This window comes from Haliotis rubra, unplaced genomic scaffold (assembly GCF_003918875.1).
Source record: "Haliotis rubra isolate DU_JTF1 unplaced genomic scaffold, ASM391887v1 Scf4, whole genome shotgun sequence".
NCBI classification, from domain to species: Eukaryota; Metazoa; Mollusca; class Gastropoda; order Lepetellida; family Haliotidae; genus Haliotis; species Haliotis rubra.
This window is the reverse complement of record NW_025767079.1, coordinates 1479551-1551639: the sequence shown is the minus strand read 5'-3', so window position 1 is coordinate 1551639 and position 72089 is coordinate 1479551. Positions and strand designations below refer to the sequence as shown.

The following is a 72089-nucleotide window of genomic DNA, read 5'->3' as shown; positions in this document are numbered from 1 at the left end:
TGTCGACCATGTTGTTGTCGAAGCACAGGGCCAAAATAAGGTCTTATGGCACGTAAACCAGCCTCTCTCAACCTTTTCCTGACGGTCTGTGCAAAAAGCCTCCTCAATCCGGGTATTTATCAGAGCGGTACTGGTCGCCGTAGCTGTTCGATGACGCCGGTGATGTACCCGGATGTAGCGATCCTGCGCAGCAGTGGTCGCTCGAGGTCGCCCACTACGAGGGGCATCTGCTACTACATTGAAACTGGCCAGCTTCAAGCAAACCAATGGCGATATGACGGTTGGCTTCACTTAGACGTGGCATTTTGCGTTCGTCAACAATATTCCAAATACAGTGAATAATCGACAGACAACGATCAACCTTTTATATCCATCATTGAGACTATCTGATCCCCAACTTTCACGTGCATTGCATGTGAATTGTGTATTCTGTGACACTACACGCCGAAATTGAAAATCATGCTGTTAAATACTATTGATAAAACTACTCTAAAACTCTTTGAAGTGTATTAAGAAACATAGCACTGTTCAAACATGTCTGAAGCACTCCAAGTCCTCATAATTGCTGTACCTCGACTTTAGATGGTGCGTTTTGTTGTGATGTGTCAAAACATAAACACCATAGGACTCATAAACAGAGCAAAACCTTTTGTAAAATGAATCACATTTGAATTCATTGCTACATGAAATTGCTATTTTCATGATGCGTTTCTTTTTGGGGAGAGTATATGTAACTGGTATGAGACAGGGAACGGCTATGACCAATAATGAGACATTCACTGATTGTGTAATCTACATGAGATCGCTCAAGGTACAAACGAATCTTGATCAGATATAGTGCTGTTAAGCTTGTTTAAGCCAGTCTGTATGATTTTAATTCAAACAGCTTTGCTTTGTAACCTTAAAAATAAAACAAAGCTGGGTAACTATTTTTTATATTTTTTTATTTTGAAGTCATTTTATTATAATTTAATTCAAAACCTATATCAATGTTATTTTTTGTACTACGGCTTTTCGTTATTAGTCAAACAGCTGAGCAACAAATGATAAACTTATTTTTAGCTGAATGATTACTTTCCATTTTGTGTAAACACGTTGTGGTGTTACACCAATGCGGTTAGAAACGGGTCGATACGAAAACTTACAGAGATTATGTCCCATTTGTAGTGTAAATACTGTTGAGAATGAACTACATGTATCAATGCATTATCCCATGTACACTGATTTACGTTTTAACTTAGAATGTCCTGCTCATATCAATTGGCATGTGATCCATATGAAGTCATATTTAATGTACACATGTTCTGCTTTTTACTATTTTATGAAACAAGTTATAAATTATACTGCCAAAACCCTCCACCTAGTTTTAGCCCGAAGGGGGTGGTTTATATATTTATGAATGTTGTATATTCTATATCCTTTTAACTACATGTTTACAGCTACATTACTTTGTTGGCACATTGCAATGAATTTAAAAATATCCAAATGTATCCAGAGATTATTCCCCATCATAATTTATTATTTGTAGAATGTGTTTTATTGCACACAGACATGAGACGTTAGTAACACATTTGGGATTGTGTAAATATTTAAATTGCGTGGTGTTGAAAGTGTGCGTATCTAAAAAAATATGTTTTGATCTGGACATGAACACAAGTTTTTTATTTGAAGATATTTTTCATTTTGTTGAAATCAGAAGTTTAAGGGCAAAACCAGTGCTATGTGCCGTACCTTTGATTATCAGCAGTATTTAATACATTGTATGGTTGTTTATGAGGCTTAAATACTTGAACTTTTGCCTGTAGAAATTTTCTGAACAACTTGCAACTGACCTAAAACCCTACAGATTCGAATTTTGGCATTTCAAAGATGTGTTTAAACATTGGTTAAAACATGTGTACTTAATTTGTAATATGTAGTCGGCAGGCACCATGTAAAATGTTATTGCAGGCTTCAGACAGGGTAAAAGTGAAATTGGTTTCAATATTAAATACGGTTAATTGTAGACAGGTCTTCATCACTGAATGGAGCACTGAAGGTGACCAACTGTAACCCTCTGAATTCATGCTATACGTAAAGTCGTCACATGAGCAAGACCAGTGTGTAGAGCACTGAATTCATGCTATATGTAAAGTCGTCACACGAGCAAGACCAGTGTGTAGAGCACTGAATTAATGAGATATGTAAAGTCGTCAAACGAGCAAGACCAGTGTGTAGAGCACTGAATTCATACTATATGTAAAGTCGTCACACGAGCAAGACCAGTGTGTAGAGCACTGAATTAATGAGATATGTAAAGTCGTCACATGAGCAAGACAAGTGTGTAGAGCATTGAAGCTGACCAACTGTAACCCTCTAAATTCATGCTATATGTAAAGTCGTCACATGAGCAAGACTAGTGTGTAGAGCACTGAATTCATGCTATATGTAAAGTCGTCACACGAGCAAGACCAGTGTGTAAGGCACTGAATTAATGAGATATGTAAAGTCGTCACACGAGCAAGACTAGTGTGTAGAGCATTGAAGCTGACCAACTGTAACCCTCTAAATTCATGCTATATGTACTGTCGTCACATGAGCAAGACTACCATGGTGAAATACCTAATGGTTCCAAAACATAATACATTTTACATAATACATCTATACAACAAGTACATTGCTTGAATTTTGTTCGACATAAAAGGAACGTTGCCTATTTCAGACTTGAAGTCATACTCTGTAGACGTATGGCTATTTTTCGCGACTTTCAATATTTATGTAGATGTCTAAATTTATATTTGGAAACAGATGAGGTTTTTTGTTTCTTATATCATCACTCATGCAGGAAAGAAACAGTCCCAAAGTGGGATTGGCTAGTCTTTGTTGGGCTGTATTTAAGTAAAACATACACTCCGTTATATATACCGTTTCGTTAAACACCTGCCTGACATTTAAGGAGATATAAAGAAAGAAACAATCGGATTTCAAATCCGTCACAATAATGAATGCACAGGACTTTACGACCAAAGCAAACGCTTGGAAATAAACTTAAACTTAAACAATGATCCTGACACTATCAGTTCTCTAATACTGTCTCAGTAAAGCACATATTCTAGTACTTTTGTTGGGCTGAGGCCCATCCGGGATTCGAACACATATGCATATCTTCAGAGTCAGGCACCGAATCGCCAGCACACAAGGTAACCCACTCAGACATTTGAATCTATCCTTTACTAAGAAAATGTAATCCCATGTGTTACATTCTCAAAGATACAAGCAACGCTTATACCAATGAACTTGAAACTTTGCTCACAAGTTATCAATTGTGCAGATCGTGATTTTAAGTGTCCAGATATGGTGAACTAAATCTTGATTAACATCGCTAACAACACGAACACAGTGTGATGTCATAATGACATTGCCTTCAAGCTGTTACAAGGAGTTATTGAGTCCTCTTAAACTAGTCGTACCTATCAGGACTGTAGATTTGTGATTTGGGTACACATGTCTTCAGGCATGTACCTAAATGGTCTTTTTGACTGTGTAAAATAAATGATTTTACCCTTTGCAACAGACAACTTCTAACTTTCCAGAGTTAAAATTGTCCTAGGATTTTTACGCTTTAGTGAGTGAGTGAGTGAGTTTAGTTTTACGCCGCTTTTAGCAATATTCCAGCAATGTCAAGGCGGGGAACACCAGAAATGGACTCACACATTTTACCCATCTGGGGATTCGAACCCGAATCTTGTGAATTCTTGCGAATGTATGCTGCCACCTACATTATTCCTCTGGGACATTTAACTATCAACAAATACATCAAGTTTCTACATCACCATTTGATATCCCGGGCTGGGGGGATTATGTTGAATATTATTTGACGCCCGGAAAATAGCTTCGCTTCAGCTGGAAGACCAGACAAGTACAACAATGAACCATGACAATATATTCAAATTTGGTGATCTTGAGAGGCATATAGAAGTTGGTATTCAAGTTATTGTATCTCATCTACCAGATGTTTATATTCTCTGTGGTGGTGATTTTAATGCTCGAACTGGCACAAACCTGGACTTTGTAGAGGATGATTTATTAGAATACACAGAAAATCAAGAAGAATCCCGTTGGGACTTTTTAACTGATTTTTTAAATCTAAAACGTTTTTCCGCCGACAGAACTCTTAACAATTTTGGTAAACCTAACTAGATCTATGTTCTACCATGAATATCCATTTTATGAACGGGCGATGTGGCAGCGACCTAGAAACTTGGGATTTTACGTATATAGGCAATAATGGTACAAGCCTAATAGATTACATTATCTCATCATCGATATTATTTGACTTTGTTGGTGCTTTTAGCATACGATCTCGTATCGAGTCAGATCATTTACCAATAACACTATCAGTAAAGACAGATCATGTTAGATATTCTGACGGGTGTGACACACATCCACATGAACAATTTAGAGAGAATCTGTTTTCGGATCATGTTCAATCATTACTTGATAAATCAGTTGATAATGCATTCACAAATATTGATGACAGCATTAAATATGTCACTAATGCTCTCTGTTTAACTGCGGAAAATATGGAATGAAAAATTGGTACATCAAAGAAAATATCAAACAAATGGTATGATAGTGCATGTGAGAAACTTAAAACTAAACGTTGTAAGCTATTAAATAAGTTTAGAAAATCGAAAGATAAGAGGTCATTTGATGAATATTGTCAGATAAGAAATGAATATAATGTAGTATGTAAACAAAAGCGACTTGATTACTTTAAAGAAAAGCGGTTAGACATAGAAAATAGCATATGGGACTCAAAAATGTTTTGGCTTAAACTGAAAACTTTGAACACTTCTATCTTAGCAAAAAACAATATTAGTGTGAATGAGTGGCATCAACATTTTAGAAATCTTCTCAACTTAGAAACGGATAATAATACTGATAACTTTGTTGACGACGCAAATCCATCAACGTCTCCTGACTCTAATTTTGCGCTAACAGAGGATATGCTGGACTCTCCTATTAGTAGGGACGAGATTCTGGACAGCATTAAATGCTTAAAACCCAATAAATCACCAGGCATTGATGACGTACTACCCGAGTTAATTAAGAATTCGGCAGATATTTTAGCACCATATTTAGAATTATTATTCAATATAATATTAGAAAATGGTAGTTTTCCAACTTGTTGGACAATCGGCATTATTGTCCCGCTCCATAAACAAGGAAGTATCGATAATCCAAATAACTATAGAGGCATTACTCTTTTGAGTATTTTTAGTAAGGTTTTCACTTCTATCATTAACAGAAGATTAGTAACTTGGGGAGAGACATTGAATAAAATAAATGAATCTCAGGCAGGTTTTAGACATGGATATACGACTACTGACAATATGTTTATATTACAAAGTATTATACAGAGATACCTCAACATCAAAGGTGGTAAACTCTATACACTTTTCGTTGATTTCGAAAAGCATTTGATTCAGTTGATAGACAAAAGCTATGGTCTATTTTAAATACCCATGGTCTAAGTCCTAAAATGATTCATAATATGTATGAAAATGTTAAAGCTTGTGTTAAGAGTAACAATGAATTCTCAGATTTGTTTGAACTACAAATCGGGGTAAGACAAGGCTGTATACTTAGCCCATTTTTATTCTCATTTTTCATCAATGAATTAGCAACCCAAATTGAAAACAATTGTGAGTATGGAATACAGTTACACCCTGACCTAGTACATATTTTTCTCCTGCTTTTTGCAGACGATATCGTGCTATTCTCAAGCACTGTTGCAGGTTTACAAAGACTTATACAAGAACTTGAGAATTATTGTGACCAGTACAAATTAGCTGTAAATAGAAATAAAACTAAAGTAGTAGTTTTTTAAAAAAAGGGGGACGTTTATCAAAAAACGAGAAATGGTTGTTTTTTGGACAATCTTGGACAACACATGTTAATTACGCTTGTTTGCAAGCACAAAAGGTCATGGTAGGTATCTTTAAACAATTAAATGTACTTGGTGACATAAATATAAGTTCATACTTTAAAATATTTGATGTCAAAATTAAGCCAATTTTATTGTATGGAGCCGAAATATGGGGTTTGAATTATTACAGTGATATTGAAAGAGTGCAATTGAAAGCATGTAAAAGATTTCTTGGTGTTAAATTCAATACGATGAATACAATGGTGAGGAAAATGTGGTAAATACCCGATGCACTTTTTTACAAATATCAGAGTTATAAAATACTGGTTAAAATTACTGAAGATGCCTTCTTATAGGCTACCAAAGAAATGTAACAATATGATAATTCTATTCAATGAAAATGGACACACAAATTGGGTTTCTGCTATTAGACATTTCCTATTCTCGAGAGGGTTTGGTTTTGTATGGAACGATCAGTATGTTGATTCTGAGGGTAAGTTTATTTTAGAACTAACACAAAGATTAAAAGATATCTATTTGCAAGAATGGTTTGAAAAGATATCACTTTCCAGTAAATGTCTGTATTATAAGATGTTTAAATGTACTTTTGACTCCGAAACTTATCTTTCATGTCTAAACGTAAAAAAGTATAGGATCGCGTTAAGCAGATTGAGATGTTCTTCATATGATTTATCTATCGAAAGTGGAAGATTTAAAAAATGTCAAAAAAACAAATAGAAGATGAATATCATTTTCTTTTAATTTGCCCTGCTTATAATTCCATCAGAAAGTTGTATATTAAGAAATATTATTGTGCCCATCCAAACCTTTATAAATTCTCAGCATTGTTGAATAACAAAACCCATACTATACTTCAAAACTTGTCCATGTTTGTTTACTATGCCATGTTGTTTAGGACAGAATATATCTCAGAACACAATGTAACCTAAAGTTGATTATTTTCCCTTCTCCATGTATATTATCCGTGCGTGTGTCTTATAGATATTCAAATTTGTAATTTAAAACACTTCACTTATACTACTGTTAAAATCTGACACATATTTTCACATGCGTCATCTATGAATATATCCATAAATTAAATGGCATTTAAATATGAAAACACGAACTATGTCTTTTCTCCATACTGTTACCTAATGTATCCCCTGTCTTTACTGTTAACCAATAGCAGTGACATAACAGTTAAGACAAATCGACCTTTGTTTATATCATAATTAAATCATTCTCCCCAATGGTCGTTTTTCAAACTCTCTTCTCAATATCCCGTTTTTGTTCATGCCATTTATGAGTGAAATGTGAGGTTTAAACATATTTATTTCCAATAGATGAACCGGATTGAAAAACAAGCTATATGGTGCTTATCTGAATACCGCACCGGAATACAAATATGGTCAAAATGTAACAATCATGAGGGGAAAAACATGTAGTTAACAAACAAATTAAAAAATAGCTTTCTGCTTACAACATTAGAACTATTAGTGTCGGAAAGTACTAGTTAGAGCAATTTCGTTTGAACAACTTACAACGCAAATCTGCCCGACAATACAATGAAAGAATGGATAGATTCTAATATTTCAAGATTATCTTTAATAGATTCATTAGAGTAGTAATGAAGTATTGCCATTCCCTTTGGCAAAGAAATACAATTTGTTTCTTATATCAGTGTAATTCACGTATAAAAAGAAAGAGCGTATTGGGTTTTCATAGCAATAGCCACAGGAACAAGAGGGATTTGAAGATATAAATCTTTCATATTTAGATCGCTGCAACCGAGCCTGGGGCGCGAATGGATAATCTGACAAAATCGTGATCCAGCATTTAAATTTAAGTAGTTGTGACTGTTATTATCTGACACATTAATTTGTTTCTTAAAACTACCCAAAGTGGCCGATTCTCTGTGATCGGTAGCCAAAGAATTCCACAATTTTACTGTATCTGAGAGAAATGACTTGGCATAATTTGCACTTTAACAGTCGATAGTTTGAAGTTTCGAACGGTCTCGGAAATTGTAGTTTGTAGTGTCAGATACCTTATAAGGAGAGATAACTCAAATATTTTGAAGTGAATTGTTATTCATTTTATAAACAAATATATTATTTGTTTTGGGATGTATCTTCGCGTGCATAATGGTTGGAAATTTGTCTCATCATAAAATTGTGTTATGACTCGTACCGCGAACAGCACCGCAAATAGCATGAAGATTAAGTTTTTCAAGTGTTAGTGCCTGCTGTTTGGTATAACTGTCCCAAATGTGACAACAGTAATCGAAAATAGGCAAAATACATTGTTTATACATTGTTTATAGGGTTTTACATGAAAGGCGATATTTAAAACCTTTAAGACAGTTAACCATGGGTGCAACATTTTTGCGATTTGCAATTAACATGATCAGTCCACAGGAACAATCTTGCTGTTAAGTAACTCCCAAATGTTTTTGACTACTAACGTTATTAATATTACCATCCTTCATTATAAATTTCGCTTTAGGCTGGGCTGTACTTTACGAGAAAATTGTACAGAATCTGTTATATTTGGATTAAATGTAACTTGCCATTTGTCAGCCCAATCAGACATTTTAAGTAGATCATTATTAAGACACAGAAGTTTCATCAGAATCGTCTATTATAACATAACGTGACGTGTCATCTGCGAAGAGACGGATATTGCTGTTTTCTAGTCTGTATTACATTTCTACTCTTAAACATACAAGATTTTTTTGAAAAATAAATTTAGTTTCATTTCATTTCATTCACATTTAAATATGGGGCCAGACGTCGATATTTAGCTTTGTTTTCATGGGAAACTTTACTTTTGAAATATAATCTATACATCTTGGCAAACCAATCTTCTATAAATTGTTTATAGAATTACATTTTTTAGTATCATGTCTAATTTATAAATGTTTTCCGCAGTGTTAGTTTTCAAATCCACATTTACAAATTACTGCTATTTATGTTATGGACATGCGAATCTTATTCTCATCAACAACCCCACTTATGGGGTTTATAAAATATAAACATCAGCAGTTATTCCAAGCATGACCATCATATTAAAGCGTTGTATTGCAAACAATTTAGTAATGTTAAATTTGTAAAATGTGACTCTACAATCACATTGTCATGAATGTTACTTGGAATGCAGATATGACTTTTCAACACATTGAATAAGTTTTCAAATGTGTATAAACTTTTATTTTTCAGTCATAACTTTTTGAATAATCACAAAAGCTGTGTCCCTTCCTCTCTTTAACTTCCGTAAACCGTATCTCTATTTCTCCCTAAGATACATGTACCTGGATGTAAATGCTTGTATATAAATATCAGGGAGAAGTATTTTAACTTAGATAACTTGTCCCCAATCCCTTTCACATTTGTGAATAAAAGACACGTATGTTTAAATCAAACAATCTATTTGTAATGCTTTGACCACGAGACCAGTAGTACGGTGACCATTTTAAAACCTATCTATAAATAGCGTTCCTTAAGAGGAGGTGCATGCTATTCTGTGGGGTTTTAGGCAATGTCTTTTGATTCCGTGTGCGAAGAGTAGTGAGTTGTAAAATTGAGGATGTGTAGAAGGTGTTTATAAGGTGTTCAATATTATATTTTTGTCGGTTGATTGATTGGTAATGGGATATGTTGCTTTTCTGCATAGACAGTGTATTCTTGAAAATATGAAAGAGATTTATATCTCCAAATCCCTCTTGTGCTTGTGGGGCGGTGGGGTAGCCCAGTGGTTAAAGCGTTCGCTCGTCACGCCGAAGACCCGGGTTCGATTCCCCACATGGGCACAATGTGTGAAGCCCATTTCTGGTGTCCCCCGCCGTGATATTGCTGGGCTCAAAACCATACTCACTCACTCTTGTTCTTGTGGTTATTGTTATGAAGATCCAATTAATATTTCTTTTCATGCGTTAACGCAAAAGGAAACGTAAAAGGAAGGACTTGACTGAGGAGAGATTAGTGCAGAAAAGAGAAATGCGGGCGGGGGTTCCTATGTCCAATGCGACTTATAAATTATTCATAACAGACCATGGCTTTATGCAAATTAGTGTGCGATGATATTGTATTACAAAGGACACTTTTTAAATGATCATTTTTAAATTAGACTTAGCTTCGTTATAAACGATAGCAGACGTAAAACATACTAACTTTAATACTGAAACTATTAAGGATGTAGCTAACATGGCGTCTCACTATCACTATAAAAAGAAACAGGGAGGAGGGATCGTCGCAAAAGCAAAACCAGGACGGGTGTCGCAGGCGGTGGTTGGGGTCGGGCTAGGGAACTGAGATATTAGCTAAGATAAGATAATCAATAGAGACATATTCAATACACATGAAAAAAAACATAAAATATCTTTGAGATGACCCCTTGTGCCTGTGGGCAGCACGTGCATTTCATGCCATGTGAGTCGACGGTCCATCGTCATACCTGGCTGAGCGACCCAATTGCCATCTATAGTCTGATCTATTGTTTTCAGCAGCTATTCGTATTTGTTTAAAGTTTTGCCCGATTTAAGAGTAAACATGCTTTTCTGGATATCGTATTACGCATCCCACTGAACGCCCAGTTAGGCCGATGTGGGTTATTTCGGCATATGCTATTTGCAGTTGTGTAAATTTTAGTGATACAGAGTAACAGCATAAAAACAGTTTTTCCTATTTCTGACAGTTCTTTAACTAGTACTTTCCGACATTAATAGTTCCAATTTTGTAAGCAGACAGCTATTGTTTATTTGTTAACTACATGTTTTTCTCCTCATGATTGAGATATTTTTACCTTATTTGTATTCCGGTGCGGTATTCAGATAAACAACATATTGCTAGTTTACCAATCGGGAGCCTCTTTTTGAAATAAATACGTTTAAACCAAATGTGAAATTCAGCTGAATGCAAGTTCAAACAATACCGGCACATGTCTATGCTAATTTTCTAAAGTGTTTAAATATTCTTAACAGTTTGGCTTTGTTTAGGATGGCTATTATGGAGACGATAGACCTTGTAGACTCAGGATCAAGGTTGGATTTAAATTTGGAGTTTGTGTATAAGACTTTAGAGTTTGCTGTGCCGGGGTAGCGTAAACAAAAAAAATCTTTACGCTACCCCGGCACAGCAAACTCTAAAGTCTTATACACAAACTCCAAATTTTAGAAAGATTAATAGGCTTGAAACAGATGAGCTGAATTGAAACCTGTCCCCCTCCTATCATGTTGCTGATTTATAGGTTGTTATGCAACTACGTTGTAACCTGCACTGGTTCTTCGTCGCATAGAAACACGCATTACATCAGCTGACCGTGAGTCAACTGATACATAACCAACAGCACGTCACATACAAACACACGTTTATCGAGCGTGATATCAATTGAAAAGAATGTGGTCATTCAAAGGTGTCACGTAACATGCCATGATTCATGATTCCTTTGGAAATCTTCTTTCTCTTTACAAATATAAACAATATGAATTTCATCCTCAATACTTTTACAGTGTTTACTTAACACAATATCATCATTGCAAGAGGCACTACGTCTTCTAATATATTTGATACCTAGTACATTACACCCTGATCTAAATAATGTGAACAGACGCTTGCACTTATTACTTATGTTCAATGATAAATATTTTTCACAGGTCAACAGAGATTTATGGGGCTTCTAGAAAGACAGCTAAGGAAGAGCTAGGGGAAAATGTCACTCTTGCATAGAGCATGAGTTGTTAATTCTTTTAGTAAGCATATATAGAAACATTTTGGTATCACCGACATCTTGTGAAATCCAAGCAGTGCCAAAGCCAAAATAAAATAACAAATCACTGACATGCCGAGCCGATGTGGGACGTTTCCGAAATTCAACAGATAATAAAAATTAATAACATTGATATGGATATCTACTTTGATGCATTCTTAATAATCTTAGGCAGTATTTAATACATTTGACATAATAGACATTGCTTAAGGGTGCCCTCCCACATTCCCCATATGCAACAGCATTAGATGATCTGTAACTAATCTGAAGTAAAAATTTCGATGGACAATTTCAATACTTTCTCTCTTTTTAACCCCATATCTCAGCACCATATGTTAGAATTGGGACAATCTTTTTATCAAAAATATAAAATCCTTCTGAGAGTGACATATTATATCGTCTTATAAATGTCTTAATCGGCCACAGTGTCTTATTAGCTTGATCAGATAATGTTTTACATGCCCTAGTCCAAATAAATTTGGGAGTTATCATAAGTCCTAGATATTTATAGAAATTGACAGTTTCCATTCGAATGTCATTATAAAACCATTTTTCGTGTTTGGACAAGGGTCCACCCATTTTAAAAACAATCATTTTACATTTATTAGTATTAATATCAATGCCCCATTTATGGGAATACATATGTAGAGCGCAAGGCGGCGCTGTAATCTAACAACAGTATCAGCTATCAAAACCAAATCATCTGCAAATAACAGAGCAATAATAGTCAACATATTTTCGGAGATAAATATACCATCATCAAACTTATTTTTTAAGGTCAATACAAGCTCATTAATACATAAAGAAAATAATACCGGACTAAGGACACAGCCTTGCCGAACCCCATCGGCGCTATCAAAATATCCAGTTAATTTCTTACCATACTCATAGGTTACAGTGGCCTTGACATTAGTATGCATATTCTTAATCAAGTTGAAAAAATATCCATGGATCCCATTTTGCAAAAGAACATACAGTAATTTAAACCTATTCACCATGTCAAAGGGCTTGCGAAAATCTATGAATGCAATATGTACAGTTACAGTATGGAATAGTTTGCAAATCCAGTTTAGAACAGTTGACTGAAGTAAGTGGCTATATTTACACTAGTGTGTCTAAACTTTTGATGGGTGTATGGCAACTCTGTGCACTTACTCAGCATTCACCTGGTGAATGATCAAGAATTAGCTCTGAAACGTCGTGTAGAGAATAAATAGAAGTTACGTGTCATATATTCATGTTCGTCCAACTAAATGCCTTTCAAGAAATTCAATGACAATTCTTTCCGAGCTTGCCTATTCGATTCTATTTGATGTTCCATTGCTATTCATGTTTTATGTCCGTCCAACTTCTAAATGCCTTTCAATTTGAACTTCAATGATAATCCTTCACGAGTTTGTCTATTCGATTCATTTCAATATTCCATTTCAATGAATTTCAAATATTTCTTTTTCAATTTATGCCAATATTTCATCAGCTTGTCTTATTCAGTTTGCAAAGTCATTTAGAATCAAATTGTGTTGAAGTCACTATGTCCCAACCTTGTATTAAGAAACATTGCATTCTACGAGCTGTGGCAGTGTTTATTGTGCAACAGTGTAATATATTATTGTACGTGATGATAGTGATGGGGGTAGTGACATATTTCGACTTGTACTGGAATTTAAAAGGAATATCTGGAAAGTGCTATAAGTAGCTGATTTTGTAATCATCTACCTTAGCGTAGCCTTTCCTAGCATCTATTTGATCGTTGTTGTAACGGTAAGAGCTATGCACGCGTTGTTTGCAGAGAGAAACCTTGGACAATCAGCCTCAACATTAATTGTAGTGGCCGCTGTCTGCAGATCAAAGCAACGAACCATTTCAATATCCATAGGAAGTCTCTGCTTGAATCAGAATATATTCAACAATTCCGGCTAAAAGTATGACAAAAGCATTTCCATGTGATTCGCTGTGAAAAAATCAATAACATTCTGGGTATGTTCCGGAGATGATCGATATGCATCATTTTATATATTATGCACTTTTGAATACCATTTCGCTTTTATAATCCTCATTTTCTATGAAAAATATGTTTGCAACATTTACAGGAGTATCAAATTTCGCTATTACTTATTTTACTGGTGTTACTGTCTATTAAGTTTGTTCTGATGATGCAAAACAGACCTTTGTCCCAATTTTCCCTGTTGTTACCATCAATTCTACACTTGTATGGGAATTTGCAGCCTTCAGGCTTTTGTGAAGAACCGGATTAGAACACCAATGGTGTTCTGGAGAGAGCCGACATACTGTTTTCTAAAACCCGGGGCGGTATTTTGTTCTCCGACTCGTGAAGATGAGGATTAGAACTGGTCTTCAGTAACCCATGCTTGTCGTAAGAGGCGACTAATGGGATCGGGTGGTCAAGGTCGCTGACTTGGTTGACACATGTCATCGTATCCCAATTGCGTAGATCGATGCTCATGCTGTTGATCACTGGATTGTCTGGTCCAGACCAGATTATTTACAGACCGCCACCATAGAGCTGGAATAATGCTGCGTTAAACAACAAACAAACGAGCTGCCGCCTCCAACTAAAAGGTGTTCGTTTTTCTAAAAAGAAAATCACTATCATCTTCGTACTCTCTGTATCAAATTTCATACGTCATTAAAAAAGTCAGGTGTTTTGGGTATATCGTCAGACACAAAATACTCCTTTGAAATATTTACCAGAATATAAATGCAATACAAATTCATAAAACCGGGTAAATAGTAACGGAGTAACACCACAGGTTTTAAAACGAAAGTACTGTAATATTTTTTGTTGGTAATAACAGATGTTTTTATTTGACAGATGTTTTGATACACATGAAACATTTTGTAATCATGAGAACCTATACAATAGTTCTACCATGTCCAAAATGCATACATCTGTAACCTGGTTCTTTTAATTTGGAACTTCTCGCAGGTGGCCGGCAACAGGAACAATCAAAGTCAAAACTTCGTGGATCGTCTAGTGGTTTTTATTTAGTATCAACGGTTTAACAATTCAGATACTTAGCAAGCGTGCTGTAAGTAATTCTGAATGTCCGGGAGCGCAGCGACCTCTGACCACTTAACGTTAGTCCCGCAAACCGTCTCCCCGAACCTAACTTTTCCCCCTAGTTTTATCCCCAAACATTCCTACATCAAAGACCATAATTCATCAAATCAGAAGTCCAGAACATGACTGTTTTGCTGGACTGTCCTTTAGATGTCATATGCTATACCTAATTATTAAGCCTTGATCGACTACAAGCCCCTGTACTAGTGACAGGTAACAAGGCTTGTACCTTGTTGCCACTGTCATTCAGCTCTATTAATCCCCTGCTACATTACCCCTTGTCCACTGTGACATGGTCCGAGTCGTAATCTCCCTCTGACCATGGCCCAAGAACTCAATTACAACTTGTTATATTATCCGATGTCACCCCGCCTCGGACATCCAATTACTATCTATAATCCGTTACTATCTGCGCTCCCGGTTCTCACATACAACTTTCCTTTACAGTTAAATACACAGTTAACACACAATTTATAAATTCATACATATTACTGCATGCACAAACATAAAATAATATAACATTAATCAACAATAAAACATGTTCTTATTATTATTAATTTAAACCGGAGAGTGTAGCTCCCGGTTACACATCTGAATAAAAATAATTAGTAAAACGAATATTAGTAAAACATTATTGACATCATTAAGTTATTATAATACAAATTTGGAAAAAATTATATGTAAACTGGTTATACATTAAAACCGCTTGGCCTTGAGACTGATAACAGGATCATTTATCTAATACCACTATCCGACGACAACAACTTCATGCCACCAGATTGTAGCCTTGTCTGTGCGCTAAAGATAGCTTTATTTCCGAGGAATACCTTGTCGCTTTTAACACCGAGAAACCGCCTTTCCCGGGAAGTGCTCTGTACGCGGGTTTGTCTGACGCAATAGGCACAGTTAAAACTATATATCGTGCGTGCTGGGCTGCAGTTCTTCAGTTAACCTGGAATCGAATCGACACGACCATGAGCACGGGTGAGTTATACCACAGCTTTGTGTCACCGTTCAGGAGTGAGTGAATGAGTTCAGTTTTACGCCGTTTTAGCAATATTACAGCAATATCACGGCGGGGTACACCAGAAGTTGGCTTCACATATTGTACCCGTGTGGGGTATTCGGAGTGACGAGCGAACGCTTTCACTCCCAGGCGACCCCACCGTCCAGGATTCCACAGTGATATTGTTGCGATTTTGTTGTAGGTTTTGTTAGTTTGTTGATACATGTCCTCGTATACTTTGCGTAGATCGATGCTTATGATGTCGGGCACTATTTGATTTGATAATAACAAACCGTCTTCATGGAGATGGAATCGCGGCATTAAGCGACAAATCAAACTATTGATTCAAGTGTGAGTGAGTATGGTTTTACGCCGCTCCTGGCAATATTCAAGCAACACCACGTCGGGGGATACCTGAAATTTGCTTCACACATTGCAGCCATGTGGGGAATCGAACCCGGGTCTTCGGCGCGAAGAGCGAACGCTTTAACCACTAGGTTAGCCACACTATTTGTTCCAAACTGGTTTGGTTTAACCAATCCTCTGTTGAAGGGACGGAAGTGCGTGAGTGAGTATAATTTTATGCCGCTTTTAGCAATATTCCAGCAATATTACGGCGGGGTACATCAGAAGTGGGCTTCATATATTGTGTCCATGTGGGGAATGGAACCGGATCTTCAGCGTGACGAGCGGACGCTTTAACCATCCGCTACTCTACCGCCCCGAAGGTATGGGAAGAAAGTCAAGGGTTACGCAATGTATTATTCAATCTTTATTTCAATTATGTGTATGTTGTTCAATGGTCATTTCAGGCGACATCTACACGTCGGAGAAGAGGGGTGACGATAAGGAAGGGGGCGGTACGAAGGAGAAGCCTTTTAAGACGGTTCTCCAGGTAAACATTTTCAAAAATCATATTATTTTTTCAAATAATTTAGAAAATGTGTTTGAAAATAAATTTGGCTTATAAGGCACTTTCAACAGTATTTTTTGTTGCACAGCAGTGTTGTAAATCAGGTAACTTAGTTACTTCAATTTAGTTAATTTAGTATATCCTCAATTTTTTTTCAAGAGAGTGTGAGTGAGTTTATTTTTACGCCGCTTTTAGCAATATTTCAGCAATATCACGGCGGGGGACACCAGAAATGGGCTTCACACATAGTACCCGTGTGGGGAATCGAACCCCTATTAAAGAGAGAGTTTGTATACTATGATCTTTATTTTATGTTTAAGGCTATGCGCCATGTTGGAGGGGAGCCCTTCCCTACAATTCACGTTGACCCGAGAGACGAGACGAAATCGGGCACGGTAAATATAATTGTTAATCTAAAAAATGATACAGGTATCATGATAATTTTTGGAGTATGCTTGCATGCGATCTTGCCTTACATTTACAGAAAATACACATAACAGACTTATTTACAACATGGTTAAGTGAAGTAACACACCACAAGATTTATAACAGGATATTAAGCAAAACACCCCAGGATTTATGAAAAATATTAGTAAAATATGAAATCATTTTTGTCGATCTTGCCATTTCAGGATTATGACGTCATTTCCAAGTCTCAGTACAAAAAGTGTTTGAAACTTTGGCAGAAGGAGCAAAGCAGCGCAGAATACAAATCTACTCGAGAGGTACATTTCTGATTTTGTTTCCCCTAAAACCCTCCGCTTATTTATTTGGTGGCTGTGGTTTTGTGGTTGAAGTTGGGTGGTTGAAATCCAGAAGTGTTTGTTTGAAAGGCAACAGTGTTTGTTTGAAAAGAAAATGTTTGTTTGAGACGCAACAGTGTTTATTTATAACGAAACAGTGTTTGTTTGATTAGTTTTTCGTAAAACGCTCTTGGGTATTCCTGCAAATATGTTTATAATAAAACGCTTGTCGGATTTTGAAGTTGCGATTTACCCGAAAGCTGTGTTCGATAAATTCTGGGTTCGATCCTTTACGGAAATTCAATAAACAAAGCCTCTAAAATTCTATTAAAAATTATAACATTTATTAAGATCTCTTTCCACTAAATTGGTATTTTTGAAAGTATTTAATTTATCAATTGTTCAAAAGCAAACATACCCAATCCGACTCTATGGACCTATTTGTAATTAATTAAATATAAACTGCGATTTTGCACCAATTCCACATTATCGTTAATCAGCAAACGCGAATTTCATAATGTATGCCGTTACTGCTGAATAGGTGCTATAAATATTGACTAACTTGGTTTTGAGAAAAACCCTCACTGGTGTCCTAAAGTTGACAAGACTTGTCGGCGCTGTTATGTGTCACGTGCCATTCACAAACATTCCTCTCGCTTCGCTGCAGCAGTGTCAACGCGACTTCGTCACTGGAGTCTTTTCAGTATTCGTGTAGTCTCGGAATGGCACGAGTTGGTCTAAAATGTGGATCCACCAGAGCAACACGGCACGACTTTCCCTTGAATCCTGAAAGCCCCATATCTGCATTTGAGTCGATTTGACACAACTGGAGTCCTATATCACCCGTAGGTATCCTGTCCGGCCAGACGATGACGATAATGGATCGCATCACTCGCTCGAGTCCCCACTGGCCACATTCCGATTGGGCTTGTACCGGAATAACACGAGTTGTCAACGAATGCTGCCGTGACTCATTCTTCACCTCTCGTCCCTTTCCGTAACCCGTTATTCCTGTTGTCCCAAGTCGTACAGACCCTGAAACAAATATATCCAAGAAAGCCCATGCAAGTCTAGATTATGTGGCAAGTTTAGATTTCCACAGTTTCAGTTTCTGAAAATGAAGAAAGTATCTAGGCTCCTTTATATAATATCATATTATTATAAAGTAGGAACTGTTGGGTTTGTTTTGTAAAATATGTTCATTTCAGAAACTAGATGTTGGTCTATGTTGTCCCGAGTTGTCACAAAGAGCTCTGAGGCACAAACGTTTTGTTACCTCTCTCCTCGTTCCCTAGCCAATATTAATGTGTGGGAAAACACAGCCAATAAAAATGTGCTCGTGGCAGTACGTTCCTTCGTCAATGCATCACTTCTTACTGTTATTTGTTTTTGTGTATAGTTTTATCCTCACAGAATCCAATCTGTTCTACTGTACATGTGAACTCGAAACTTTACTTTTTCTTTGTTTGTTTGGTTGTTGTTTAACGCCGCACTCAGCAATATTTCAGCTATTTGGCGGCGGTCTGTAAATAATCACGTCTAGACCAGACAATTCAGTGATCAACAGCATGAGCATCGATCTGCGCAATTAGGTTACGATGACATGTGTCAACCAAGTCAGCGACCTTGACCACCCAGTCGAGTCTTATGACAAACATGGGTTGCTGAAGAACAATTCTAACCCTGATCGTCACGGGTCAATAGTGATGTTGCTGTCAATAATTTAGACTGATGCAATTTGCGATGGTGTTGCCTTACATGTTTGGTGCATGTGATGATGATGTTGTGACTGTTGCAGGCGGAGGACGCCATGAGGACGGAGAGGAACCTGGCAGAAACCAGGAAGGTGACAATCAAGATGGATACCACTCTTCCCAAGCCGAAACTGGTGAGTCAGATCACAGATTAGATGCCAAGATCCAAATGCCAAGTTCCTAGTGGTTAAAGTGTCCACTCGTCACGCTGAAGACCCAGGTTCGATTCTCGTCAAGGGTTCACTGTGTATATTCCATTTCTAGTGTCCCCTGCCGTGATATTGCTGTAATATTGTTGAAAGCGGCGTAAAACTAAACTTGATGACTCACTCCAAATGCCGATAATTGATCACTTTGATAGTACAGGACAGATAATATGGTTTACTTGTACGGGTCGTTCAAACCTATTCCATGTTTAATTCATCTTACCATAGGGGTGGTGGAGTAGCCTTGTGGGTGAAGCGTCCGCTCGTCCCGGGTTCGATTCCCCACATGGGTACAATATGTGAAGCCCATTTCTGGTGTTCCCCGCCGTGATATTGCTGGAATATTGCCAAAAGCGACGTAAAACCATACTCACTCTCACTCTCTCACCATGTTTATCGTTTACACAATTTGAAAACATTCTGAGATCTTGATGCGAAACTTGTTTGTTCGCATATTACCATACGGCAATTTGTTAAGGTTTAATGTGCGTGGTGCGTGCGTGTGTGTGCATCATGTTAATGTCAAAACAACAACAACAACAAACTGCATGCACTGCATTCAAGTCTACTGTTGCAGATCCGGATAAGGGAGGCAACTAGAAACCGCAACACCAGGGTCAAGGTTGAAGGATGGGTACATCGTTTAAGGAGGCAAGGTACAGTGCAAACAACGGAAGAAAGATTATAGTTTCAGAGTTCAACTTATTTACTGAACATGAATGTCTGTGGATATTAATAACATTGAGCCATCTTGTAACTTGATGATATGATCTAACAGAATATGTTAGGTAAAGTGAAACGAGGTTCATCGTTGCGTTTAAGGTTATTGCTCTCACACCGCGATGTGTCGGTCTTATAGTGTCACTCACTCACTCACTCACTCACTCACTCACTCTCTGACTCCTCACTCACTCACTCACTCACTCTCACTCACTCACTCACCAGGCAGAGCAAATACAACCACGTCCTTTGACGTAGTTTGGTTATGACCAGACCGGGCATCGAACCACCGACCCTCCAATCTCCGGGAAAGCGCTCTTTCCACTTGACCATCCGTCAGAATGTATTTATGAAAAGAAAATAATTCCATTTCAGGCAAAAACCTGATGTTTGTGGTTTTGCGAGATGGAAGTGGCTTCCTGCAGTGCGTGCTACATGACGTACAGGTACGGATGACGTGCAAATTCGTGTGGTATACAGGTGAATTAAGTGTTTTGCTCTCATAACGTACAGATGAGCACTACGTTTCACTTACATGACGTACATAGGAGCTTGACGAATTAGTTTATCTGGTGTACAGGTGAATGCGGTGTGTAATGTACTGTGAAGTTTGATTGTTACATGACGTACTGTGAAGTTTGATTGTTACATGACGTACTGTGAAGTTTGATTGTTACATGACGTACTGTGTGGCTTTTTTTCTAAATGACGTAGTCTTGTTTCATTATTACATGACGTACTGTGTGGCTTTATTGCAACATGACCTACAGTGTTACGTGATTGTTACAAGACGTACTGTTTCGATTTATTGCTACATGACATACTTTGTCGCTTTATTGCAACATGACCTACAGTACTAGTGTAATTTGATTGTTACAAGACGTACTGTGTTGCTTTATTGCAACATGACCTACAGTGTTACTTGATGGAAGGTACGTATAAACATGTTCTAGAGCATCAAATATCAGTAAACACGACGTCAGAACGGCATGCCGACGTATAAACGATGAAGAGACGGTATGCGTGTTGATTATATCACGTGTCTTATCCAGTGCCAGACCTACGAGGCCTTGACCTTGGCAACAGAGGCTACCATTGCTGTGTTTGGCGTCATCAAAGAGCTGCCAGCTGGGAAGACCGTAAGTTCCAATGGGGGACAACCCCGCCCATCCCTACGTTCCAAGGGGAACAACTCCACCCATCCCTACGTTCCAAGTTGGACAACCCCACCCATCCCTACGTTCCAAGGGGGACAACTCCACCCAACCCTACGTTCCAGGTTGGACAACCCCACCCATCCCTACGTTCCAAGGTGTAAAACCCCGCCCATCCCTACGTTCCAAGGGGGACAACTCCACCCATCCCTACGTTCCAAGAGGGAAACCCCACCCATCCCTACGTTCCAAGGGGGACAACTCCACCCATCCCTACGTTCCAAGTGGGACAACCCCACCCATCCCTACGTTTCAAGGGGGACAACCCCACCTCCCTACGTTCCAAGGGGGACAACCCCACCCATCCCTTTCATTTTCATTTAACAGATGTAATATAACGACACAATGATGCATAGGAACGCGTCAAGCAATGCAATGCAAGAGAATCACGTTTACACGTGGGCACGAGGCGGTTGGGTAGCTTAATGGTCAAGACGTCCTCTCGTCACGCCGAAGATCGGGGTTCGATTCCCCACATGGGTACAATGTGTGAAGCCCATCTCTGGTGTCCCCCGACGTGATATTGCTGGAATATTGCTATATTAAAGCGGCGTAAAACCATACTCACTCACCCCAAGTGGGGGCTTAATGAACACAAGGGACTTGAATTGATGGTTGTTGTGCTCTAAATCATTCTTCATCAGTCTCCTCGATATATTTTCTGTACAACATATTTAGATTCCAGTACATATCTGACAGAATCGTCCATGATTATATTGCCGCTGATCAAGTTCAGTTTTGTCTACTGTGATATGCACCAACAGTTCCAGAAAATGCTATAATTAAGCACCTCTAAAATCTGAAGGGTAAATCGGATTCACATGGACCGTACAATCCCATAATACTTGGCAAATGGTCGTGTAGATTTCCTTGGTGTTTCCTTCAAGCGTTTTTATCTGTTTCTCTTCTATTTCTCCACCGTATGGAGCGCAAATCGTTACATGAATATTGTCACATACGAATAGTAACATTTTATCGAACGAAATTTGAAGGGACATAACTTGTGTAGGCTTAAAACTATACTGAACAACATTAGAAACGCACCACCCATATAATACGAAATATCCCTGTCAGACTGAAATGTACCCATGATATCTGATCATCTTCGGTGCATTTTAGTGTGGTGCGTTTCTAATGTTGTTCAGTATATGTTTAAATGAACTTAATATTTCTTACAATAACACAATTCAAGATAGATAGTTTGGTGCTTGATTATCGTGATGTCGTACACTTCAGCAACTGCAAAAGCTGATAAATGATAAAATATGGTGGCCATCACAAGAATTCTGATCTTTTTGTTACCCTGTTTCAGGCACCGGATAGTCATGAGCTATATGCAGACTACTGGGAACTGATTGGAACATCCCCGGCAGGCGGTGCTGACAACCTGCTGAATGAGGTACAATATCCCAATCTGTCCCGAAAATAGAGGCCAAATGCTGAGGATAAATTGTGTATTCAACTCAAAAGAAATGAAAGAATATCAGATGTTGTCATATCACGTTTGTTAATGAATCATTTGTTACTATAGTTAATCTCTCAAAAATAGAAAGTTATCTGAAATAATCTGTTACTCTCAACTTTGTTTGAGTAGTACATATTAACCAGGCTTCTTTAGTAAGTAAAAACACCATAATCATGTTTCAATCAATAGCTTTGGGCTAGGTTCAAAGTTGTTCTATAGCAATATGGTTTGAAACAAGACCAAAATATTTACTCGGATTCAAAGACATTACCAATGTCCCGAGGCCCAAATAATTCTTTACCGATAGTCATTATCAATACTTTTGAAGCATACGGCCAGTGGCAAAAGGCAGTAGTCAACTATTGAATTGAAATATATATCGATCACAACCAAGGCTTTCATCCTTATTTGTACTGGTACAGACCTGACAGTAACATGTTTATCGTCGTTCTTAAAATGTTTATCGTAATTGTCTCGTGTTTATTATGCATTTTAATATTTTTTTATTAATATATATGTATTTAATACATTTGTATTTTTAGATAATAAATATGTTAATATTATTTCACTGTGGGTATTTTATTTGGGGGATGTTTTCGTTAATTTAATGTTTTATGATTTATCATTTCTTCATGAATGATGTAATCACTGTGTGTTTATTATTTGTTTATTAAATGTTTATTGTGTGTTTCACCAGGAGGTCCACGTGGATGTGCAGTTGGACAACAGACACATGATGCTGAGAGGGGAAAACGTGAGTTATACATATCAGAAATTTATCCACCCTAAATTGGTGAATGTCTCCACCAGTGTTTAAGGGTTCATTTTTCAAAAGCTGTAACTCAATGGTCGAAATGAAGAAATAATCTTAAAAGCATCACTTTCTTGTTTGTTTTAAAAATGATACCTCACAATTTATATCTACCCTCTGAACGTGAGACAAATATACAAAAATATATTCTGTGAAGCAGCAAAGAGTAACATTAGTAGCTTGACAATTTTCACTAACTCACCATACCCAAGTCTAAGAATGTACTATTTTTGTGAAACCCTGGCGCACGGCCATCGTAATGACGAAGACACAATATAAGGGGTTCGAACCCACGGTCCTTTCCTGACAGACTCACTTGTAATTCATTACAGAAATTAATTAAGAAACTCATCTTGAAAAATTTGAATGCTTTAGGCGGCTCCTTAAACTAAACAAATAAAAATGATACAGTTCAAGGATGAAATTCCACTTTACTCCTGTACAAAAGACAGGTTTCTCAGACGCAAAGGAATCAACTTTTCTCTATTACATCGTAACTGAAATTAATAAACAAACTAACCGTGAAGAAATTGTTTACAGGGAATTTCAAAATATGATTGACCTGATCCAAAGATAAATTACCAACATCCTCAGTTCTGATTGACAAACTTATGTTTAACTGTGTGCGATTTGTGTTGTCACAAAAATGTGGTGAAGTGCGGTGGGGTAGCTTAGTAGTTAAAGCGTTCACTCGTCATGCCAACGACCGGGGTTCGATTCCCCACATGGGTACAATGTGTGAAGCTCCTTTCTGGTGTACCCCGACATGATATTGCTGGAATATGTCAAAAAGCGGCGTATAACCAAACTCACTCACTAACTACCTCACAGTAAATCATTTCAACATGAAAGATTTAACGAAAATTTGGTAAACTATGAATATTATAAATATCATATCACTATAAATATTATATTGCATCTGTAATATTTTCTCGGGTAATGAATGACACTCTGTTGTCCCCCCAGGCATACCTGACCCCGAGTTCCCAGCTGTACCTGGAGACATGCCTGCCCTCTCTGGGGGATGTCTTCTGTATCGCACAGTCATACAGGCCCGAGAGCTCCAAGACAAGGCGCCACCTCGCGGAGTAAGTGAGTGAGTGAGTGAATGAGTGGGTAGATGGGTGCTTGAGTTAGTGAGTGAAGTGGGTAGCTAAATGAGTGAGTGGATGGGAAAGTTTTAGTGAGTGATGTGGGTGGGCATGTGAGAGAGTGAGTGAGCCAGTGAAGAGGGCGAGTGAGTGAATGAGTGAAGTTGGCGAGTGAGTGAATGAGTGAGTCATTCAGCCATGTCCACACTGTAAACACTGGTGGGATGTGTTTATACTTGTATAGCTTAACCCGCACTTAGGGGAGAGCCATGTCCGTATGCCTGTTTATCGTTATGCAGGAATGTCCTGATAGTTCCTATTGTTTTCATTCTTCCAGATACACTCATGTGGAGGGTGAGTGTTCCTTCATCGACTTCGACGGTCTGCTTGACCGACTAGAAGACTTGGTGTGCGACGTCGTGGACAGAGTGCTGAAGAGCCCGTACGGTCAAATCGTGTATGAACTGAACCCAGTAAGAGGCCCTACTTAAGATTCGTGTGTGAATGTCCGCGTGTGTCAGTTTGTTTATGTGTGTGTGCGTGCGTGAGTGGGTAGGCCTGTGTGTGTCTGCATGTTTGTATGAGTGGATGCTTGTGTGTGCAGGCATGCTCATGACTGTGGATGCCTGTGTTGGCTATTTCAATTCTTGTGTTTGTCTGTACGTTTGTGTGTCTGTGGATGTGTGAATGCTTGTATATGTGTGGAGTTTTGCTTGTGTGGTTGCGCACGTGCATGTGGCTTCGTGCGTGCGTGCGTGCCCGTGTGTGGCTGCGTGCTTGTGTGTGCGTGCGTGTATGCTTCGAGCGGACCAGTTGTTTTCCCAACCCCCCTAACGCGGAGTGCCAGGAAGGGCAACTGCACCTTCTCTAAGTGTCCTTTAGCCTGAGATACAAGCTTAAGGCAACCCAGGGGTGGTGGGGTAGCCTTGTGGTTAAAGTGTTCGATCTTCACGCCGAAGACCCGGGTTCGATTCCTCACATGGGTACAATGTGTAAAATGCCCAATTTATGGTGACCCCAGCTGTGATATTGCTGGAATATTGCTAAAAGCGGAGTAAAACTCACTCACTCACTCACACACTAAGGCGGCCCAACTCTAAAGGAGTAAAAACTGATACATCTTCAACTACTATAGTGTATATGTATTAAGCAGTAATGTCAATAATTACCATCATTACAAAAGACTCACTGCCAGGCTTCACACGGCTTCTTTTCTCTCTTGTCCAGGACTTCCAGCCACCGAAGAAGCCATTCCGGAGGATGCAGTACACAGAGGCTCTAACGTACCTCAAGGAACATGACATCAAGAAGGAAGATGGCAGCTGGTACGAGTTCGGTGATGTAAGTAACACATGACTTATTGGATTCGTCCATGTCAAGGGCTGGTGGCGAAGCCTTGCGGTTAAAGCGTCACGCCGAAGACCCGGGTTCGATTCCCATCATGGGTACAATATTTTGTGTCACCCGCCGTGGTATTGCTAAAAGCAATTACTAACTCACTCGTCCATGTCTATGAGCAGCCTTATTTCAACGAATGTGAAAATGTACGAAACAGGAAAAGCAGGGGTCTTGACATAAGTTTACAACTTAGGTAAGGTTCGATGTTCTTTGCACAGATTAAGAGCTGGTGTAAACGTAAACACCCCTCTGTAAGGCATTGCCGGAAGTAGTGGGGTATTTAACAGTTACATAGATTAACCCTCTCTGTACTCTGTAGCACTGACATAGCTTCAGGTTGATTAAAGGCATACGTCATCGTATCCCAGTAGCGTAGATCGATGCTCATGCTATTGACCACTGGGCTGCCTGGTCCAGACTCGAGTATTTACAGACCGCCGCCATATAGCTGGACTATTACTGATTGCGGCGTAAAACAACATACACTCAAACAATCATATGTCGACCATAAGGACAATGTATGGAGTTACATCAAATCTAAATCACTGGGGGCGGTGGGGTAGCCCAGTGGTTAAAGCGTTGGATCGTCACGCCGAAGGCCCGGGTTCGATTCCCCACATGGGCACAATGTGTTAAGCCCATTTCTGGGTGTCCCCGCCGTGATATTGCTGGAATATTACTAAGAGCGGCGTAAAACTAAACTCAGTCAGTCTAAATCACTGAATCCGTGTTCACTCCTTCGTTCCCCCTTTCAGGACATCCCGGAAGCACCCGAGAGGAAGATGACGGACCAGATTAACGAGCCAATCTTCCTGTGTCGCTTCCCAGCAGAGATCAAGTCCTTCTACATGCTACGTAGCCAGGCTGACCACAGACTCACAGACTCGGTAAGTGGACCACAATGGACGGTAGAATAGCCTAGCGGTTCAGTCGTTTGCCAGTCACACCGAAGAGACCGGTCTCGAATCTTTCACATGCCGTTAAATAACTCATGAGTGTGTCTCGTTCCATGATGTAGAAGCAAATTTGTGGTGTCCCCTGCCCTAGTTATCCCTCACTCAAATACCTTTAGAGGGCAGTACCTCCGGTATTCACCATTTGCATAAGGTACTGCCCGTGAAGTTCCAATTGGATATGGTCTTCGGATACCCATGCTTCTCGTAAGAGGCGACGAACGGTCAGGCTCGCTTGGTTGACACATGTCATCGGTTGTCAACTGCGTTGATCGATTTTAGCCGGAATATTCTGAGAGTGGCATTAAACAATAGACAAAAAACATCAGATACATTCAGATACACGGAACTTCGTTTATCCAGACAAAATTAGAGAAAACGCATGTCCAGATAAGCGAGGTTTGACTGTTGTCTGACAGCAGATTCCGTTCACCATGTATAACGAACACCTCCATATGTTAGAAATTACTTTGACATTACTGCTACTGTTTAGGTTGACCTCCTGATGCCCAATGTAGGGGAGATAATCGGTGGATCCATGAGGATATCCGATCAGGATGAGCTGGAGGCTTGGTTCCAGAGAGGGTATTGACGTCACACCCTACTACTGGTACATCGACCAGGTGGAGACAACTTTCTGTCATTGTATATTCCAGGTGGTAAGCTGGCTAAGAATACACTCCAATGAAAATCGCATATATTTTGCGGAACTAAAAGTAATCTAGCTTAGTATCTCAGTACTCTCAGTACCTAAGCAATAGGTAAAGGGAGTTTGGAATCCCTGCTGACCACAAGTAACTGACCTGACATTTTAGTAAAAAACCATCCAAAACAGAATAAACTACCTATCAAAGTTTAGACTCACTAGTGTAAATGTAGCCACTTACTTCAGTTAATTGTTCTAAACTAGATTTTGCAAAATATTCCATACTGTTTAAAGGTTTACCCATGAACTGGTGTATTGTAAATCAAATTCGTAACATTGAAAAGATTATTTTCATGAGTTCAATAAACGTTGAAACTCGGTGAAACTTGGCCGGTTCTTAAAACTTTACCCGCAGCTATTCACATGCAGGATGTTTGCACATGCTTTTCTGCAATTTGATGCATGATCCTCATGCAATCCATGTGGGTAAGGTTTTCAGTTGGTTCCCCCAAGTCAGTGGAGAAATTCATCTTTGATGTAACCATATATATATACATAACATATAGTGAGTGCTTTAAGTGAGTTAACCACATATATATACATAACATATATCGAGTGATGTTATTATTGAGTTCACATATATGATGCATAACATTATCAGTGATGTTATTATTGATGTTAAATACTACCTTGAAATAATATTGCATCTTATTACAGAGAAAATACGGCTCCTGTCCCCATGGCGGCTATGGTCTGGGTCTGGAGAGATTCCTGTGCTGGCTCCTGAACAGGTACCACATCCGGGAAGTCTGCCTGTACCCGAGATTCGTCGGCAGATGCAGACCCTGATCGAACAGACAGTGCGCGAGAACAACCGAATGCTGGCATTTTCCAGAAATAAGAGAGGGAGATATTCGTTTTATACAGCTCCTATGATTCTAGTGATCAGAACATGGCTCAACAGTTTCCATAATACTTACATGGGGAAACTCCTCAATTGTGCGTGCGTGTATGCTTCGAGCGGACCAGTTGTTTTCCCAACCCCTAACGCGGAGTGCCAGGAAGGGCAACTGCACCTTCTCTAAGTGTCCTTTAGCCTGAGATACAAGCTTAAGGCAACCCAGGGGTGGTGGGGTAGCCTTGTGGTTAAAGTGTTCGATCTTCACGCCGAAGACCCGGGTTCGATTCCTCACATGGGTACAATGTGTAAAATGCCCAATTTATGGTGACCCCAGCTGTGATATTGCTGGAATATTGCTAAAAGCGGAGTAAAACTCACTCACTCACTCACACACTAAGGCGGCCCAACTCTAAAGGAGTAAAACTGATACATCTTCAACTACTATAGTGTATATGTATTAAGCAGTAATGTCAATAATTACCATCATTACAAAAAGACTCACTGCCAGGCTTCACACGGCTTCTTTTCTCTCTTGTCCAGGACTTCCAGCCACCGAAGAAGCCATTCCGGAGGATGCAGTACACAGAGGCTCTAACGTACCTCAAGGAACATGACATCAAGAAGGAAGATGGCAGCTGGTACGAGTTCGGTGATGTAAGTAACACATGACTTATTGGATTCGTCCATGTCAAGGGCTGGTGGCGAAGCCTTGCGGTTAAAGCGTCACGCCGAAGACCCGGGTTCGATTCCCATCATGGGTACAATATTTTGTGTCACCCGCCGTGGTATTGCTAAAAGCAATTACTAACTCACTCGTCCATGTCTATGAGCAGCCTTATTTCAACGAATGTGAAAATGTACGAAACAGGAAAAGCAGGGGTCTTGACATAAGTTTACAACTTAGGTAAGGTTCGATGTTCTTTGCACAGATTAAGAGCTGGTGTAAACGTAAACACCCCTCTGTAAGGCATTGCCGGAAGTAGTGGGGTATTTAACAGTTACATAGATTAACCCTCTCTGTACTCTGTAGCACTGACATAGCTTCAGGTTGATTAAAGGCATACGTCATCGTATCCCAGTAGCGTAGATCGATGCTCATGCTATTGACCACTGGGCTGCCTGGTCCAGACTCGAGTATTTACAGACCGCCGCCATATAGCTGGACTATTACTGATTGCGGCGTAAAACAACATACACTCAAACAATCATATGTCGACCATAAGGACAATGTATGGAGTTACATCAAATCTAAATCACTGGGGGGCGGTGGGGTAGCCCAGTGGTTAAAGCGTTGGATCGTCACGCCGAAGGCCCGGGTTCGATTCCCCACATGGGCACAATGTGTTAAGCCCATTTCTGGTGTCCCCCGCCGTGATATTGCTGGAATATTACTAAGAGCGGCGTAAAACTAAACTCAGTCAGTCTAAATCACTGAATCCGTGTTCACTCCTTCGTTCCCCCCTTTCAGGACATCCCGGAAGCACCCGAGAGGAAGATGACGGACCAGATTAACGAGCCAATCTTCCTGTGTCGCTTCCCAGCAGAGATCAAGTCCTTCTACATGCTACGTAGCCAGGCTGACCACAGACTCACAGACTCGGTAAGTGGACCACAATGGACGGTAGAATAGCCTAGCGGTTCAGTCGTTTGCCAGTCACACCGAAGAGACCGGTCTCGAATCTTTCACATGCCGTTAAATAACTCATGAGTGTGTCTCGTTCCATGATGTAGAAGCAAATTTGTGGTGTCCCCTGCCCTAGTTATCCCTCACTCAAATACCTTTAGAGGGCAGTACCTCCGGTATTCACCATTTGCATAAGGTACTGCCCGTGAAGTTCCGAATTGGATATGGTCTTCGGATACCCATGCTTCTCGTAAGAGGCGACGAACGGTCAGGCTCGCTTGGTTGACACATGTCATCGGTTGTCAACTGCGTTGATCGATTTTAGCCGGAATATTCTGAGAGTGGCATTAAACAATAGACAAAAAACATCAGATACATTCAGATACACGGAACTTCGTTTATCCAGACAAAATTAGAGAAAACGCATGTCCAGATAAGCGAGGTTTGACTGTTGTCTGACAGCAGATTCCGTTCACCATGTATAACGAACACCTCCATATGTTAGAAATTACTTTGACATTACTGCTACTGTTTAGGTTGACCTCCTGATGCCCAATGTAGGGGAGATAATCGGTGGATCCATGAGGATATCCGATCAGGATGAGCTGGAGGCTTGGTTCAAGAGAGAGGGTATTGACGTCACACCCTACTACTGGTACATCGACCAGGTGAGACAACTTTCTGTCATTGTATATTCCAGGTGGTAAGCTGGCTAAGAATACACTCCAATGAAAATCGCATATATTTTGCGGAACTAAAGTAATCTAGCTAGTATCTCAGTACTCTCAGTACCTAAGCAATAGGTAAGGGAGTTTGGAATCCCTGCTGACCACAAGTAACTGACCTGACATTTTAGTAAAAAAAACCATCCAAAACAGAATAAACTACCTATCAAAAGTTTAGACTCACTAGTGTAAATGTAGCCACTTACTTCAGTTAATTGTTCTAAACTAGATTTTGCAAAATATTCCATACTGTTTAAAGGTTTACCCATGAACTGGTGTATTGTAAATCAAATTCGTAACATTGAAAAGATTATTTTCATGAGTTCAATAAACGTTGAAACTCGGTGAAACTTGGCCGGTTCTTAAAACTTTACCCGCAGCTATTCACATGCAGGATGTTTGCACATGCTTTTCTGCAATTTGATGCATGATCCTCATGCAATCCATGTGGGTAAGGTTTTCAGTTGGTTCCCCCAAGTCAGTGGAGAAATTCATCTTTGATGTAACCATATATATATCATAACATATAGTGAGTGATTTCTTTGATGTAACCATATATATATACATAACATATAGTGAGTGCTTTAAGTGAGTTAACCACATATATATACATAACATATATCGAGTGATGTTATTATTGATGTTAAATACTACCTTGAAATAATATTGCATCTTATTACAGAGAAAATACGGCTCCTGTCCCCATGGCGGCTATGGTCTGGGTCTGGAGAGATTCCTGTGCTGGCTCCTGAACAGGTACCACATCCGGGAAGTCTGCCTGTACCCGAGATTCGTCGGCAGATGCAGACCCTGATCGAACAGACAGTGCGCGAGAACAACCGAATGCTGGCATTTTCCAGAAATAAGAGGGAGATATTCGTTTTTATACAGCTCCTATGATTCTAGTGATCAGAACATGGCTCAACAGTTTCCATAATACTTACATGGGGAAACTCCTCAATATAATCTTATAAAAACATGTACTGATTGTTCATGATGGAAACGGATTGTAGGTTACCGTTAGTATTTTGTTCATGCTACTAACACAGCAAGACAAAAGATATTAGTCATTATTTAATTTCAAGATTTCTATTTTCTGTTGTTTAATCTTAATCATTATAATGGAATAGGAGAGTATTTAAATATCAGCCTGATGTTTTTTCAATCATGTTTTCTGAAATTCTCATTAAGCGCCGTAAATTGATTACACCTTTTATTTTACTCTTTTTATATGGTTTTGAACATAACAGCTTTGGCGACAGATTATTTTCTTGAAAATGACTGAAATTACGAAAGAAAGAATTACCTTAACAGTGTATGAAAAAAGCCAAAACCCCAGCCAGACATCAACTTAAAAATGTTACCAGTCCAAAATGTATTTAACCAGACCAGACAACAAAATATGACTCAGATGTATATGACATCTAATCTTTTTACCAGACCATGGGGCTGGCTAGCTGTAAATCTAGACCGTCCGTCTGAAATATAACCAGTCTCGGGCGGTCGGACGGGCCATATTTCATACACTGCCTTAAATCGGACACCTGTATGTTTGTGATGGCTAAGCTGCAATATATCGTCAAATACAACCCTCTCAAGCGGTTTATACAATTGGTCTAGTAGTTGTTCAGATATGCAAATATTAAAACGAGGTTAAAGCAGTTTACAAATAGCTGATTTTGTCAAAACATATGAAGGTTTTCTAAGCTATAACTAGTAAACCATCTATCATTTACTGAATAAACTATAGACATGTTCATCACTCGGAATTTGTCTGATTTGTGTGTGTGCATGCGCATGCGTGTGTTTGGTGCAACGGGATCGGTGATTAATTATGGAAGGTGACTGACAACCCCAACCTCGAGCTCACTTCCCCATAAACCACATGGAACATTTTCTTAAAACTTAAAAACTCACTGTCGCTCATGTTGTTTCTGTATAATGTGTTCAGGGGCGGTGGGGTAGCCTAGTGGTTAAAGCGTTCGCTCGTCACGCTGTAGACTCGGGTTTAGATTCCACACATGCGTACAATGTGTGAAGCCCATTTCTGGTGTCCCCCGTCGTGATATTGCTGGAATATTGCTAAAAGCGGCGTATGAAACCCTCTAGACTAACAGCTAGTCTCTGAAATGAACATATTTTACCGAAAAATGTTCATAGTAAAAAAATATATAATATAATGAAAAGGAGCCCTGAGACTTTCTTCATTTTCAGAGACTAAACAAATCTGCAGAGGGATAATTTCTTGGAATTTCACAACATGTACAAAGGTTCTTATCACCCACTACTGCTTTAATTGTGTGTGACAGGAATAGTTACTGCCCCCACCGCCTCTTGGTCCTACTGCCAGTGGTGTGGGCAGATTTGGGGGTAATGAGTATCAAGTGTCGCCAAATCTATTTTGAGAACAAGCAGGGATACCAGCTAAGGGTAGCATCTCTTGATATTCCTATGGCTGGACAACTGGATCTCACCCTGAAGCTGAGGAAATCTAGACTTGCCACATTTTCTAGACTTGCGTGGGCTTTCTTGGATATATTTGCTTCAGGGTCTGTACGAGAGACTAGAGGTTACACACCACCCATGTTTTCCCATAGACTTCTATAGTAGCCTTATATTTTTTTTTAAATAATCCAGGCTATCAACAGCCATTCCATGTGCACATGGGTACACTCTGGCCTTTAAACTACCATAAAAACACACTATATGGCCAACTTGTCCGGCTTGTTTTGCGAGCACAGGAAGCGGAACACATCAACCCCAGATCCGCACCAAATGTCACCTACTGGAAAATATCTTTACACACAATAAGCATAAGTCATGGTGATGAAAATCACAGCACTGAATACTTAAAATTGCGGTCAGTTTTAATTGCTGGTTGGATATGCTTTTAAAAAACATAAACATCTTACACTATTTCATCCAATCACAGCTGTCACATGTCTCTATCTCTTCATTTGTTTACATACACTTCACGCTCAGTGAGCAAGCGATTCTCATTTAGTGTAGTATAACCTAGAAACCCTCTGAAGGAAATTAAAGGGGGAAGGGAGACAACCCATAGAAGCGTATCCTTCGACTTATTTTGGATGGATCCAAGTCGCTCAAAAGTGGGGTACCTGGTAGTTCAAGTTTTGGCTCGTCCCACCGAAAACCTGGGTTCTATTCCCCGGATGGGTACAATGTGTGAAACCCATTTCAGGTGTCCCCTGCCGTGACACTGCATGAATATTGCCTAAAACGGCGTAAACCTTGCTCATTTAAAACTGTAAAACTCACACACTCACTCGTAAGCTTATCAATACCACCACGAACAATGTGCACATCTCCGTGTACAGTAACCGGGTTATTTGCAGAGAGGAAAAGTATGGCCAAAGGGACATTACTCTCAATCATGTTATGCGATTAGTTAAGCAGGTTAACCTCCTTTGGAGACGACGTTGCGTGAAGCTTAAAGGTCACATGCAACCAAAAAATCGAACATAATTAAAACACAATTAACACTTATTCATGACGTATAATATACATTGTTGATCATGAAAAGACATATAAACAAAATTATAAGCGTACAATCGCAAATCAAAAGTGCATTATTTCGAAACGAAGCAACCGGGATATCGAACCCAGTCAGAGCGGGTGGGTGTGCACTCAAGTGTAACAAAGCCTTTCATTGGCTGGTTCCTTTGCCGAAGCCCTCACGGCTCATTGTGTGTGTGTGTGTGTGTGTGTGTGTACAGAGATGTTGGGTTTTGTAAATACATGCTCATTTTTTGTGTATAACATTTTGCAAACAGACATCCCGCCTGTCTGTGTAATTACATTATGTGACAGAGACCGAACTCGGGCCATAAATCAATGCGTTTTGTTTATGGTGTATAGCCTGATAGGTGTTAAGTTCAAATTGCATGTGGTCAGTGATCGAAATTGTGTATTGAATATTGTCATCAGCAGACTGGCAGGCAGACACATAGGTGTCAATAAAACAGACATTGAGTTTTGTCTGTGACAACGGCATATCTATATAACAGTTAGAAATTCTGTCAACGCTAAATAATGACATTGCTTTTAAGTATCGAACTGAGAAAGTGACTCGGAAAGAAGAACGGGTGGTGAAATAGACAAATGAAATTATATCAACAGTTAAATCGGTAATCTACTGTCATAACATATAAAAAGCTCGCGCCTGTGAGATATCAACAAAACATTATAAATTATAGCTCACATCAAAGCCTTCACCGAGTATTCACCGCCAGCGAAGGTTTTCCGTCTTGAAATGTCGAACGCCTCAATGGTTGACACATAGCTGAGTAGATCTAGATCCTAACAAGGTTCTTTTATGTAATGAGTAGATTATTTACTATTTGTTTTGATTAGACTACTCCTACTCACGACATTATAATCCGGACATCCCCCTTCCAAGCTGCGCCAGCTAGGTTTTTTTTAGTGAATCGTTTGAACTCCGATTTCGCGGGGGTTTTTTTCATCGCGTTATTTTTCAACTTTGAATTTGCATGTGTGATGATTTGTATCTGTAAGTCAATACCGAGAGGTATCAGAATCTGTAAATTTGTGTTTTATGTTGCATGTGACCTTTAAAGAGAAACATCGTGCAGAATTCAGGCAAGGGAGATAACTAGTGAACAAACACGATTCCCTCCCTTTGTCCTGAAACGAAACGAACCTCATATATGGCTCTGCATTCGGATGTAGGGATGATTATGCATCACAGTCGGCTGGCCCATGGATTATTTGAAAGACTGACACCACTCCCGACTACCACGTTACCCTTTTGGTGTCTCTATGTGTAGCCGTGTGCTAAAACAAAGTGTGGTATTTTGTATATAGTTTGGGCATATGTTAATTCATATTTTATTTTATTAAAAAAATTAAAAAAACATAAAATAAATAAACCAAAAACAAACTACCTTGTTATAAAATATTGAAATTACCTGAAGTGCCATGTGGGTGCTGTAATAGCAGTCATGTCATGTCATGTCATGTCATTGTCTGGTCTTGATTGTTTACTAACACTGGTCACCATCTTGGTTCCTCGGTTCTTCTAATTTTCACCCTCTTCTTTTTCTGAATTGGGAATCATCCCAATTCACTTCAATTCTTCTTTTCTATAAGTAGACTCACCTTATTGCTACTTACCTGCCACTGATTGGTTTCTTGTGCCAAACAATTCTCTTCTTGGCTGTGCTTGGGCCTATTGGTTTGCCATAGTTTTCTTGTTGCTCACCTGTAGATTGTTCCTCAGTGTGTACCTGTCCCTCACTGGGAGACCTTCTCATTCTTATATGCAGGTGAGTCAACTTTTCAGTTTCAGTTGGAGATAAGTTAGGCATAGGTTTACTAAATTTATTAAACATGTTAAAACACTTATTACAATTATCAACTATTAACTATCAACTAGAACATACTTTAATTTAAATTAACATTTATATATCTAGTCAATTTATAAACTTAACAATGGCCATGTGCTTGTTAGCGTCGGCCATGACAATTTTCCATTTTGGTTATGTAAAGTCATAATTGGCACATGTGTTGGTACAGTCACATACTGTGCATTGATGTAGCAATGTAATATTCATGCAATGTTGCTATGATTGGCCTAATTGTATTGTACTTGTTGTTAAATGTGAGAGTGTGTACCTGTCCCTCAGTGGGAGACCTTCTCATTCTTATATGCAGGCAGGTACAGTCATACCACCCATCACCAATAAAAGATATTCATAGTTGGCCCTGGTGACTCTTGTCTGTACAGCATCGTCCAGAGACCCGAACATTATACCTTTGGACCACGGTCTCATATGCAAAAACCATATTAGAACAAAACCAATCACATGTAGGAGAAGGACGTTAAAATACGGTACTTGTTGGTCCCTGCCTGGTGCTCGGCATTAATGGGTACAACAAGGACTGGTCGGCTCGGAGTCAGTATAATGTGTCTGAGTGGGGTATTCATGCTTCACTGCGGCATGGTATCTCAGTTGGCTAGCACGATAAAACCAGCTTAAGTCTGGGCTAGTACAAGCAGCCGCACATACACATACACACGCATGCACGTCGTCATATGAGCGAAATGTTCTCAAGCACGACGTTAAACCCAATTCCACCACCACATGTTGGAGAAAGACAATTCGGACGTCCACGTGAAATATTACGTAAGTGAACCAGCTTAACGGCAGCGGTGATATATATCACGAAGGTGTCACACGCTGGGAAGGAGTTTGGTCAAAGGGAAACCATTGTCAGTGGTTTCCTTACTCATTTAAGCACTTATGTAGGTATATGCTTTGTGGAAAGGGGTGAGATTTCATGGGCCGGGCACTGATGATTCCAGTTTCATTCGGTTCCATCCGGTTTATTCCATTGTTTACATGGATTTGAGCCGTGTTGATCTTTCGCTCTCGACCATCCGGTCCCTGGAAGCGCTTTCTACTCGGCCAAAGGACGGTGGGGGTAACCTAGTGGTTAAGGCGTTCGCTCATCACGTCGATGACCCGGGTTCGATTCCCCACATGGCTCACAGTGTGAAGTCCATTTCTGGTGCCCCCCGCCTCGATATTGCTGGAATATTGCTAAAAGCGGCGTAAAACTAAACTCACTCACTCTGCCTGACCAAAGTACCCAACTACCTCATTTCTCCTGAATATTAATGGCTAAATCGTTCAGCGGTTCTACCTTATTAATTTGTGAGGTGGTTAGATGTATTTACAACTTCAAAGTTTTCATCATTTTGTGGGTAGCCAGAAGGCCTATCTAGATACTTAGTCAGGAAAAAGGCCAGGAGGTCCTTTCACGAAGCAACCTTTACTAAGGTTAACCTTACAACCTTTAACCTGACTGGAAGTTAAACCTTAAGTAAGTGCTTTGTGAAAGGAGGCCCAGATCTCAATGCCCAGATAAATACAGATATCACCATCATTTGTGCTGCTGAATTTGTTGAAGCTTATTTCGCCTGACAGTTAATACTTTAGTATATACCGTGAGTGCGGAGTTACAAAATGGCGGCCTCCACAGAAGGCGTGAATTATTATCGATTGCTGTCATGATGTAAACTTGGCACAGATTGTGTGGGAGTGTTACATTCAGCCATGCTGGGCGACATCCTGAGGGGACAGGAAAGATCTCCACTGGTTTTAATTGAAGGTACAGTGTTCAGTTACATGTACTAGCTCCCGAAATTATATGGAGTCCGGATGCTGTAATCTCGACGAATCTGATACTGAAATCTGGACGAATCCGATTGAATATCGCTTTAGCAAATTTGTCACCATTTGCACGATTCCGAGGCTTTCTCTTGAACGGAGTCCTCGTCCATCATGATCATGTCGACATTGTGTTTAGTTTATTCAGCTGTGAAGCCGAGTTGCAGATTGTACATCGTGTGCAGTATATTCCCTTCTGAAGGGTGCATTACCTGAAGTGATTAACATTGATTAATCGTTATCTGACCACTTCAATGGTTAGACCGCCAGATACATGATATTGCGGGAATATTGTTGAGTGCAAACAATAACAAATGACAATATTATTTCCACCTTATTTTAAGTTACATTAAATGAAGACAAATGCTGTTTGCCTGTAAACAAGATAACAATTTTCACAGATTTTACTGTTGAATTTATGCTTATCCACAGGTTGTTCATTATGAAATATCAAGTAACTTGTGATAGAAGCACGAGAGATAAAGAGGGTCTTGCAACGTTGTTTCAGATAGCTGTGATCTGCCAGGACGTCATGTCATCCTCAGTGTTGTCAACTGCCTTGCTCAAAGGTGAGAAAGTTTTATTATTAAAGATCTCAATTATTTATGGTAATCACTGTCATACCAGTTCCAGATTCTATGTGCCCAAAATCTGTACTTTACTGAGAAAGTGTAATCCCAAGTATATCATGTGTTACAACTGAAACAACATCTATGGACAGATGTACAGAATTGCAGAGTGAAGAAAGTTATTCATCTCCAGTTTACAAACACACTATATGCATCATCTTTCAGTTACATTAGTTTCAAACTTAATCATGTTAATACCAACAGTCTTCATTCTTTGCCCAAGTGCCAAAGGGCAATTAAATTCCTTTTCCCAACTTGACCAACACGTATATTTTCATTGTAAAACATCAGGGTAAAACATCAGGGTAAAACAGAAAGGTTGAAGTTCAAGGAAATGCATAACCATGATCATCGGAATTGAGCAGATAAAAAATGGTATTAATTTATTAAAAAGCATGCAAAGGAATGTTGTAAGTTTACTTATTACAATCATGTCTTCATAAGATAAAGTTACATTCATTTCAGTTTGATGCACTGATATCCATATTTATATATATATACTTCTGCATCACTCTGCTTTGTTTTGTTTTGTTTCATACACTGTTCCTACTTTTCTACCACCATTTCTAGTTTTGTGCAACCTAGCTATGAGTCTATCTTGCACAAGGTGCAAGTGAATTTTTGAACAATAAATCAACAATAAATCAAACATATGCATAAATATGCCAGCCCTTTTTTCTTCTAAACTTTGAATAGCTATGGCAATGAAACATTGCTATTCATATACATGTCTCGCCTATGACAGCTCTTGTACACAGGGATCAGCTGTGTCTCAGTGTTGCTATGGCTTCATGGGTACTACATCACTGATTAAGGTTTATGTGCACCGAAACATTTTAACACACTACGTTGCAACTGGAATTTGGCTGGTGCAACTGGGTCTTTATCTTAGGTTGCACCTGGTGCAAGTAGGTTAACATCTCTTAAATCGAGCCCTGTTCTTTGTTTTATTTCATTTTCAGGCTGGAAAAGGTTGTTTTAATAACATATGAAAAGCCGTCAAGGTACTTTAGAGATACTCTTCCTGAAGACCTTCAACAGAGGTGAGTGAATGTTCTTTTGTCCAGCCAGGCATAATTCACTATAATCATGGTGGCCCTTTAAAAAACAAGTCTGTGGTTTATCAAGCTTTCCGAACTGCCTCCATGGTCAAGTGGATAAATGTCTTCCAAGATGATGCAGAGTTGCCAACCTAGATGAAATTTTGTATTCATTACGATTTTATACCCGAAGTTTTGTCAGTATGATCATCTCAATGAAAGTGTGCATTTACATCATTTATGCATGTGATAATTTGAAATTATCAAGACCTAAATATTGGTGATTCTATGGCAGAAACATCATAAATAACCATGATGACACTTCCATCTGTTAAAACACTCAAGATATCTGATTCTAAGGTTATACATGGAAATTTATCGAAAACGCTTCAAACTAACTATAAGCTGGAGGGCTAAGTAGATTTTTTTTTTTTTTTTTTTTTTTTAAATTTATTCATGACATATAATATACATTGCTGTTATGAAAAAACATATAAACAAAATTATAAGCGTACAAAAGTAGAATTTGTAATAGTTAACTCGCATACTACAGTTCTTACCCCTATACCCTTACACTAAGAAGCATGATATTACTGTTAAGAACATCACCTGTGATGTGTATTTTCCTGAAAATATTATTTTTCCCCACGCAATGTTTCTATTTGGAACTGACAAGGGTTGGCACCTCTGGATTTTGTAATGGCTGTGGTTTGATCACCTGGCTGTGTCATATTACAAGATAATAAGAGGTATCAATTGTTACCCTGTGGTTGGCATCAAAGGAGTAAAACAGGGATTGCTAGACTTGGAGTCAGTGTGCTGTGTCAGAGTGGGGTTACAAATGCACACCTGCCAACCTGACCCCACCGTCCCTGAAACCACTTCCATCAAACACACGACCCGTGAAGATCCGGGGTAGAATAGGTCTTCAGCAACCCATGTGCGTGCCATAAAAAGGCGACTATCTTGTCGTAAGAGGCGACTAACGGGATCGGGTGGTCAGTTTTGCTGACTTGGTTGACACATGTCATCGGTTCCCCATTGCGCAGATCGATGCTCATGCTGTTGATCACTGGATTGTCTGGTCCAGACTCGATTATTTACAGACCGCCGCCATATAGCTGGAATATTGCTGAGTGCGGCGTAAAACTAAACTCACTCACTCACTCCATCAAACACACACCTTCATACATGGATACACCCGACTGTAAAAGTAATAGAATGTGTCTTCAGTAGCCCATGCTTGTCGTAAGAGGCGACTAACAGGATCGGGTGGTCAGGCTCGCTGACTTGGTTGACACGTCATCGGTTCCCAATTGTGCAAATCGATGCTCATGCTGTTGATCACTGGATTGTCTGGTCCAGACTCGATTATTTACAGACCGCCGCCACAGAGCTGGAATATTGCTGAGTGCGGCGTAAAACTAAACTCTCTCATTCACTCACTCACGAACCTACCAGGTTCACCCTGCACCAATTCCTTCCTTTGCACATGTGGCTGATTAGTTTTTTATTGTGTTTAAATCAAGGTAGTCTGTTATGCAGACCCAGAAACAAATATAGCCATTTCAACCCATGGATGCATATCTAGTATTAGACTGACAGCTAGTTTCTGAAATGAAAATATTTTACAGAAAATAAAAGTTTTTAAATTAAAATTATAAATTTGTTTAAGTGGCATTTAGAAGGTGGTGTGATGAACAAAAGGAGAGTTCTATGGATATACACCTTCTTTAATATGATATGAGCGACGTTCCGGTGTAGCTACTAACACCGTTATCAAGCAAATGATGTACAATACTAGATGCAAGGCATATTTATATACATAGTAAAGTTGAACAGTAAGTGATGTTTACACAATTAATGAGGTAGATGTACAAGGTGGTGGATGTTTACACAAGAGGCCAATAGTTACACAAACATAGTAAGCTATGGGGGATTAAGGGAGGAAGCCAGTGATGTGACAGACAGGAGAATAATAGGATTAAGATTGCTTGGTGATGAGTTGGTTGTAGGCAGTGGGGATGTAATATCCTTGGTCTCTGTTCATGGCCGGTTGGAGTCTCTTGATGTGAGGTACTACTATACAGAACCTCCTAAAAGCCAATGGCAGACCAACCCCCACAACTAAAGAAGACCCCTCAGGCACAGTTTACCACATAAAGTGTGACTGTGGCGACTCGTACATTGGCGAAACCTCAAGACCCCTTCCTGTAAGAATCAAAGAACATCAAGCCTCTGTGAAGAAGAAAGACTCTAAATCCGCCATCTCTGACCACACCCAAGCTCACCCAGACCACAACATCCTATGGAACAGCATCAATGTAATCACCAGCAATCACACCCACTACAAGATCAGAAAGCTACCAGAAGCCATTCACATCAAGAGACTCCAACCGGCCATGAACAGAGACCAAGGATATTACATCCCCACTGCCTACAACCAACTCATCACCAAGCAATCTTAATCCTATTATTCTCCTGTCTGTCATAAAACTGGCTTCCTCCCTTAATCCCCCATAGCTTACTATGTTTGTGTAACTATTGGCCTCTTGTGTAAACATCCACCACCTTGTACATCTACCTCATTAATTGTGTAAACATCATCACTTACTGTTCAACTTTACTATGTATATAAATATGCCTTGCATCTAGTATTGTACATCATTTGCTTGATAACGGTGTTAGTAGCTACACCGAAACGTCGCTCATATCATATTAAAGAAGGTGTATATCCATAGAACTCTCCTTGTTGTTCAAAATTATAAATATAAAAAAAGGAGCACAGACTTTCTGTAGACATGGAACATTTTCTTGACTTGCTTTCTTAGATATACTTGCTTCAGGGTCGGTGTGACAGACTAGTCTAGAATATGTGGCAAGTTTAGATTACCACAGTTTAGGGTCTGTACAAATCTGCTGAATACACAGGCTAGGACAGAGTTTGAATTTTCAGTTACTCTCTAGCTGTCATTTGTGTTTAGTATTTGCACATGGTGAGACTCACTCCACCTCTCTCCCAGACAATTGTACACTTATATTTGAAATTCCAAGCAATTATAGCTCATCTGATATATTTAGTCTCTGAAAATGAGGAAAGTCTCTTTTGTATATTTTTTTAACACAGTTGTAGAATTGTTTGTTTTCATGTAAAATATGTTCATTTCAGAGACTAGATGTTAGGTACTATTCATAATTTATAGCTTGGGTGGGGGGATGGGGAGATGATGATTTTAAAGGGGTCAGCCATTTTGTTCTGGGGAGGTAGGGGGTCATCGATTTTGTACGTGTAAGGGGGGAAGGGAGGGTGTCAGCAATTTTGTACATAAATAATATTAATAATTGTGCTTAAAAATTATGGGGAGGCAGAGCTACAGATAACTTTTTGGGTCATCAATGGTCATTGAGTTGTGTACTCACTTGTGTTCATCTCTTTTGGGTATCCTAATTTTCCTTTGAGTAACCAAATAAATTGTACCCACCTCACATAAACTCAATTGGGTATTTTGCCATTTTCCATAAATCGTAAAAATATGATTAAGTTTAAATGTTGGTTCACATGTTTGTTATCTATAGTTGATCTATAGTATGAGAAACGATAGGAAAGACTGCATGTTGCCAAGTTCATGTCCTGAAATTTAGCCTCTCAGTATACCTATGTTACCTATCCACTGGTACGCAAGCTAAGATTTGACACTTTTGTGTGTACGCATGCAAGATCAAATTTATTTAGTATTTACAAAAAATCAAGTGTACTTGTACACAATAGACTTAATAGGAATTGAGTTTTCACATACATATTTGTGTAATTTACGCAGATACGCAGCTTATCTGTACCTCTGGGGAGGGGAGGGTCATTGATTTTGTACATGACATGCAGTAGGGTCACTTACTTTGTACATAAATGTTAGGAGGGTCATTCACAATGTTCATGCTTCTCCATAAAAGCATCATCACATGCCACCCCACACCCCCAACCCCCACCCCCGCCCTAAATTATGAACGGTCCCTTTGTCCAGGATCAAGGTTGCTTGGACATTGTGGACTACCAACTGATCTAAAACCACATGATCAGACAGTCCAGGGGACATAACTCTGTTTGATATTGCAACCAGATGAATTGTCCCAAGATGATGCAGTTATATTAATTTTTCAGAGTTGAGATTGTTGACTGCAGCGATGACCCATTGGGATGGCAGCGTGGGGGGTCACCCTCTATTGATGGGGAATTTCTCAAGATTGTTGAAGGTGTTATTTCCCCTGGGATTAAGTGTGTGGGACTTGTGATAGACTCGCTGACTCTACACATCTTGAACCGACCCCCACCTTACACATGCCAGAACCTACATGCAGTAAGGAGTGCCAAAATTAAAGGTACGAGTTTTCCTTCATCAGGACGATGGTCAGAAAAGAAATTTTTATAAGTGAGGAAAAAAGAGAAACACAAAAAGACAGAGTTTTGAGTTTTGCACTGTATAAGAAAGTTTATTATTATTATTATCATCATCTATGTTTTTTATCTAGTTGATCTTGTCATGAAAGTAGAATACCTTGGAAACATTTTCATGTTGTGTACCTCTTTTAATCGACAATTTTAATTTTCAGATTGTGAGATCTCCCAGACCGTGTGTCTAGTACATCGTGATCTCCATGACGACACAACTGTTGGACTCATAGAACATATGGCGACAACCGTCATTAAACTGTCGCCATGCAAGTCATGTGACTTCCAGCACTCCTGCTGCATTGTGCACCAGCGGGCGTCTGGCAAAGTCATGAAAGTGGTATGATGGTAACAAAATGTACTGGTTTCGGGAACAGGTTCATCAGTGAAATAGACTGCCCCCATGAATACAGTCGTGCCCCGTTTATCCGAACACTTGTGTTTTTCTTTAAATTGTTCGGATAAACGAATTTTCGGATATCTGAACCGGGGACCATATGGAAAAAGACAAACAAACAAACATAATAAGCCTCGGACGTATTCTTTATTGATTGATTGATCAACAAATAACAAATACTGTAAACGTATTATATTTCGCGCAGGTTTTATTTTCGCGCTTTTGAAAACAGAAATCTACAGGAATCTTAAAATGACGACTGATAGTAGCATAAAGAATCATACTTAACTGTCGCTGTAATGGATTTCCCAAAACATGATTAAATAATGAGCCAAATCCCATCGCCGAATTAGCGAAAACAGCAATGTGTGTTGTGGCCGCAATGGAAATTGGTCACATGACAGATGGTTTGATACAAAACAGATTACCATGAAACGACTCGGAAAGAAATAATACAGCAGTATTTTATTTATTCATTAAGATTGTGAATTCGTTTTAATGAATTTTCGTTCGGAAGGCGAGTTTTCCGGATATCTGATGTTCGGATAAACGGGGCACGACTGTATACAGTATTGTTTTACCACCAGATAAACATACAGGTTCATCAGACAAATATTCTGCCCCGTGAACATATGGTATTGCTCTACCACCCGATAGATTCGGGATTACCCTTTCTCAGTAAAGTACAGATTCCAGATCGTTTGTTAGCTCTTGGATGAAAATCCAACCTAACTAAAGTACTAGAATCTGTATTTTACAGAGAAAGGGTAATCCTGAATATAACATGTGTTACGTTTGAGCACTTTCTTAATGCATTGTGTATTCATAACCCGATTTTGGACAGTCGTAGCTTTTTACGTTTCGTGTACCTGAGTTCTTGTTCGTAAATGTGTCTGTCTGTATTTGTCAGGTAGAAAACTTCAACATGGATGACAAGTTCCTCCTGAAGGAGGTGTGTGAGGCCGAGCCCACATTCACTATGGTGATGCCGGACTCTGTCTCACAGGTAAGGGGGATTGGGGGGAGGTAGTGATGGAGGTGTGTGAGGCCGCGTCCACCTTCACTATTGTGATGGCGCACTGTCTCACAGGTAATAGAGACAGGTTCCTCCTGAAGGAGTGATGGAGGTGTGTGAGGCTGCGCCCACCTTCACTATGGTGATGCCGGACTCTGTCTCACAGGTAAGGGGGATTGGGGGGAGGTAGTGATGGAGGTGTGTGAGGCCTCGCCGACCTTCACTATTGTGATGGCGCACTGTCTCACAGGTAATGGGCCTCATAGTGTGTATCTGATCACTGTCAGAGTTTTAGGAGATATTGTTGAATTGCTTCACAATGTTAGGCAGACCATTGTGATGTCATTAGTTCCCTTAATGATGACATCATAATCAAACATCGACTACATATTTAAGTGAGCTACAGTGTCATAGCACTGGTTTTTGTTATGTTTCACAACATGGATGTTCTGATCAATACAGAAATATTTTTGTCCGTTGATTCTCAATTTATTGAAGTAATTCATTTTAAATAAGGGTAGTGTGAGCTTTTCTCATTGTTATTTCCCATAATTAGTTTCTTTGTCAAACAAAGCATCTGTTAATCCTTCTGTCTGTAATAGCAGAACTGAACAATCTAAAACCTTTCCTTCATTACATGCTGGGAATGCCAAACTGTGGGAATTCATTTGGTATTTCATGTTAGTAATTCTTTATCTCGAATAATTAAGTCATGTATGATGTGCGGAAATTACAGATGTTTTGCAAATGCAAATCGATGGAAGGGAGTTAACTCTAAATTTCTTTTTCTTGTCGTCTGCTAGATTCTATGTCATCTGAAATCCTATTATTGGCTAATAGCCGAACTCTGGTACTCCTTATTATGATCAGATACCTGGGATTCAAACAGTTCAAAATAAACAATGAGGTGTTCAGTAAGATAAATACACTGTTCACTGGTCCTTGGGGCCCATCGGTTAATGCACCCTTTATGTTGCTGTTAATTTTCCCTTCAGGCTCAGGGAATATAAACAAACAATGAGGGTTCATTAACCCATGTCTCATTTTTCTGATGACATTTCCTTCTTAAAAAGTACTGATGGGCATTATTTTGCTTTAAATTTAATGAACATGCTAGGAAAACATCCTAACCATCCATGGTGTAGTTGTTAAAGTGTCCGCCCGGTGAGAGGAAGGTTGCAGGTTCGTTCCCCGACCGCGTCACACCAGAAGACTATAAAATATGGTACTTGTGATCCCTGCCTGGCGTTCGGCATTAATGGGTACAAGGACTGGTCGGCTCAGAGTCAGTATAATGTGTGTGAGTGGGGTATTCATGCTTCACTGTGGCATGGTCTCTCAGTGAGCTAGTACTTAAGTCCCGGCTAGTACAGGCAGCCACACATACACATGCATGCATGTTGTCATATGAGGGAAATATTCTTAAGTGTGACGTTAAACCCCATTTCACATCACCAATTCTTGGATTTTGTTTCGGTAAATATATGGCATGTAGCCTTGTAGTAGAGATCACTATTGTGCAGCCATTGTGCAGCCATTATTACTGTCAGTGAAGCGGCAGTGCAACATTACCCAGGGAACCATGAATCAAAGATGAAGGTCATCAGGTGATGATTGACAGCCCTTTTTGCACCTTTACTTGTTCAATCCTGGATTGATAATTGTTTAATCTAAACAAGTTGTCTAACAAGAAGCTAAACATTACAGGCTGATCCTGCAGCAAACCTGCCGTTCAACCTGAGTCTGACGGACAGCGAGAAGGCAGCAAGAAGCCAGGTGAAGCTGCCCTACATTAAGGATAACGAAGGGTAGGTTCTGGTGTCATGTATTGATGGCAGCTTCTTTAAGTAGAAGTGCTCGTGAAGATCCGGGTTAGAATTGATCTTCAGTAACCCATGCTTGTCGTAAGAAGCGACTAACGGGATCGGGTGGTCAGGCTCGCAGACTTTTTTGACACATGCCATCGGTTCCCAATTGTGCAGATTGATGCTCATGCTGTTGATCACTGGATTGTCTGGTCCAGACTCGATTTTTTACAGACCGCCGCCATATAGCTGGAATATTGGTTAGTGCGGCATGAAACTAAACTCAGTCATTTAAGTAGAATTTTTTTGCTTTATTATGGAGATGGGTTGGGGCAGTTATTACACCACTCACATGCTCGCACACATACACACTCTTCTACACACACACACATATGCACTCATGCTATTATATACTCACACTCTTGTACACACGCTCACACACTCACATCTGCTTGAGAGGAGTGTGAAAGATCTGATTTGATGAGGTTGAATAATTATACATTTGGATTTTAATACATCTGATTTTTATTACTTGGAGTGATTAAATTTAAAAGATGTGATTAAGTGATTAAAAGGTCTGAATTTAAATAGTTGGATTTTAATGAGGTTTGAGTGTTGGGGAAAACCAGCACATCAGTTTGAGTTGTGTGTTTTGTAAAATGTCTCTCACTCTGTTGCTTCCAGGGCGAAGTCTGAGCCGCAGGGAGGAGGGAAGATCTTCTATCAGCCCGATGATGCAGATGACTTTGATGAGGAAGACCCTGATGAAGACCTGGACATCTGAACAGCAGGAACTCAGACAGTCAGAACGCTGATATCCGAAGGACCAAAAGAATGTTAGACAATCATAATAATGTCCAGTTCTGTTGGTTGTTGTTGCAGTTATTTTCGGGGACACGTATCTTGAGAATGTTTCGTCTGAATGTCTGTTTTCTCTGAATGTCTGTTTTGTGTACATCTTGTGCTTTCTGCGACTGAAGAAATAGTAAACAAGGGCAAATAATATGGGATATACTGTTGATTGAAACTCCAAAACAAGTTCATACTTTTATGATAACCCAAAAGTGTAATTAGGAATAAACATTGTTTTTATATATTCAGATTTAACACAGACAACACTCATATGTATTTTTAGGCAAGATTCTTTTTTTCAACTTCGACTTAAAATTGAATTGTGAAAATTTAAATATTAATGTAAAGCTATTGTATTTTGATTTCATCAACAAAAAGAAATAAAATGAGGAAAAAAACAACTTCTTTGCTGTTGGAATAAATATAAATTGTTATATACAACTTTACGTATATAAATTGATATAAAATACTATGAATAAAATGTGTTGCAATTTTATTTTCAAACCTCCCATTGGTCATGTTTCTTTTTAAAATAATTTTTCCCAAATCAAATTTGTTTTGGCAAATCACAAAGAAACTTTCAATTGGAATTTTTGTGTTGATATTTTCATCCTTCTGATATGAATTGTTTTGAAAACTGCTCCTTAATTCAATTCAATTGTTTATTCCAGTATAAAGGCCATCGCCCCATGTACACCAATGTATACATTTTTGGCGAGATTAAGCATCAAGGATTGTCTTTCTTTTAAGAAGTGCAAGTTTTACAAATTGTGCAAAGTTATGAAGGATAGTATTATTTGTACAGGAGAATAATTTATAGTAAACAGCGATGTTAACATTTGCAAGACAGTGTTTTGGTACATGTAAAGGTCTTAAAGTATCATAAACTGGGCAAATGTGACACAAATGGTATTCGTCTTCAACGCTATGGTAATCACAGACTTGGCATATTCTGTCTTCTTACAGTAATCCTACCCAGAGTTCGGTATTAACTCCCAATGGTAGTTTTGATGATCTGAGAAGGAAGAGTAGACTGTGTTCTCATTTAGTTGAAGCTGACAAGTAAAATTCTATGTTCAGTAAAGATTTGAAATGTTGGCAATACCGTGTCAACTATCTGCTAGTGTGTTTTAGTTATTCCGAGGCATTTTACGTTAAAGAATAAGTGTGATGTCAGTATAATAGGGTTGGGTATTGCCAAAATTTTCATATTGCGATATATTGTGATATGTGTTGGCGTATTGTAACATGTATTGCAATATATTGTGAAAGTGTAACAGATGGTTTAAGGTAATAAAATTACTGTTTCCTTTCTTTTGAAAAAATGACACTGGCCACTGTCAGGACTCAGATGTGATTGTACAAGGGATCAATTGAAAATGTTTCCAAATTGAAGACTTTGCTCCAAAGATTGGAAATAGAGTAGAAGCGTCTGCAGCGGCGTCCGCCATTTTGGTTTGTTTATCCCTACAACGAGAGCCGGTTCATTCTCAAAACTATTAATGTATAATGATATAAAGGAAATAGAAATGTTATTAGTAATTTTTACTTCATCACGAAAATTACTGATCATGATCACGGAAATTGGCGATTGTATCGGGTGAACCGGTTCGCGGAAAGTGTACCGCATCATATCACATTGTGAAGTTTGAATTGTAATATACCGCTTGACCGGTATTATCGCCCATCCCTAGTCAGTAAGGTCATACATGTTGCCTAGTAACAATAATTATTGTCAGTTCATATTGTCTCCATGATCTGTATTATTGTTGTTGAGCTGAAAGTGCAGATATATCTAGTAACTCTGACAATGCTGATACATATTGTAAACACTGATGCAGATATATCACGTAACTCTGACAATGCTGATACATATTGTAAACACCGATGCAGATATATCACGTAACTCTGACAATGCTGATACATATTGTAAACACTGATGCAGATATATCACGTAACTCTGACAATGCTGATACATATTGTAAACACTGATGCAGATATATCACGTAACTCTGACAATGCTGATACATATTGTAAACACCGATGCAGATATATCACGTAACTCTGACAATGCTGATACATATTGTAAACACCGATGCAGATATATCACGTAACTCTGACAATGCTGATACATATTGTAAACACTGATGCAGATATATTTAGTAACTCTGACAATGCTGATACATATTGTAAACACTGATGCAGATATTTCTAGGAATCACAAAGGATACAGATACATTTAGGAAACACCACATGCAGATATATATGGGAAGCACCAGGGATAAATCTTGTAAACCAGGAATAGAGAGTTATCAAGGAAACACCAAGGATGCAGATATATCGAGGAAACACCAGCATTGCCAATATATCGAGGAAACACCAGCTTGCCAATATATCGAGGAAACACCGGGAATACAGATATATCAAGGAAACACCAGCATTCCCTATATATATGAGACACAAGAGCTACAGATATATACGGAACATAACAGCATTGCCCATGTATCTAGGAAACAGCAGGGCTACAGATATATCTAGGAAACAACAGGGCTACAGATATATCTAGGAAACACCAGCATTCCCTATATATATGAGACACAAGAGCTACAGATATATACGGGACACAACAGCATTGCCCATGTATCTAGGAAACAGCAGGGCTACAGATATATCTAGGAAACAGCAGGGCTACAGATATATCTAGGAAACAACAGGGCTACAGATATATCTGGGAAACAGCAGGGCTACAGATATATCTAGGAAGCAACAGGGCTACAGATATATCTGGGAAACAGCAGGGCTACAGATATATCTGGGAAACAGCAGGGCTACAGATATATCTAGGAAACAACAGGGCTACAGATATATCTGGGAAACACCAGCACTACAGATATATCTGGGAAACACCAGCGCTACAGATATATCTAGGAAACAACAGCGCTACAGATATATCTGGGGAACACCAGCGCTACAGATATATCTGGGAAACACCAGCACTACAGATATATCTGGGAAACACAAGCGTTACAAATATATCTAGGAAAGAACAGGGCTACAGATATATCTAGGAAACACCAGCGCTACAGATATATCTAGGAAATAACAGGGATTCAAAGCTCAGACAAACTGGCCTACCTTTAAAGATAGTGCAGTTTGTTACACTTCCTATCTCTTGGCATTATTGGGGCGGTGGGGTAGCCTAGTGGTTAAAGCGTTGACTCGTCACGCCGAAGACCCGGGTTCGAGTCCCCACAAGGGTACAATGTGTGAAGCCCTTTTCTGGTGTTCCCCGCCGTGATGTTGCAGGAATATTGCTAAAAGCGGCGTAAAACCAAACTCAGTCAGTCAGTCTTGGCATTATTGCTTTCTCCTCACAATCACAATCACAGCCAAGAGCAAGGTTAAGTTTCATGTCATCATCCTCAGACAAAAACAATCATCCATATTTTTGCTATCTGCTTTGGCTATTGTCATGGTGGTATGTTTGTGAACATTCAGTGATGTTATAACCTGGGTATGTTATCCCGCGAACGTGATGATGTTATTTTGTTGTAATTTACATGCCATATGTGCTATTTTGAGATTAAACATGTACAACATTTAAGACTTTGTATTTTCTCAACACAAATATTGAGGTCATATGGAGGTGTCGTTGTCCATGGCGCTTGAATTTGTTGCGTAGAATTGCCCCTTCTCCAGGATCTGACGACCATTGTCAATACCTCACCATTTTGTAGACTCTTTATTCCTGCTTCACCTGTCAGTTCTGTCAATATGAGATGAAGTGATATCGCGTGTATGTTTTATGTCGGGGCGGAGGGGTAGCCTAGGTGTTAAAGCGTTTGCTTGTCACGTCGAAGACCCGGGTTCGATTCTCCACATAAGTACAATGTGAAAAGCCCAATTCTGGTGTCCCTCGTTGTGATATTGCTTAAATATTGCTAAAAGCGGCGAAAAACTAAACCGTTTTAAGTTGTGAAAAATACCAGCTGGTGGATTTTCTGAGAAAGACACCTTTAATAAATTACCTCAAAAATAACTCTGCAAATATTCTTTTGTTACAGCACTGTTACAAACTGTTCCATATCCGGTTATGGGTGGGCATGCTTTTCGTCCTTCAGGAACGTTTCTGTACTCGCATACATGACTTCAGCTCGGAACATTTTGTTTTGGGGGGAAACAAGTTTAAGAAACTCCAATTTACGAGGATAAACCAAGCCCATGTTTACTGTCATCCAGTCGCGACCAAGGAGAAATCGGCCATTGTCCGTTTGTGGGACACGGTTGACCGCAATTACAGTTTTCATTGGTTAGGAATTTCAGTTTTCACTTTATTTGCTTGGGCGCTAGCAAGACACCGTTTTCAGAAAAATAGGATTTGAGATGAAAAATGGTATTTTCGTAACTGCGGCAAACTGATTTTTTGTCAGTAACTGAAAAATCTGTGTTCAGATATGAACAGTGTTCGTCAAAGCTGGCATTTCCTGTCACCTCACAACACCTGTGACGTCATTCTTTTGTTATTTATAAAGAATGGACTTATCAACAATACATTATCTTTAATTGATAATATTTTTTGTATTCTGACAAGTGAATGATTTCAAATTTTGTCGGAAAACGTGTCGCTGGTGACAGGAATGTCCAAACAACCATTCATCATTTCAACATAGAGGAGGGGTGTGTGTGTGTGTGTGTGTGTGTGTTCCAAATAACTCTGTATTTCTTACAATTTGGGGCCTCGGACATTCCCCTCCTCTTCATGAAAAGAAGAATTTCATGGATTGAAATGTTGCAGAATTTGTTCTGCATCTAAGCCAGGTCCTAAGCCTAAGTCTTGTAATTGTAATCCAGAATCTGGAATACGCCAAACTGTATGAAAAACGTAAATAAAGTGTAACCCACTTTCTGGAATAGGTTGTATTAATCATGTCATGTACATTTTGCAAGATTTACATTTTCACAGTGACTTGAGAAGGCAGATCCAGCTGTACCTCTTCGGCAGTGTTCTGAAACAGAAAAATATGCATGTTCGTGCAGTTGCGGAGGAACTAAATTGTGGCTTTGTGTGTTAATTTCATTCGAATTAATTGTTTTAACAAAAATAATTAATTTTGCGTAAATGTATGTCATAACATGTAGAATAAAAATGAGTCCTAATTACAAGGCATTTACTGCAGTGTAAAGTTAAAATATAATGATAAAACTGATGTTGACTATGCCATTGAATAAAAGGATAGTATTGATGTTGACTATGCCATTGAATAAAGGATAGTACTGATGTTGACTATGCCATTGAATAAAGGATAGTACTGATGTTGACTATGCCATTGAATAAAAGGATAGTACTGATGTTGACTATGCCATTGAATAAAAGGATAGTACTGATGTTGACTATGCCATTAAATAAAGGATAGTACTGATGTTGACTATGCCCTTGAATAAAGGATAGTACTGATGTTGACTGCCATTGAATAAAAGGATAGTATTGATGTTGACTATACCATTGAATAAAAGGATAGTACTGATGTTGACTATGCCATTGAATAAAAGGATAGTACTGATGTTGACTATGCCATTGAATAAAAGGATAGTACTGATGTTGACTATGCCATTGAATAAAAGAATAGTATTGATGTTGACTATGCCATTGAATAAAAGGATAGTACTGATGTTGACTATGCCATTGAATAAAAGGATAGTACTGATGTTGACTATGCCATTGAATAAAAGGATAGTATTGTTGTTGACTGTGCCATTGAATAAAAGGATAGTACTGATGTTGACTGCCATTGAATAAAGGATAATATTGATGTTGACTGCCATTGAATAAAACAATAGTACTGATGTTGACTATGCCATTGAATAAAGGGAAAGTACTGATGTTGACTATGTCATTGAATAAAGGGTAAGTATTGATGTTGACTGTGCCATTGAATAAAAGGATAGTACTGATGTTGACTATGCCATTGAATAAAAGGATAGTACTGATGTTGACTAGGCCATTGAATAAAAGGATAGTACTGATGTTGACTATGCCATTGAATAAAAGAATAGTATTGATGTTGACTGCCATTGAATAAAAGGATAGTACTGATGTTGACTATGCCCTTGAATAAAAGGATAGTACTGATGTTGACTATGCCATTGAATAAAAGGATAGTACTGATGTTGACTGTGCCATTGAATAAAAGAATAGTATTGATGTTGACTATGCCATTGAATAAAAGGATAGTACTGATGTTGACTATGCCATGAAGTGAGAAGTTAGTATTTGATGGCTGATTGTATTTAATATAAAATGACAGTATTAATGTTAATTTTGCGATATAGTGAAAAGTGAATATTTTATATTCACAGTAATACGATTGAGTGAAAGACTAGTATTTGATATTCACTGACAATCACTGTGATTTGTTATATTAATTTTACTAAGCGAATTGAGTGACAGGTTGGAATTTATTCATGGACAGAATTGCAAACTGAACACTTTGTGTTCGATGAACTTACGGTATCAGAACCGACAGTATGTCGGAATGTCCAAGACACTGGCGTCTTTGATGCCGGGATAGAAGTCGTTATACCCGAGAACGTAAAGAGAGTTTACTCCTGGAGAGAAAGTACATACATGTATTTCATAGTCAGCAATTTTTCCAGATTACTTATTTCACTTCACAGTGAGTAATATTAAGAGTTATAGTACGGAGGTTATTGTTTCTTTCTTGTGTGGGGCGGTGGGGTAGCCCAGTGGTTAATGCGTTCGCAAGTCACGCCGGAGGCCCGGGTTCGATTCCCAACATGGGTACAATGTGTGAAGCCCATTCCTGGTGTCCCCCACCGTGATATTGCTGGAATATTGCTAAATGCTGCGTAAAACTAAACTCACTCACTCACTCATTGTTGTGTGTAATTGTTAGGCGTTTATTTTCTAGGAATCGTGCGACTCGCGGCATGGGTGTTCAAAACAAGTCCAGTTATATCCATCTTCACTGCGATGTTATCTCATCTGCGTGAAGATCTGGCAATCCCTAAATAAGAGTCCAGTCCAAATGAAAGATGTGTGGATTCCCGAGCCACTCGGATACACATCTCTCAAAAAACGATCTGGCTTCCTGTCTTTACCATCTTGATTGGGAACTTTCGACTTTAACCAAGGAACAAATACAGATAACCACTCAAAAACGACACGACGAATTAGTCCACGACGAACAGTTGACGTGGACTTTATTATCTCCGTTCGAATCTGGTTGTTCAACTTCGTTTTCGAGATGCAGAAAGATATGCTGGGTGTGTGTGTGTGTGTGTGTGTGTGTTTGGGGGCACATGATTCATGTAGTCCAAAGGCTGGGGGGTGGGGGTGGAGGGGGGATGCTCCTAAGGGACATTGTTATGGGGGGAGGGAGAGGGAAGGGCTTTGGACATCCACCCACGCACCCGCTCAGCCCCTGGATTATAAATGGCACGACATAATGTCTCGGAAATTCTGATCAAACTAACGTTAGCAATCTCAATCTTTTCCAATCACTTAACTGACGTTTACTGACAAAATCGCTCGATTACTCCCAAACTCACTCACTCACTCAATAGTGCCGTCATTCAATGACTCAACCACACCCACTCACTCGGCCACACCAACCTGCGCTGTCTGTTGAAATCGTGGTGCTGACGAGTGGTACACAATCGTCCTGTGAGACAATAGCCTCAATGCTCTGATGCCTCCCATCGGTGGTGGTGCTGTTGTAGGTGTACGTCGCTGACGCCAGCTTGTTCCGGTTGTAACCATAAAAGTAAGGGCCCAGAGAGACAGCCCCACCTGAGATTAAACCTTGGTTTAAGATACGGGGGTGACCATTTCAAGTCAGGGATGGGATGGTGAAAACATCCTGGTAATGCCCAAACAATAAGCTGTATCGAATCTTAAGAAGGTAACTTCTTTATCAAATTATGATAGTATATGTTGAAACCATGCATCATAATATTAATTAAATAAAGAAGTTGTCATCCATAAGTATCTTACCTTCTTATTGCTCATCAACTTCTAAAATGCCAAATTTTATGATAAATTGCTCAAATTATACCACATATCTGCCATACATGGGAAAATTTATACAAAGATATTGATTATGAATGGCCCTTGATCTTTAATCTATATAGAAAAGACCTAACATATACATTTGCTATAACACTATGTAAGGATCTATATTCTTTCATGCATCTGTGACCCGTGAAGATCCGGGTCAGAATTGATCTTCATTAGCCCATGCTTATCGTAAGAGGCAGCTAAGGGACCGGGTGATCCGGCTCGCTGACTTGGTAGACACATGTCATCGTATACCAATTGCGTAGATCGATGCTCATGATGTTGATCACTGGATTGTCTGGTCCAGACTCGATTATTTTTTTTTTCCACATTTTTTTATTCCCGACTCGATTATTGACAGACCGCCGCCATTTAGCTGGAATTTTGCTGAGTGCGGCGTTAAACAACAATCAATCAATTAAACATAACGTTCCACGACCGTTTTAGTCTACTCTTGGGAAATTCAAAGGTTACGGGAGACCTACTCTGAAGTCTGATTGAAGTCAATGATTATGGACAGAACATTCAAACATTTGTCAATACACCTGAAAATGACTTACTTGGAACACAGATATTCTCCTGATCCTCAAAATGTCCATGAAGGGGGAATGTTGTACAAGTGCGTGCCACTGAGCCTATGCTGTAACCAAGCATCTGCAAACAACAACGAGAAGACAGATCTTTGTGACATATACCTATATTATCACTCGGCACAAAGAAGTACATGCCTAGGAGTGAGTGAGTTTACTTTCAGGCCGTTCGCGTGAAATATTCCAGCAATATCACAGCGGGGGACACCAGAGATGGCATTACACCCATGTGGGGAATCGAACCAGGTTATTCGCCGTGACGAGCGAACGCTTTAACTACTAGGCTACCCCACTGCCTCACATGCTTTGGAGGTGACAATGCGACATAAAACTAACTTTTGTTTGTCCACTGAGACACCATGCGGCAACTAATTGTCGTAAAGCATTTCTTTACCTTTTGGTAGTCGTAGATTACTTTGGTGGTTCCGAGGTAATTGTTGAGGCGGTCACCGCTGATGAGATATCTTTGTTTGAGGCCGTCGTAGACGATATGATACAACGCCTGAAAATATGCCATAAACGACCAGGAGATATTAAAAATTGTAAGTTCATAAAGATTTGAATGGATTCAATATTTCTCAAATTCCAAATTAAGAAAGACAAACATGCAAAATCCAGAAGCAATTCCCACGAGTCCCAAACACCTTCGTATACCGTAGTATACAACAAGATAAATGTTCCTCTACCAGACAAAACACATGCATTTCCGCTCCAGTGTTATTTAAACATTATTGCTAGTGTCGAAAGCTTCCTAATTAAATCAAATTCAATTGCGAGCTATCCGGGTTACATGCTTTCAGTAGTCAAATGCACTAAACCTTTAAAACTGAATTTAAAACTGAACTAAAACTTTAAAGCACCATGTCTCCATTTATCATCCTAAGATTACACCTGACGCTTTATCTATGGGCTAATGGAATGCGAATTTAAAGCCGAAAGCCACCTGGATAATAATTTCATGCGATTCCGTTTGACAGAACTTGGCTGGCAGGTGCTTGAATGTATATAGTTTGAAACCCCGGTCTTTCAAAAATACATGTTCCAACAATATAATAGAACACACTAAGTTGTTTTGTTAGGAACATTGTTTTGTATTGAAGGAAACGATGATTCTGAAGTTATGAATAACATGTGTTAGTGACATAGTTTTGTTAGGAAACATTGTTTTGTATTGAAGGAAACGATGATTCTGAAGTTATGAATTATATGTTGTTAGCTTCCTTTATCATATACAGACATATAGAAGTAGAGTATTTGGAACTGGAAAAGAACTATCATTTGATTTACTTTTGAAGCAATAAAATCCCCTGACGTGTCTGACTAGGTGGTATTGGACAGTGTAGTAAATACGTGGGGCAGTTAGTAATAATGATCCTAAAAGGAAATACAACATCGGCATGAGAAACATTTAAAGCCAACACCCCTTCACCCACTTCGTTGGTAAAAGTACGAGCAGACTTGTTGATCTACTGATCAACGAATGTGCAAAAAACATCACGAATCAAACCGAATCATTACTTTGGTTTAAAACATCCTTTCCAGTATATGTTTGTACAAAGGAATATTTTGTATCATAAAAATGTACCAAAGTGACAGTCAGTATTATTTTACCATTTCTGAATGCCAGACCATTTGTAAAACGGCCTCTGGAAGGCACGAATCGATATTCATCTTGTTCGGGAATGATTCAAACACTTTTAATTAAGAATTTAACATGAAGAACCTGATGTATTTTAATGAAAAGAAAATGAAGTTTATTGATATAACATGGCTGCAACGTTACATCGCCACGCCAGACTTTTCTGTCTTTGAAAGATATTTAGAAGTTATTAGAACATATGTTTTACTCTAGTGTACATCAGAACCAAAGAACGATCCTGGTCCCTGCTCCACAGAGCGATCTTGGCACTACGACTGTCGTAAATCCTATACTGTAACCCAGACTTACGACAGTCGTAACGATCTAAGCGACTCGATGATCGTAAGCCTGTGTTAAAGGATGGGAGTTACGACCAGTTTTGTGCTGAGATCGCTTTGTACAAGGTCCTCATCTGGAGAAGAGAATCTGTTCATGCAATTTTCACCGTTCAGCCATGCATTCATGATCACTCGTGTCATTCTGGAGAAGCCGAAAGCATTGCATTGAAGTCGACGAAAAGGGGAAAGTGATTACATTTGCTATCAATGGTCGACGGGCGCTGTACTTACACGTAACGTGGTCGTGGAGTTGACAATGGTGACATACTGGAATGCGTTGAATTGCTTGGGTGGACAACAGATGCTGCCACTAGCAACAGTCAGACCAGCGATGAAAAGTGCTGCTTGTAGGATCATTCTGGAGATGTACGCGTGCCACGTCCTCTGCAAATCTCGTCCTGACGAATGGAATTCGAATCTCTCTTTTATCCACACGGAGGAGCATCACGTGATGCAACTATAGAGCTCAGATGACAAATTCTCAGAATGTAAATGAAATGTATTTTTTTCCAAGAACGAACCGAAGCTCTCGACGTTTTCTTGATAAATTAGTTTATGTAACACTCATGTGAAGCACGTGTATGTCACATAACAAGAACCAGCCCCACCCACAACCCATGAGCACCTAATGCCTGAGGTGAGGTGAGGTGAGGTGAGGTGAGGTGAAATTGGGTTTAATGTCGTGCTTGAGAATATTTCGCTCACATGACGACGTGCATGCGTGTGTATGTGTATGTGCGGCTGCTTGTACTAGCCCAGCTTTCAGTTGGTTTTATAGTGCTAGCCCGCTGGGATACCATGCCGCAGTGAAGCATGAATACCCCACTCAGACACATTATACTGACTCCGAGCCGACCAGTCCTTGTTGTACCCATTAATAACGTCTTTTGGAATGACGCGGTCGGTGATCGAACCCCTCGACCTTCCGCTCTCCGGGCGGACGCACTAACCACTACACCACGGATGCGGTACCCAATGCCTGATGTGGCTGACAGCATTGGTGTCTGGATTCCGTGACGTTTGGTTGATGGCGCAGCATTGTATTCAACAATAGCGTACTATTCATGAAGAAGTTGGTAAAACATGTGTGAACACTGTAGCCTGACCATATCAGAAAACATGATAACGAACAATAACCTGGTTAAAATCCATCCAATTCTGAAACTATAAAGGCATAAGTTGCATAAAACTGTCTAAAGTTGGTGACTTATGAAGTATGTCGTATGTAAATATTTTGGTATAAATACACTGACGGAGCCATTTGTCCAAAATTACGACATTGCAACAACAGCCGTCATAACATGCAAGGAAGGGACGTCTGATCGGACGACTTTCCATCAGAACACCAGCCAACAGCCTCCTTCTGATGGTACTGGTATTGTGTCTAGTGGTGGTCCAATTGATTGAAATAATCGAAGATTGGTCGCAATGACAAAACGACCAAGCAATCGATCATGTTTTGTCATAATCGAACACAAGCAATTTTGGAACACTTGTTTGCATTAACAGTATTTATCTCAAGGTTGGTTTTGAATGTTACGTTTAATAAGCACTACAAGCTCGTTCCAAGTCGTGATTAAATTTACCTTGAAGACTCCTAACATTCTAGTCATCCTTTAAAGACGTGAAATTTGCAAAGAAAATCCCAAAAGAACAGCATGTTTTTTTCATTATTTTATGTGCATTAACAAACATAGCCAGGACAATTTAATAAATGACGCTAACCAATTTTTTTCGATGATTGATCGGTTGTAGTGGACCAATCATCAATTATGAGATTTTGACCAATTCCCAACACTAGTAGTGTCAGACTCCAACTTTCCATTACCGGCGCAGTTATTCGGCATGGGGTTGTGTCTTGCCAGACGAATTAGGACTCAGTGGTCATGGTCATTGGTCTTCCTTGCTGTTTCAGGTCTTCCTTACAAGTCGACTTACAACCATGTCATGTTCAGTTTATCACTGAGGTGGCGGCAGGTTATTACCTGCGTCTCGACGCGGATAGCTGCAAAATTGCTGATGCAGCGTTAAGCAATACTCACTCACTCATACTTGTGTCATGCATGTCATTAACTTGCCATCATGTCGAGAAAAGTTAAATATTAGTACTGTATCTTTCAAATCAGTTCAGAAATCTGAAGTGCACACACTGCAATAATTAAATGTACAGCCCAATGTTCTTCGCAGTACATGAACATGCGACCATAACGTTTGAGATATTACGTAAAGCACGTTCTTTACATATGCATTCCACTATGCTAGGTTATGATCACCTGTCTGAACCAAAATTGTAAAATGTGCCCTAAAATTTAGGTGGCACTTAATCAATGCTCTATGCAGAGAAACGTGCACCCTTGTAATGGTAGAAGATATTTTAAGTATACCCTTATAGGATCAGTGACTAAACTAAAAACACATCACTACGTTACAATCAAGCGCGTTGCAAATAGGTCCATCGCAGCCAAGCTATAGTTGAAAGATTTAACCGAACGTTAGCATAAAGCGTGTTTCTATATCAGTATTGTATTCAAATGAAATCAGATGAGTTACGATCAACGGACTGAGTGACACAGCTTTTGTATCCACCCTACATTACATAGTAACAAGATTAATTGGTAAGAAACCATGCGATGCTTTTAAAGTGAAATCTGTAAATTCGGAACTCGTATGAGGTGAGTACCGTGTAACAGATCCAGATAGTCAGGGAGAATGATGTGTATATATGTCTTTATGACAGCTTGCATAATGAGATTGGAATTATAGTGTTGGCTTATTGACGGCTCTCCAGTCATCCTTTGTCCAACACATGGTTTTCTAATGCTATACAAATTCACCAATAATTTTGCCTTCTGTTGAGATTGTAGCAGATTCTTTCCCGCTGCATCGGAACCTCAAATCACCGGAACATTTGTTTCCCCATCATACGTTGCGACTATATATCCTATCCTGACAATCTTATACATGTATACTATTATGCTTGAGTGCGTTCAATATCTGAACTATGGTTAGCATGTTTAATCTGTGTTAAAACAGCTTTAAAGTCAGTTTTGAATAGTACTGGCATTTCATTTCAATAATGACCAACCTTTAATATCCTATTAAATTAGTAAGTGATAGTCAATAAAAAACCTTCGCAACTATTTAAAATGCATATCGTAAATAGTTAATAGTTTAACAATGAAACAGGGACATCTGAATGAGAAGTGTATGTGTCGTTGATGACCATAGATTTTGCTAGACGACTGACCAAAGCACCCTACTGTCCATCACATCATTTACCATGAATATTTATGGCTAAATCATTATTGCCTTGTTAATTTGTGATGCTGGTTAGGTGCATTGAAAACTTCAAAGTTATCATCATTTTGTGGGTTGTTCCAAAGATGATCAAGATATTTTTAGAACACCAGGGAATAGGCCAGATCTCAATGCCCATCTTACACAGTTATAATTGTAATTTTCAATGTTAATTATGAAATTATAACATTTTATTATACCATGGGGTTACATTTGTATAAGATCTAACTTTCAAAGGCATATAGGTTGCTACATCTAAATATTAACGAATGCCAATTCTGTTCCGGGCCGTTTCACCTCAAGTAGTTTCATTGGGGTCGTTTCACTCGTCTTGTCTGTTGAAGTGGTGTAAATAGAATTTCAGCTGTTAACTGATATTTCATACTTTTCAAATCATTATTTCTCCATTAAACATGTTTGATGAGACAGGTTCAATATCACTAAGGACGTGTACATTCGCGTTTAGAATGAACCTCAATCTTCCAACCTCTCTCTCTTCCATGATCTGTGGGTACACCTCTTAACTGAGGTGTTTTGATCGGTTATTAGGAACAAAAACAGTGTTGGTTGGTTTGTTGTTATCAACAACTTTGTCAAGATTCATTAAAACAATCAATTTAACTACAACAAGAGTGTTGATAATTCACTTGGTTTTATCAACAATTTGTTAACATTTATGAAAACAATCAATTCAGCTACAACAAGAGTGTTGATAATTGGCTTGCCTTTTTCAACAACTTTGTTTACATTTATGAAAGTAACCAATTCAGCTACAATAAGAGTGTTGATAATTGACTTGCTTTTATCAACAACTTTGTTAACATTTTTGAAAGTAACCAATTCAGCTACAATAAGAGTGTTGATAATTGGCTTGCTTTTATAAACAACTTGTTGACATTTATGAAAACAATCAGTTTAGCTACAACAAGAGCGTTGATAATTGGTTTGCTAACTTTGCTAACATCCATTAAAGCAATCAATTCATCTTTCCTCATTCGAGAATAACATCTTAGACCATGCTGCTTTGCCAAAACATTTAAGTTTTATGACTGTGACCATTGTACTGTATTCAAATTAACTCTTTGTGTGTATTTATGCATAAAACATATATGCCTCATAAAAAGCTGAATATTCATTCTACCTTATGCATTTCTCCCACAGAGGCACCTCTCTCCCTGGCAAATGTAATCTGGTCACGTTATCAGGCTTTGTCAGCTTTACAATTCTCACCTTTGGCTTCAATTCTGCATACAGAGCTTGCATAGTTAACATGAACCTTTTCTGATGACAATTGCGTGTATACCAAAATATGGCTTGCATGACACTTCCCACAAGTCTCTGATTTTCCTATAAAGCAAACATTAACATATGTTTCTCCAGTCAGTGTTATACATTTATGAACTTTTACCTGAATGCGTGTTACAGCCTCATGAACAGCGACATATGACTTCATGGCCGAGATGCGACTAGCGCAGTTGTTGTCAAACCTAAAATGAATATGATCCTTTCTGACAATCTCACAGTATCTGAAACTGACATCTATGCAGTTAGGATATTGAAATGATGTCGGCTTGAAGTCAAGTGGCAATCCAGATGTTAGATTGTGTTCGTGCATTCAACATCATTTAACGTTTGTATTGAATGATATTGTCTTGGAAGCTGTTTAGATGTTAAATCAAGCCTCCGTGTCTTTCTCCGATTCCATTCAGTTTGTGCTGTTTCCAGGCGCTTTTAAGTTATATATCCGTGGAGATCCGGGTTAGAATTGATCTTGAGTAACCCATGCTTATCGTAAGGAGCGACTAACGGGATCGGGTGTCAGGTTCGCTGACTTGGTTGACACATGTCATCATATCCCAATTGCGTAGATCGATGTTCATGATGTTAATCACTGGATTGTCTGGTCCAGACTGGATTATTTACAGACCGCCGCCATATGGCTGGCATATTGCTGAGTGCGGCCTTTAACTAAACTCACTCACCAATTTTAAGTCATATTACATCTATTTCTTTCTGCCTTCTTTTCTGAAATCGCAACCATATAACTCTAGCTTTGGTACTGGTACTGGTGCTACACTTGTCATTTTACCAATTCGAGGACAGCCTGTTTGTTTGTTTGTTGTTTAACGCTTCACCAAACAATATTCCTTCTATATGGCGACAGTCTGCAAGTAATCGAGACTGGACCAGTCAATCCAGTGATCAAAAGCATGAGCATCGATCTGCGCAGTTCTTCACGTTACAAGGAGACATACATCATATTTCACTAGGCACATGGACTATACTATTTATAATATGCTATCAATTTGTTTAATTAAATTTGAACATTATTAGTCCGAGAAAGTCGACTAACGAATCCAAATTAACCCAACTGTAAAATACAGCAACGGGGTGCTGTTGATCAGTTGATCGCTGCGAATTTACATCCCTGGAGGTTGGTCATGTCCATGTTTGCTGATCAAATGCATTTTGTGAAATGTACATGTTTATGTTGCCATTTATTGTGTCGCGTAACAAGACACTGGACAGAACATGTTGTTGAGCCATGAAGTAGCTCCGACAAAGTGGTATTTTCACTGCACTGAACACATCAAATGAAAATATCACTTTTCTTAACTCTTTCCATACGACGTAATTTTTCACATATGCACATACCTAAGGACGTGATATCACGTCCAGGCATCTACAACCCTTGCACACAACCAGATTTTTCCATCCGTAGCCTCTGAATTCGATGGACGAGATATTACGTCCGATTTTTTACAATGTTTCCAAGGGACGTGATAACTCGTCTACTCCTACTAAACGTATTTCACTGTTTTCTTGCCGAGTATCCTCGTCCTTCGAATGCAATTCGTGTACTTTGTGACAGTGCATTATTTAGGATTTACTTGATTATCTCCCCTGGCCAAAACCACGTGCTATATGGCCTTGACATTCGGTGACCACAGCGTTAAATGGCTGGTCGTGGAAAATCGTATATGACTGCAAGCCAAGTTCTATCTGCCATTTGTGATGATGCGAGTAACTGGTACGACGTTTGACGTTTGATTGTTAGCAATGTTCTTTGACTGTTGACTGCTCTTATAACTGGTACCACAGGTAACACTCGTTTCATTCGTTCTTTGGATGTCATGACCTATAATCCTAAGTGATGACATAAATCTACGAAATTGTGGTTGTTCTTCCACCGTAGTGTAGTCACAGGATTGAAAAAAATTGTCATAATTATCACACTGCTGTGTAAGTTCAATTATGTTTCTCCTTTTAGAAAAAGACAGCATTCCCAATGTTTCTGGGCTAAAGGCGACCTAATATTTTCTCTTTTAGTCTGGAATAAAATAAAAGTGAGGAAAGATTTTTTGACGTGGTTAGAATCATCGATATTTGTAAATGAACAAAATATGTAGGAAGTTAATACCGGAAGTTATCACCGACCATATTTCATATGAAAGTTGCATTACCTGAATCCTTCAAAACTGATTCCAATAGTTCAAATTATTTTCAAAGGATAAAGTTGATAGAAATCTATCTAAACGATTTTTCATTGACTCCTGTACCTTATAAAGTCGTTTGGATTCTTAGTTTCGGGCGGTGGGGTAGCCTCGTGGTTAAGGCGTTTGCTCGTCACGCCGAAGACCAGGGTTCGATTCCCCACGTGGATACAATATGTGAAGCCCATATCTGGTGTTCCCCGCCGTGATTTTGCTGGCATATTGCGAAGAGCGGCGTAAAACTAAAACTCACTCACTCACTGTATCCCTTTTTCTCTGCCATTCTTCAGTTCAGATTGCTCGTGCACTTTGCATACAAAATGTAATATAAATTATGAAAAGCAGGTCATACAATGAATCTAGAAAGATTGTCCAAGAGTTCATCAGTTTTGCCCATCGTTGGAGCAAACACAGTACCTTAAGTGACATGGTGGTCACACACCCGGTTATCAGCGTTTTCGCCACACTAAGACCCAGAATATCTGCAGGGCCTCTAAAATGACGACAATAAATACTTTGGAAACGGTCCGTATACAGCCTGATAAGTATTAAATCCCACTAGCCTGCCTACTAACCAATACAATTATGCAGAATTGTCTGTCCATTTGGGCAGTAATGTGATTGACAAGATTCAGGAGAAGCACAACAGATATGCTTATGAAATGGTAAGCTTGCATCCCAAGCACCCACCTGTCCGATCTGTCAAGTTGTTCTCCATGCCCCCAAATCTGATTTGGGCAGAGTACCCGGGTCCAGGAACACAGCCCTTTTGACACTATTTGTAAGGCAGAAAGCTGTCGTGTTTCTCCGAAAAGATCTCGGTGGGTTCGACTTGGTAGCGTTTCCTGGGAGAATTGCCTTTCGCCTTATCGGTTGCGTGTGGACAAGGGCCCTGAGCTGATTACCAGGATCAAATGAACACTTTTTGCTGCATTCATATATTCTAATCTGTGTAGCATAAAATTACCAAAAAGTGTAATAATGACTTGACCTTGACAAAGGTCTAGACGAAAGGCTGTTTTACCACACCCTTTCTGCCTGCAGCTCAGAGGGTTTCCTTGAGTAAAAGAGGGGTTTTAATAGATTGCTTGAACGAATCGCCCCTCTGATATTTAGGGGAACATCTTGTTCTCAGATATTAGTGGGTGGAAAACACACGATCATACAAATGTGATTTTTTTCAGATTTCATGAAGTGCAAACACTCTCTTTTTCCAATACGAACACAATTTCGCCAAGGTTGTTCAGTTATAGGGACGTGTTGCAGAGCGTGGACCTGGCAGCTCACGATGTAAGTTTCACTTTGTGTGGCTGCCAAGACTCCTTGTACTGCAACAGTAATCAGATCAAACTGGCTTGGTGAATCACAGGGGATAACCATTTCCAGTATTTTAACGGCAAGGAAATTTATTTGTTTTATCTACGTGGATTCTCGCTTTAACTGGTTGTGGTAGCTCTGTTCCAACATCTACTCCACCTCATGAAAGGAATGGTAAAAGAGTGCATACAAAGCATTGAAAGTCATTTAGAGGAGCTGTTGGAAAGGTTGCAGGGGTTTTTGCATCTGAAGATGAGAAAAAGGTTTCAGACAACAAGCACGTCAAGTATTCCTTGCCAGAAGCAAAGAGCTTGTTGTAGAATGGGAATAAATGATATCCTCGATACAAGATGCCGTCTGGATTAAACTGAGCGTTATCAGGTAACATAATATATCTAAAAAAATAAATTATGTTTATATTTATGTTAGCATTGCAATGCTCCTTAGAATATGTACATACTATAAATAATAATTATTAACTAAATTTGAATATATTATCTCCCAGGAGCATTTGACGTTTTATGTAAGGTACATGTATCACTTAGAATTATGTTCAGTGTACTCCCCGAAACCACCGGCGGTGGTACAAGAGCATACATGTACATCATGAACGCTATAAAGATGACTGACTGACTGAGTTTAGTTTTACGCCGCTTTTAGCAATATTCCAGCAATATCACGGCGGGGACACCAGAAATGGGCTTAACACATTGTGCCCATGTGGGGAATCGAACCCGGGTCTTCGGCGTGACGAGCCAACGCTTTAACCACTAGGCTACCCCACCGCCCCCTATAAAGATGAAGATGACAGACTCAAGTGCTTGAGACACTTTAACGTAATAATGTATTCAAATATGCAGTAAGTCTGGGTGTTCTCAAGTGGATATATTTTTAGGTGATGATGTTTAACATAATTTATGCTTGTTAGACAACATAAAATAATTCTTTGAAATATAAAGCCATTATTCATGGAGAGAAAGTGAGTTTAGTTTTATGCAACACTCAGCAATATTCCAGCTATATGGCGGCGGTCTGTAAATAATCGAGTCTGGACCAGACAATCCAGTGATCAACAGCATGAGCATCGACATACGCAACTGGGAACCGATGCCATGAGTTAACCAAGTCAGCGAGCCTGACCACCCGATCCCTTTAGTCACGTCTTACGACAAGCATGGGTTACTGAAGGCCAATTCTTACCCAGACCTTCACGTATTCAATAACCTCTGCCACCGTCCAGTTTCAGCGGGCAAATTATGCTCACATGTGCGAAGCTTTTAAAACCGATAAACAAATTTTTGGGTGGAAGTAGAAATAATTTTTTTGAATTCTGGTAATTCTTTTGCGTGTGAGTAGTTGGTAAACCTTTTGGATTTCTAAAAATATTTTTCGTTACTTTTGAATGAATTTGTCTTTAAGAATTCTTTGGACTTGATGAGTCATGACATCAAGAAAACATGGGTTTATAAACACCTCTGACAGTCCGACATTAATTAGGGTTTATTTCAGTGTCTCTAGTCATTTATACGATGTTTCATACATCATAATTCCGTTTATTATGATTATATAGAGTATGAAATAAGTCTTAGGGAACGTTAAAATTCGTTAATTTATGCCGAAAGGAGTGAGTGAGTGTGTATGGCTTTGCGCCGCCTTTAGCAATATCCCAGCAATATCACGGCGGGGGACACCAGAAATGGGCTTCACACATTGCCAAATACCAGTAATGCTGAAAGGAGATCTTCCTTCCTTTATAATGGGTCCCCTGCAAATTTTCCCAAAAGCCACCAAATAAGCCTTTGAGTGAGGGAGGGAGTTTAGTTTTTCGCCGTACTCCGCAATATTCCAGCTATATGGCGGCGGTCTTTAACTAATTGAGTCTGGACTAGACAATCCAGTGTTCAACAGCATGAGCATCGATCTGAGCAATTGGGAACCGATGACATGTGTCAACCAAGTCGCCTCTAACGACAAGCATGGGTTACTGAAGATCAATATTCTAACCCGGACCTTCACGGGTACTACGCCTTTGAATTCCTAGAGCACATACTCTTTTTAAGAATTTTTATTTCAATTTCTCCATTATTACTAAATCGATAATTCGATTGTACCATTGATTTGATATGACTGCACATACCGACAGATCACGCAAACTAGCTGCCTCACGTAGGCACTCAACACCTTTTACGAATTATTTATGATTATACAACCAAATATTTCTTTGAAACATTTTAACTTATGGGAGGGTCAAACGCCTAACAACTCCTTCCATTTCATAGCTGCTTTTAAGCAAAATATGTGACCAGATATTTCCAAAATCAGTATTTTTGCCACCGTTACGGTAATGACATTTTGATTGCAAGTTGAAACATTACAATAAATTTGATGGAAATTCTTGCCCAAACCACTCAGCTGATGCAATATACCAATCGTACGAACAAAGGACAGGTCACTAAAACAATACAATTTTAATCCATTCTGATCAATGGGTGACGCTTATTTGAAAAAAACCGGTATTGATTCCCTTACTCATTATGCCTTTCGCGGCGATTCGCGGCACCGAGGTTTGTACTTGAAATGTGTCTTAGCGGCAATTGGTATTTTTCAAATGTGGCTTTCCCGGACGGACACCATATAAAGTTTTCGAACTCAAGTGAACTGCTCCCTTCTCAGGTAGGACTAAATGACGTGTTGGAATATATGGGCAATGTTTGTATATTATTAAAATTAACACATGCGATTCTTACAAAGGTCGTTTCATAAGCAGTGCATATATGAATAAAACAGAGTGCATGTTATCTAAGCTGAATCAGGTTCAAAATATGAAACTTGTTGACCTCCCTGTTAGTCTGGGTTCCCTTTTTGACCTTGAAATAAATTTCGGCGAAGTGACAAGTGCAAATGTGCTGTTATATAAATGACCTTGACCTTCCCCAAATGTAACTATTATTTACGGTCTACCCAAAATATTGTCATTCTTGGTGACCGGTTCTTGATCACCTCTGACCCACCATCCCCAGCTTCGTCACGTCACGTCACGTCACGTCACGTCACGTCACGTCATGTCATGTCATGTCGTGTCACGACATATTCCGACAAAAGATGGGACACAACAAATGTAAGAAAGTTTATCAAACCTACTTTCAAAGTTCCACGAGCACTGCTTCACATATGTCGCACACGAGGGAGTCTATGTGGGTTGATTTAGAAAACCAAGTTTGAAACCTATGCAATTTCATAAAATACGTGGGTGTGTGGGGTGTGTGTGTGTGTGTTTAGCCTAGTGGTTAAAGCGTCGCTCGTCACGCCGAAGACCCGGATTCGATTCCCCACATGGGTACAATGTGTGAAGCCCATTTCTGGTGTCCTCCACAGTGATATTGCTGGAATATTGCTAAAAGCGGCGTAAACCTAAACTCACTCACTCATAACTTACATGACCACGACAAAGCTGGAAAGTGGAATAACTCTTCCACAATACCAGAAGTGATGGGTGATTTATCAGCTGTTGTGGTTGATAGGTTGAATGGTGTTACGCAGTGACGGAACAGTGGCGATATCAGTGCATCAGCATATGTGTCCCTCCAATAGTTGGCTACCCGTGAAGATCCAGGTTATAATTGATCTTCAGTAACCCATGCTTGTCGTAAGAGGCGACTAACGAGATCAAGTAGTCAGGCTCGCTGACTTGGTTGACACATGTCATCGTATCCCAATTGCGTAGATCGATGCTCATGCTGTTGATCACTGGATTATCTGGTCCAGACTCGGTTATATACAGACGACTGCCATACTGCTGGAGTGCGGCGCAAAACAACATACCATAACGACATATCTCCCTACAGTTATCTCGGACCACATGACACTGTTTTGAATCACCTGTTCATCTAAAAGTGTTCATTTGTCACTTTAATACTGTAATTGATTATCACAACAGAAAAGAACTTCATTACGCTGAAACCGAAACCATCGGAATATGAGGTACGAATCACATCTATACCTATACTAACTGGCTGCGGATAGGGAGTGAGTCGGCATATTTTACAATTTTCCAAATTAGGCTGACAAATTTACAAAAGTTTTCATTACAGATTGTTTTTTACCTGAAAAGAGTGCTTGAAATTGTAAAACATTTTGTCCTAAATCGTTATATACAATTTTCATTCACATGTGTACCTTTAAATACACAATGCAATCCATCCCCAATATCATCTCTGCGACATATTTACATTTCATATCAGATATTGGTATCCCATAATTTAATAGCATTTTCAGTAGGTGATTTGATGCACAAAAAGCATTATTAAGTTCCGTTGCCATTTTTAGGAAGTGACTTCAAATAGTTTTCAAATCAAACCTGGGGCGGTGGGGTAGCCTAGTGGTTAAAGCGTCCGCTCGTCACGCCGAAGACCCGGGTTCGAATCCCCACATGGGTACAATGTGTGAAGCCCATTTCTGGTGTCCCCCGCCGTGATGTTGCTGGAATATTGCTAAAAGCGGCGTAAAACCAAACTCAGTCAGTCAGTCAAATCAAACCTCGGATTTCATAAGGGTATAAATTGAACCTGTTTTTGAATTTGACACTGACTGACTGACTGAGTATAATTTTACGCCGTTTTTAGCAATATTCCAGCAATATCACGGGGGCGGACACCAGAAATGGGCTTAACCATGTGGGGAATCAAACCCGGGCCTTCGGCGTGACGAGCGAACGCTTTAACCACTAGGCTACCCCACCGCCCGTATTTGACACGTATTTGCGTTCCAATTATGTTCAGCAATGCCTGTTAGAATACGATGAAATACTAGACTGCGTTAGCCATAGACAGCTGAATCATGCATCGCTATATATATTGTAATTAAAGGAGAATCCGTTGTAATCGTAAATGATTCAATTAGAAAGTCCATATTCAAACTTACTGCTGATAGATGTTATATCGCAAGTTGATTCAGAGCAAATGGTCAACATAGGGGGTTTAACGTCAACAGAAAGTGGGAGTTGCCATAAAGCATTA

The 72089-nt window shown here is 39.2% G+C and overlaps 3 protein-coding genes across 4 annotated transcripts; 2 read left to right on the top strand and 1 right to left on the bottom strand.

Moving 5' to 3' along the window:
* The first annotated feature begins 15587 nt into the window (after positions 1-15587).
* On the top strand, positions 15588-32686 carry LOC124287051 (asparagine--tRNA ligase, cytoplasmic-like). Its single transcript, XM_046723521.1, has 17 exons — positions 15588-15740; positions 16575-16657; positions 16996-17070; positions 17308-17400; positions 19217-19306; positions 19956-20034; positions 20474-20544; positions 21151-21237; positions 22625-22711; positions 23475-23535; positions 24246-24302; positions 24487-24676; positions 25017-25152; positions 25907-26020; positions 26833-26964; positions 30738-30869; positions 31609-32686. The coding sequence occupies exons 1-17, from the start codon at positions 15731-15733 to the stop codon at positions 31738-31740; spliced, it is 1629 nt and encodes a 542-aa protein (XP_046579477.1). The 5' UTR covers positions 15588-15730; the 3' UTR covers positions 31741-32686.
* A 4787-nt stretch (positions 32687-37473) lies between these two features.
* Positions 37474-51926, top strand: LOC124287185 (elongator complex protein 5-like). Of its 2 annotated transcripts, XM_046723676.1 has the most exons (9): positions 37474-38081; positions 38649-38709; positions 39732-39812; positions 43966-44183; positions 44415-44593; positions 45561-45602; positions 45778-45831; positions 47373-47473; positions 48155-51926. In XM_046723676.1, exons 1-9 carry the CDS (start codon positions 38027-38029, stop codon positions 48252-48254), a joined length of 891 nt encoding a protein of 296 aa, XP_046579632.1. In that variant the 5' UTR covers positions 37474-38026; the 3' UTR covers positions 48255-51926. The 2 variants fall into 2 exon arrangements, with proteins under 2 accessions (XP_046579632.1, XP_046579631.1); XM_046723675.1 differs by lacking the exon at positions 45778-45831 and having other exon boundaries at positions 45561-45656.
* Positions 51927-54833: 2907 nt separating this feature from the next.
* LOC124287071 (ependymin-related protein 1-like) lies at positions 54834-59323 on the bottom strand. The gene is made up of 5 exons (XM_046723550.1): positions 59198-59323; positions 57384-57491; positions 56960-57053; positions 55956-56132; positions 54834-54928 (listed from the first exon to the last, which is right to left on the bottom strand). The coding sequence occupies exons 1-5, from the start codon at positions 59321-59323 to the stop codon at positions 54834-54836; spliced, it is 600 nt and encodes a 199-aa protein (XP_046579506.1).
* Positions 59324-72089: the final 12766 nt, after the last annotated feature.

Bases quoted from the DNA above. Each gene is read 5' to 3' on its own strand.
- LOC124287051 (XM_046723521.1), top strand. The intron at 21,238-22,624 runs GTAAGTTCCAAT...ACCCTGTTTCAG, and splicing joins AGCTGCCAGCTGGGAAGACC to GCACCGGATAGTCATGAGCT. The intron at 26,965-30,737 runs GTAAGTGGACCA...GCTACTGTTTAG, and splicing joins ACCACAGACTCACAGACTCG to GTTGACCTCCTGATGCCCAA.
- LOC124287185 (XM_046723676.1), top strand. From the start codon at position 38,027: ATGCTGGGCGACATCCTGAGGGGACAGGAAAGATCTCCACTGGTTTTA. The intron at 44,184-44,414 runs GTACGAGTTTTC...TTTAATTTTCAG, and splicing joins AAGGAGTGCCAAAATTAAAG to ATTGTGAGATCTCCCAGACC. The intron at 45,832-47,372 runs GTAAGGGGGATT...TAAACATTACAG, and splicing joins TGCCGGACTCTGTCTCACAG to GCTGATCCTGCAGCAAACCT.
- LOC124287071 (XM_046723550.1), bottom strand. From the start codon at position 59,323: ATGATCCTACAAGCAGCACTTTTCATCGCTGGTCTGACTGTTGCTAGT. The intron at 57,492-59,197 runs GTAAGTACAGCG...GCATATTTTCAG, and splicing joins ACTCCACGACCACGTTACGT to GCGTTGTATCATATCGTCTA. The intron at 57,054-57,383 runs GTAAAGAAATGC...TGTTGTTTGCAG, and splicing joins TAATCTACGACTACCAAAAG to ATGCTTGGTTACAGCATAGG.